The following is a 69,428-nucleotide window of genomic DNA, read 5'->3' on the forward strand; positions in this document are numbered from 1 at the left end:
GACATGATGGAATGGGGGATGGCATGGGAGAGGACCATTGGGAATGAACAAAGAGAACGGGGCTGGCTGGGATGGGATCAGGAGGGATAAAACAGAGGGGGAAGGATGGGACAGAATAAAACAGAAGGGAAGAGATGGAATGAGATGGCATGGCATGGAATGAAACAGAGGGGAATGGGGTGGCATGGTAAGGGCTAAAGCAAAGGGGGTGGAATGCATGGCATGGCATGAAAGGAGACAGGACAAAAGAAGGGACAGAATGGAACAGGATAAAATGGGGAATCAGATTGGGATGGGGCAGAGTAAAACAGAAAGGAAGAGATGGAATGAGATGGCATGGCATGGCATGGCATGGCATGGCATGGCATGGCATGGCATGAAACAGAGGGGATGGGATGCAATGCAACAGGATAAAACAAGGGATGGGATGGGATGGGATGGGATGGGATGGGATGGGATGGGATGGGATGGGATGGGATGGGATGGGATGGCATGGCATGGCATGGCATGGCATGGCATGGCATGACATGGCATGGCATGGACCATTGGCAGGATAGAGAAGGTGAAGGAGACAAGAAATCCTCCAGGGAGCCATCTCCCTGTGACCCCTGGGATGCCCAGCAGTGCCTGCTGGCTCAGCCCAGCCCGTGCAGGCCCAGCGTGCCCGGCCATGCCCTGGGTGCCCCGCTGGGCACAGCCTGCGGGCCGGAGCCGCGTGCGAGGCCGGCACAGGCAGCTCTGCTGTCCCGTGGTGAGGAGAATTGCTCCCTGGAGCGTGAGATCTGATTAGATTCGTGACACACCGCAGCGTGGCAACAGCAGCAGGGCCAGGAGCACGGTGCGTGCCCCGAGCCCGACCCGGGCACAGCAGGAGGGGCAGAGCAGCTCAGGCGTGCCCTGGGATGTGTCCGGCCTGAGCCATGGGACAGGGTCAGGGCTGGCTGCCAGTGAGCCTGGGCGATGAGCTGGGTTCTGCTGCACATCCCTGGGGCAGCCACCAGCCCTGGGAACCACGGGAGGGATGGAGGGAGGCTCCGAGGTTCCCTCACCCCGGCGGATGTTATCCCATCCCTACCTGAGGACTGCAGGAGGGGCGAAGGGAGATTTGGAGGTTTCCTCACTGCAGTGGATGATTACCGCTTTCCTAACCCCTGATGGATGTGAAATGATGCTCTCCCAGCGAGGCAGCTGCAGAGCCAACCCACTAGAGGAGCAGCTCACCGAGCCTTGGAGAGCCCCAGGCAGATGGGGGTCAGGGGAGATGCCCAGCCAGGAGAGGATGTTTCTTCAAAGGCCTCTCAAGGCAACAAACAGTACCTGTTATGCAGTTTACCCTTCACATTTGCTGCCTTGAATGGCTCCTGAGCGATGCCTGCCTCTTCATTTGAGATCTTTCAACAGCTGTCTGATAGAGAAGACCTTTATCTCGCCTCTCCCGGGCTCCCATCCAACACCGGCCTCTGGAGGTGGGGAAGAAGGGAAAAAAACCCAGAATTCACTCCTGACTGAGAGTCTCACCTAATCCACCGTGTGTGGAAAATTACTGCCACCACACAGTGCCCAGCCTGGCCCCCTTCCCACCCACGCCAGCCAGGGACTGCTCCCAAGGCTTTTGTGCCTGGCTTTTTTTCTCTCCTCTTCCTGCTGGGAGAATGGGAACTTCAGCGTTTGGACAAACCCTTGAGAAAACAACTTCACACGTGCTTGGGGCACTGAGTCGGTTTTTTATTTAATTTTGTCTCATCCTGAGACGGATTTGCCTGGAATGACTGTGCAGGCTGTGAAAGCCCCCCCCAGCCCCCCAGCACAGTGCCCAGACCAGGGGCCATTCGTGCCAGTAGCTTTGCTGGGAGCCTGTTAAGCTGTGCCAGCATTGCAGGCTGTGGCACCAAGCTTTGCCCCTCCCAGCTTGAATCCAGCCTGGCAGTGCCACCAAGTCCCACTCAGCCCTGGCCACCTCACAGCCACACTTCCACCCCGGAGGAGATGATGTGAAAAAGCTCTCCAGGATGGTGTTGAGCTTCAGGAGAGGTCACCTCACTCCTCTGCTCAATACAGGCACAATGAGGTGAGGAATCACCTCTGCCACCCCAAGATATCTGCACGGGGACCTCTAGAAATGAAGGTTGCCCACTCTGGGATGCTCCTGCACAGCCAGAGAGACAAAGCCACTGCCAAGCTTGCCCTGAGATCTTTAACATGTCCTTCAGCATGCCATTGTACCCTGGGATCCACTGAAAGGGTCAGGCAGTGGAACAGGCTGACCTGGGAAATGGTGGAGTCACCATCCCTGAAAGTGTTCCAAAAATGCACAGATGCAGAACCTGGGGACGTGGCTTGGTGGTGGCCTTGACACTGCTGGGTGAATGGCTGGACCTGATGATCCTAGAGGGCTTTTCCAACCTTAATGAATCCATGAATTCACTGTGTGGACCCCTGCTGGCCCCAAGGAATGAAGGCACCAGGCTGTGTGTGTGCTCTCCAGAGGGGCTGTGCCATCAGCATCTCCTCTTGTCCCCAGCACCTGCAACTGCATGGTCCTGTGACATACTCACCAGTCCTGGAATTGGGATTAAAGACACACAGGTGCAGAGTTTCTTCCCATCTGGGTGCTCTGGACAGAGCTTGCCTGAAGGAGGAGGTGCACAAAGCTTCACACCCTGCTGACTGGAAAGCAAGGATTTTTCTCCCTAGATCACAGTTGGGGAAGTTGAGTCACAGGGCAGTAAATCTCAGAGCTCAGAGAGAGGTGGTTTGGCTAATTTTGTCTTGCCTGTGAATAGCAGGCAGAAGGAAACAGAAATGCAAATTGTTTCCTATGGCAAACAAACCCCCAAGAGCCACACATTTTACCTCCTGTGTTCTCTTTTCACACCATCCAGCGGCCAGTTCAGACCGAGGCATTGCACATGCGACCCCAAACTCCTCCTCATCACCCTGGGATTGGTTGGATAAATCACAGGGAAATTGCTTTCTTCATTCCTCAAATTATTTTGGAGCTATAAAGCACTTCCAGCACAGCTGCCAAGCCCAACCTGAGTGATCTTGCCCAGGGCCAGTGAGATTGAGCCCTGGAGACACTCGGTGATCATCAGAGGCCTGGACACACTCTGTGGTCACACTCCCTTCTGGCAGAGCTGATCTCACCTCACCTGGGAGCTGGGGGAGGGAAATGGAGAGACAAGGGTGCAAACCCATTCCCCAGCTGGCAAAGGCCATACCTGCCTGTGCACATGCTGACTGTACGGATAAAACTGCAGCACCACTGCAGTGCTGCTGGTGCCAGGAATTTATGGTCCTACTGCACCTGAAGTCCCTGCCCAGGCCCAGGAGAGGGGAGGCAGCTGCAGCCTGGCTGCCTGGGTGGAGAGAAGGGAAAAAACCCTGCTGCTTTGGGCAAATAAAGCAGTGGGAGATGGGGTTCATGCTCAGGTGGGTCACTGTGCTTTGGGAAAACCAACCCCTTCCACAGAGTCCTGCCACCACCACTGGCAGCCCTGGGGGGAACATGGCACAGGACCAGCCCCCACATCAATAGGGGTCAGCTGCCATCACTGGCAGGATGCTCAGAGATCCATGGACTAGCTGGAATAATCTCTGCTAAGATGGGGTGCTGGATAGAGTTTTCTGAAGTGTCTTCAGGATTTAAGGGCCTGGCTCTGTGAAGGAATGGAAATGGCAGGAATGAGGTACCTAAATAAGAGCAAGGCACTTGAAAGCCACTCTGGATCAGGTTTTTAATTTACCATTTAACCATACAGTAAGAAAGCCTCTTGAAAGACAAGGGCTGTGTTGTAGAGATGCAGGAGGCACCCATCCAACCTGGTCCCCCTTTTCCATCGGTGCCAGGTGCCTGGGGAAGTGATTACAAATGTGGTTGGCATGTGTAACATTTGCCTGCTCCCCTGATCTCCAGACATTCATGGAGCAGAGTTTTCTGAGCTAGAGAGGTGCTGCCTTTCTCCTTTAGAGCTCTCCATGGGTTTTTTCCTTGTGTCTTTGAACTCTCACACCTCCTGTAGGAAGTGGGAGCACCCACTCCCCCTGCAGCCTGGAGCTCTCCTTAAGGATGCTCCATGGAGCAGACATCTCCTCGGGTTTCCTTTGAACCTGGCCCCTACTAACTGTGTTTCACCTAGATCCCAGTTGATATATGGGAAAAGGAGTGAAAAACCACCTGTTTTCTCCCTGCTGCTCAAAAGTCTCTGCTTCCAGGAGTCGGGTCTTCCAACCACCAGCAAGGATGGTCCCAATGGCATGGAACAAACTTCACATCCCTTTGTTGTGGATGGCTTTGGACATGGTTTTCTTCTCCATCCCTGACCAAAACAAAGAAATGCAGGAAGAAAATTCTGTTCTGCCCCATTTGCTGGCTCACGGCCGTTCACAAGTGACCTTGGAGCTCCCCACTGTGCTGAGAGCATCTCTGAACCTCAGTGCTGCCTCCAGAGGTGGGGAAACTGAGCCACAGGGGAATCATTAGATTTCTTCTGGTCACCTGGTAACAAGACAGTTAAAAAAGGCTCCCAAAAACCACTCTGGCCAGAACCACTGGAGCGTTTAAATTCTGCTTTTCCTTGGGTGGATTTATCCTCACCAGCACTGCTTATTCTCATTACAAACTTCTAATATCTAAAACAGCGAGAGCGGGTAAACTGAGGCACTGGGAAGGCTCCTGCAGCCTAAACAAACCCCACAGAAAGGTGGTAACACAGGTGTGGATACCCCCACACTTGAACCCCTTGTCCCCTGACCTGGCAGCACACCTGGGGACAGGGGATGGCAGTGGCTGGGCAGTGGGGACAGGGGTTGACAGTGGCTCACAGAGGGGCTGTTCCATAACCCGGGAGCCTGGCAGCCAAGGCAGGGATGCAGAAGCAGGGAATCAGAGGCAGAGATGCAGAGGCAGGGGCACCACCAGCACGGGCTCCCCAGCCCCAGCCAAGCAGCTGATTAAAATGCAGTCCGGCCACCCCGGGCCTGTCCCCACCGTCTCCCGGCTTTAAATAATAGCTTAATTATCTCATTTACATTTGGCTCCTTTCAGGGAGGCACTGCAGTTGATTAACATTTTCCCTCCCGGTGTCTTGCTCTGCATCCCTGCTCCATCCCACCCTTCCCAGGCTGCCGGTTCCCTGCCCCAGGCTCCCTGATCCAGCAGGGCCACCCAGCCACGCTGCCCCAGCCCCGCTCCTCCCGCACTGCCAGGGCTCTCCGGGGCTCTGGAAACGCCGAGACCCAGCTTGCAGATGGCCACAACAGATGCAGATGCTGGAGGATGGGAATCAGTGGCCTGGCTGGGCGGGATGAAGGCTCTCCTCATCCTCTCTCGGTGTCCTGCCATTGCTTTGCTGCCGGCGTTGCCCCTGATCTCTCCCCACGTTCTCGCTTCCACCCCTCACTGCGTAGCTTTTAACTTTCTTTTTTATCTTCTCTTTTTAAATCTCCTTTGAACGCTCCAGCCAAACACTGAATTCCTTTGAAGAAGAAGAAAATGTCTCTGTGGGTTGCCCTTTCTCACCGGCTGGAGCTGTGAGAGATCCCAGTGCCCAGCCTGAGAGCCCTGTGGCTCCCCCAGCCCCAGGCACGTCCCCAAGGGTGTTCCTGGAGGAGACCAGGACTGGAGGCATCACCAGCCCTCACCTCCCAGACCCTCCAAGCCCTGTCAGAGTGCCCAGAAAAGCTCCTTCATCACATGGGGTCTCTGGGACACAAATTATTGTTCCCTGCCTCGCTGAAGGGGACACTTTGCAACATAAATTTATGTGTAATTATCTTCCCAGGCCCCAAGGCCATGAGGCAGAGGAGGAGCCAGGAGGACGTGTGTGGACTCCCTGCTCTCCCCACCGGTCACAGCACACCCAAACTGGGACAGGACCTTACAGACAGGGGCAGGGAGGTGATGCCACCAGAGCCCCATCCCGCGGCTGCTGGGGGAGATGGATGTCCTCAAGGCTCTTCATTAAACCTGCTTCCTGCTGCAGGAGCCCGTGGCCTGGCAGCCCCTTTCCCCCCTCCTCTCATCCCCCTTCCCCGGCTCCCTGCATCCCTCCCCAGGCTTGGCACAGCCGCAGCGCAGCTCTGCAGACCCCGCTGCTGAATCCCAGCCTCCTGCGTGACTGCCAGGCATTTCCAGATCGTCCTATTGATCCCGAGGAGCCTCCAATCCCCCAGCCCTGGGCTCATTTAGCTGGGACAGCGCCGTCCCCTCTGCCTTTGATCCGCTCCCTCCAAGCAGCCCCCGCTGCCAGCAGAGTTTGTGCTCGGTGCAGAGGTGCTCTTTTTGGAACATATATTTTTAATGGGGATTTCAGACGTGACGCAGGCACGAGGGAGCAATTCTCCCGTGCCCTGGTATTTACATATTTTCCAGCTCAGGCAGGGGAAGGTTTCACGGAGGGAGCCCGGCAAACAGGAAGGAAAGGAGCTTTGTGCTTTGTATCGCCAGGGCCCAATTACAGCCTGAAAGGCGAGGAGCCCATCCGGGTATTGCCCTCTCCAGCCAGCCCGGGCTGCAATTACAGCCCTCGCCAGGCTCAGCAGGGTCTGGGGGAAAAAATAGATCTCAAGAGCTTCACAAATGATCACTAGCTCGCTCTTCGGGGCGCGGGGATTTTAGGGCACCATCTGCTCGCTGCGTTCTGCCAACACAGATCCTAAAAACTCCTGGGTTTCACCTGGCTCCTGGAAGAGAAGGAGAGCAAGGGAGAGCCCCGAGGCTCCTGCTGTGCTGGCAGTGAGGGAGGGGAGGCTGGGGCTGGGAAGGTGATGCTGCAGGGCTGTGGCTGGTGCGACTGCCAGGAGGGCTTGGGGTGGGTTGTGACAGGAGATCCCACAGAGAAAAGGGGGTGGGAGGTGCAGAGGGAAGCTGGGATGAGGTTTCCCACTCCCGCTGGGACTGACCCTCCCAGGCTGGGGCATGGCCGGGCACGGCTCTGCTGCTGCTGCTGCTGCAAGGCCGGAGCCGGCAGGAGCCCTGAGAGGGTGCCTGTGTTACCAGAGGGACAGCACCCAGCCTGGCACCCCCTGGGCAGCTCACAGCACAGCTCAGGGCACTTCTGCTGCCCACACAAGCCACTCAGGCCACCAAATGCCACCCCCAAGCTGCTGGCAGGCTTGGCCGCCCTCAAGGTGGTGCCCACCATGGGGACAAGGGCGTGTGACAGCAGAGGGTGGTGGCATTGCTGCCTGAGGACCTGTGCTGGAACCAGGGGAACAGAGTGCTGGCCCTCCAGGGAATCTGTCACTGTGGCTGGGGGGACTCCCTTTAAGCTCCAGGCCACGTGCCATTGACCAAAATCTGATGGCAACAGCATTTTCCACTGTTCCAGGGCAGTTTCTGGGCAAGGATTGGGAAAACTAAGCTGCAGAGAGAGTAGGAAAAGGCAAAAAGAGCATATGGAAAAATAGATGGAAATACATGGGAATCATGGTGTGATTCATGGGCTGTCCTGTGCAGGGCCAGGAGATGGACTCAATAGTCCTTATGGGTCCCACCCAGCTCAGGATATTCATGATTCTCTGATCCTGTGTAGTGTGCTAAGACCAGCAAGCTCTGATTTTGAGCCAAACCAGCAAACACTGAAGTGGTGCAAGTGAGTGAGCCAGGTTTGACCTTCAGGCTCTGCCAGGACTAAAGTAACGTGCAAGGGGAGGGTCTGTCCCACCAAACTGAGCTCCTGGAGAGCCACCACGCTGCTCTCAACACATAGGAATTGTGTTTTCTTTGAAGCTCTTTCAATCTCCAAGTCCTGCCTGGCAATTATACACATTTCCAGGTCTGAATTTGCTGGCCTGTCTCTAGACATATGCTGGATGCTATGATATGGAGCAGTTGGGGCTGGGTTTGCACGCAGCAGCGCCGTCTGCTTCCGCGCGCTCCCGCTGTGGCTCTCTCTGCTCCTTCATCTCTCTCAAACCTACAGATTAATATTTGGATATACAGGAGGCTGGCTCTACATCTCAGCACGGGCAGGGAAGGGGTAAACCCGAATCCAGCAGAGCAGGGACAAAGTTTGGGACAGGGTGAGCAGTTCTGTCACCACAGCCTGCAGGTGTCCCATGCTTTTGCCCAAAATATTGACCATAAACATCCCAACATCAGTGAGGAGAACCGTGGCTGTTCCTGCAGTCAGGGAATGGGATGTGGCAAGCTCTGTGGGGTGCATTAAACCCAGCCTCATGCCTTGCTTGCCAGGGCTGTCCACACCATGAACCACCAGGCACATGTTTCCTTCCGTCCTCTCCAGCCTTGCCTGGGATTTCTGGGCATGAGAATAATTCAGAGAAATAGTGGGGCAGACCAGAAGCTGATTCTGGTTCCCATCAGTAGGTTCCAGAGTTAAAATCAAGCTGTATCATGGCAAAGATTGTCCAAGGAAAGCAACTGCAGACAAGGCTGCACCCCCAGACAGGGTGGGGTGATGCCTGCAGCCTCCAGCACACTCTGGATGTGAGGGCTGGCCCTGCCACTCTCCTGCCTTTCCCTAGCACAGGACCTGGCTCTCTGCAGGATCCCCTCCATCAGGACCTGTTGCAGCAAGGCTCAAGGGCAGATTTCCCTCTTTGCAGTGCACACTGAGGGTCTGACCAGGGTGAGCACCCTCAGGCACACCCCAAAAGGCTGCATGGGCAGAATCCTGGCAGTCTGACCTACAGTTCCTCCTGGAAGTGGCTCCTGAGGTTCCCACTCAGCAGCCAGGCACTGAGTGTGGCTCTGGGTCTTGAGCAGGGCCACAGCATGTCCTGGCTAGAGCCCTGCAGTTCCACTGGCCAGCAGAGCACCCTGTCCCATGCCATGACCAGCCCTGGGAGGGCTCAGGGGGGCAGGGACACCTGGCTGAGCGAGGAGGAAGAGCCATTCCAGAGCTACAGGCACAGAGATCCCACCCCGCATGGGGCCCAGTCCCTACAGCAGGGAGGTTCTGAGGTTTGGGGGCCAGATTGGAGATGTCCCTTCCTGCCCCTTGTTTCCTCTTTGGAGAGCTCTTATTGCCCAGGGATAAGAGGAAGAGCACACAGTGCCCTGGACTGGCCTGGGGTGCTCTCAGCAGCTGCCAGTGAGGCAGAGGTGGCCAAGCCTGACCCTCACCGTGTTTCAGCACAAGTTTGGCACCCAGAGAGGTGTCAGTCCCCAGCGACCCCATGCCAGCTCCCAGCCAGAGCCAGCTTTACCTCCCTGTGCAGGAGGGAGACCCTGGCTGAGCGTGGTGTCCAGCCTGAGCTCTCCTGCACTTTGCCAGCTGCCTTCCCTGCAGTGTGTAGGGTGGGGGGCTGAGGTTTCCTGGCTCCTTGCTGTGTTCTGCTCCTCTTGGTTTGGCCCTGATGGAGCCATGAGGGGTGGTGATGGTTTGTGCATCTCTTCTGATGAGGTCTTGCAGCCCAGGAGACCCTGCAGTCCTCAGGCTGGGGGAATCACACAATCTCAGAATCCCTGGGTTGGAAGAGACCTTCAAGATCATCGAGTCCAACCCAGCCCCAACACCTCAACTCAACCCTGGCACCCAGTGCCACATCCAGGCTTTGTTAAACACACCCAGGGATGGGGACTCCACCACCTCCCTGGGCAGCCATTCCAGAACTTTATCATCCTTTCTGTGGAAAACTTTTTCCTGCTATCCAACCTGAATTTCCCTTGGTGCAGCTTGAGGCTGTGTGCTCTGGTTCTGTCAGTGCTGCTGGAGAAAGAGCCCAGCCCCAGCTGAGCACAGGCACCTTTCAGGAGCTGTGAGAGTGATGGGGGCAGCCCTGAGTCTCCTTTTCTCCAGGCTGAGCACCCCCAGCTCCCTCAGGGGTTCCTCACAGGGTTTGTGTTCCCAGCCCCTCTCCAGCCTCGTTGTCCTTGAGCATCCCAAGGTGCTTCCCAAGCTGAGGGGCCAGAGCTGGGCACAGCACTCAGGGTGTGCCCTCAGCAGTGCCCAGTGCAGGGGAAGGATGCCCTCCCTGCTCCTGCTGGCCACACCATTCCTGAAACGAGGGGATGAGAGCACAGCCTTGTCTGTGACTCTCACAGGACTGCCAGCACTGTTGTTTAAGGGCTGAAGGAGATCCTGAATCTCAGTGGGAAATGTCACAAGTCTCCACATCAGGACTTCTCCAAGTCCCATCTTCCGGGGAGTTCCAGCTGAGTGAATCCTGGAGCAGGTCTCTGTCCCACTGAAACTCCTTCCCAGCCCCAACCACCACAAGTGGCACCATTCCTGCTGCCTCACCCTCCAGCCTGTGCTCGGGGCCACAGGAGGATGGAGCCCCCCTGGAGCCCACCGTGCTGGCCCCCAGCTCCCCTGCCCCTAAGAAGCCAAAGCCACATGCCTTGTTCCCAGCTGCTGGAGAACAGCCAGGAACCACTTCCAGACTGCGTCACCATATTCATGGCCTCTCCTGGGCTATATTTAGTTTGGTGACTGCAGGTTTTTCTGGACGTCAAGTTGCTAAAGAGCTGGCACTCCCCACTCAGAGCAGAGCACATCCCCAAGGGGAGCTGAGCTGGAAGGGGGAGCTGAGCTGGAAGGGGGAGCTGCAGGAGCAGAAGGATTGGAGCATCCCCCAGGTGAGGTTTGCCTTGCTGACAGGAACGAGCAGCACACAGCAATTTTAGCCCTGCCTGTCTCCTGTGCAGGGAGGTGTGTATGGAGCTGGGCAGCCTGTGCAGAGCCAGTTTTGTTTTGCCACAGCCAGCAGATCTGGAGAGGATGTGAACCTCAGTGCCAAAAGCTGCCTCGCAAAGAGGTCACAGAAAACACGGAGGGAGGGAGTGAGGGACGGTGGCTGTGCTGCACACCAGCACTGTGCTCTGCAGGTTTTTTACCACTCTGAGCTTAGGGCACTGTCTCAAGCAGCACAGCCTCCCTGTGGTCCCCTGGGTGCTCCAGACTGGCCTGCAGCACAGCAGGGATGGCAGCTCTGGGCATCCCACTGGATCCCTTTGGCTCAGGTACAGCTGGGCAGCTCCAGGCCTTGGGATTCTCCTCCTGCTTCACTCTGATACCTGAGACCATGCTGGGCTGGGACCCGTGGCCAGGAGGTGCCATGGATGGGGTATGGGCTCTATCAAACCCCGTGCAGGACAGGGGGAGCTCTGAGCAGCTGCTCTAGTGGAGGATGTCCCTGCCCATGGCAGGGGGTGGAATGAGAAGAGCTTTAGGTCCCTTCCAACCCCAACCATTGCAGGATTTTATTTTATTTTATGATTCTGTGAAGCCAGTGCTTCTATGCTCACCTGGCTTGAAAACACCTACATTTCTCCTAAAGATTTTTTTCACAATTCACCAGGAGATGAATTAGCTGCTTGGAAACCCCAGACATTAATTATTGATGATGAAGCCAGTGCATGGTGATCCATGGCCTTAGACATGGCACAGCCTCCTTCTTCCAATCTTCAGGAGCCCCAAAACTGCTTTGGAGTTCATTGTGTGAGGGGGTGGAGCAGTCCTGGAATGTCGATCTCAACATAAAGTGGCAGAATTTCCCAGGTCACAGGGGACCTCAGGAGATCTCTAGTTCAACTTTCTGCTCCAAGCAAGATCTCCTTGTCCAGCAGGGCTTGAAAACCTCAGAGGATGGAGACAGTGCAGCTTTCCTGGGCAAGCTGCTGATGCTTGGCTGCCTTCATGGAAAAAAAGTGTCTTTATCACCAGCCTGAGCTTCTCTTAACTCACCTCATACCTGTTTTCTCTCTTCCTCTCAGCACACACCACTCTGAAGAGTCTGGATGTCCTCTCCAACACCTTCCTACAGGTACTGCATGGCTGCTTTAAGTCCCTCTGAATCCTTCCCTTCTCAAGGGAGAGGGATAAATCTCAAGGATTTGAGATCAAGGATAAATCTCCCACTGCAGTTCTCATCAGCCTGGAAAGGGGAGGAACTACCTGCAGAAAGAAATTTAAAAATTAAAAATAAACAAACAAAGAAAAGAAAAAATAAAAAGAAAAATAAGATTACAAAAAAAGAAAGAGAACTACCTCAAACTCTTGTGACCTTCTTCACTCCAATCCCACTAAATGTGACATTAAATGAGGAGATCCCATCCCATCATACTCTGGGCTGCTCTAAGAATCAGGAACAATAAATCAACTGACTTCAGCCCAAGATGTTCCCATCTCTTTGCTGACACCAGATAACACAGGGCTGTGAATATTCCCAGCCTGGAACACCTCTGAAGGAAAAGAAGCTGCTGCCTGCAAGGCAGGGAAGCAGAGATACTTAACAGGTAAAACAAGGGAAAAGGAGGCTCCAGAGGTCTCAAGCAAGTCCATTAATCCCAGAGTGCCTTCATTTTCCATGCTGCTCCTAAGGAACCAGGGCCTGAATGCACAAAGTATCTGAACAGAGCAGCAATTGCTGCCTGATCAGCCTCTTCTCCTGGCTGAAGCTTCTGCCCTGTGCTGATTACACAGACCCTCAGCACGAGCCAAACCCAAAAATCAATGTTGCCATGGTCAAGGTGAGCTCTGCAGGAGGTGAGCTACATCTTTTTCCAGGTTGACAGCAAGATGAAGAGGGACTGGAGGCACAGGAGGTAGCTCCATCCATCAGGAGCAGATCTGGAATCACCACCAACAACCATAATCATCCATCAGGAGCAGATCTGGAATGACCACCATCAACCCTGCTGCATCCATCAGGAGCAGATCTGGAATCACCACCATCAGCCCTGCTCCATCATCAGGAGCAGATCTGGAATCACCACCATCAGCCCTGCTCCATCCATCAGGAGCAGATCTGGAATCACCACCATCAACCCTGATCATCCATCAGGAGCAGATCTGGAATCACCACCATCAACCCTGCTGCATCCATCAGGAGCAGATCTGGAATCACCACCATCAGCCCTGCTCCATCATCAGGAGCAGATCTGGAATCACCACCTATCAGCCCTGCTGCATCCATCAGGAGCAGATCTGGAATCACCACCATCAGCCCTGCTCCATCCATCAGGGGCAGATCTGGAATCACCACCAACAACCATGCTCATCATCAGGGGCAGATCTGGAATCACCACCAACAACCATAATCAACCATCTTCCCCCTGCCTGCAGCAGTGTTCCTGCAATGTCTCCTCAAGCAGCACTGACCAAGGCCAGCCCTGCTCACAGAGACAGCAGTTCCAGATGTGGCAGCTGTGCACAGGTAGGCTGGAGACTGGAGGAGAGCAGGGATGTAGAAGATGTGATGGAAACAGGAGGTTAAGGGCAGTGTGGAGGGCAGGTGGAGTGGGGAGGAACAGGACATAGCCAGAGGTGACCAGGCAAGGGTGACCATGAGCTTTGGGTGTGCTGGAGAGGACCAGCTCCCATGACAGAAGGCCACTGGAGCTGGCATAAAGGTGAGAGCAATCCAGGAAGGCTTTGGAAGCCACCAGGAGACTTAAAGAGGGTCAGGAGATTGTAGGTCTCATCTCGAGCTACTCATTAGCCACAAGGACTCTGGCCTTTCAACCAGGCTAATTACTGATTGCTCAAAGGATAACACTTCCCACAGCTGCTAAACTTGCTGACACTGGGCCCTGGATGTCTTCTATTCTGGGAAGGGGGAGTGGAGTCTCCTAGTGTGAACTTGTGGGGCTGGGCAAAGCCACACTGGAGCAGAGATAAAGTCAAGGACAGCTGCAGCTGCTTGGCAACCGTTCAAAATGAGCCACGAGTCACTGACTTGGCTATTCTGGGACCAGCTGAAGAGCCAGAGCTGGGGAGAACAAATTCATGGCCTGCTCACACAGAAATGGACTGCAGCAAGCCTGGGCCTGACCAGTGCCCAGGCACATTTGTCAGGGGCCTGATGGGAGGCTGCAAAGCTCTGTCCCTGGTGGAGCTGTGGCTGCAAAGCTCTGTCCCTGGTCACCAGCGAGGAGCTGTGGCTGCAGATCTGCCTTGGGACTGATCTACCACAGCTCACAGGTCTCCAGCAGGGGAGGACCACGCAGCTCCCTGAAAGTCACAGAGAGAAATCGCTGCTGTGAGGACTTTTCAACCCTTCAGGTTGCCTGAAATTGGGTCAAAGCCTTTGCCCAGGGCTGCCATGCTGGAGAACAACTTCTGCTGAAGCTTCTAGAGAACCCAGCAGAGGTTTCCCAAGTCAGAATTTACTGGGGAATGGGGTGGGTGAAGCCTGTGATATTCCCTGAATCTGTAACCAGTGACCAGAGTAATCCTCTCAAATCTTTGCCTAAGGCAAGGAACCTGAATTGGAACCTGAACTGTTTATGTGCTGCATTTCCCAGCTTTTGGGTGGGAGCACTGGGCTGGAGGCTCTGATGTGGCCCAGCAATGTCTGTTCCCTGCCTCCAGAACCCCCAGCACTGCTGGGGCCGACCTGAGCCCTCCACACAGCCCAGTGCAGGTCACCTCCAGAGCTGCAAGACTCAGATAGACAATTAAGCTCGTTGGGAGCTCACCCAAAGGACACCAGGCCTTTTGAGGTCACTCACTGCATATGCTGGAAAGCAGATATGATCTCATTAGGCAAATATTTATGATCAATATTGTCCACACTCTGGCAATGAGCAGCATCACTTGGAGCTAGGAGCTCTCCAGGGATGGATGTGGGTTAACAGAAGGGCCTGGGCTGAGCGTGAACCTCTGCTCACCTGCCTTGGAAACACCTACATTTCCCCTAAACATTTTTTTTTCACGATTCACCAGGAGATTAATTAGCTGCTTGGAAACCCCAGACATTAATTATTGATTATGCAAAAGATTTTGTTCATCACAGTTGCTGAGCTTGTCAGTGCTGAGGACGTCAGGATGGAGGGGAAGTCTGGATGGGCCCTGGATTTGCCACCAGTTTCCTAAGGTGGGGCCTCTCCACAAGGCAGCACAGCTCCAAAACAGGAGCCAAGCGTGGCAGCGAGAGCCCAGCTCAAACAGAGCTGCCCTCAGGGGCAGGAAACTGAGGCACAGGACGGCGTGACCCATTCAGGAAACAGCAAAAGCACCCCCTGCACCCTGGGGCATCTGACCCGAGGCCGGGGCTGCTCCCAGGCGTGCGGGGGGCAGATATCCAGCATGGCCTCCCCTCCGCGGCGGCTCCAGCGGCACAGCCCGGTGCCAGCAGCCCCTCCTCGCCCCGGCTCCCCGGGCAGCAGGAGCCGCAGCCGCGGCGAGCGCGGGTGGCAGTGATAAACCTCCTGCAACGCCCGGCAATTAATCTTGCGGAGCGGTGAGTCAGAGTCACCCGGAGCTTCCTCCCCTCACCCAGAACCAGCCACCGCCGTCTCCAGAAGCTCTCGGCTCCAGGGACCTGCAGATGCCACCTGGCTGGGGAGAGGGATTTTTTTTTTTTGTATTTTTGTGCTGTGCCATCACTGCGAGGTGCTGGGTTCCCCTCCGGACGTCTCCGCTGCACTCAAGGGAAACAAGACGCACCGATACCCGCGTGTGCCTGCCTGTCTCTGCAGAGGAGCGGGGTGTTTGACTCCCAGCTTCTCTGGCCGTCAGGAAGGCGAGAGGGAGATGCCATCCTCATGATAAAGCCCATATAAAAAAGGTGTCAAAAGCCAGAGGGGAGGAGGAGGCAGGAAGGACTTAAATAAAACTCCCGGGAAGGAACGGGTATATTTAACTCCCACCAAGAAAACGCCCCCGCACATTTTCCCCCCCGTCCCAACCCCCCAAAATCTGCGGTGCTCCCCAAACTTTCCCAAGCTTTCCCGGGGAAAAGCCTCTTCCCGCCTTGCCCTAGGCATGAATGCAGTTTGCAGTTTTAACAGCAGATGTCTCTCCTATTATGATTTATAAAAATGCTTAAAATAAATAATGCAAACATATTTACAGGAATGAATTCCTGCTCCTGAGCGCGTTTGTCACTCGGAGGCTCCCGAGCAGGAGCGCCTCGCCGCCTGAGTGCCTCCCGCACAGTCCCCGCCGCCCCCTCCCTCCCTCCCTCCCTCCCTCCCTCCCGCCGGCGCTGCGGCGGCTGCCAGGAGCCCAGGGCAGGGTGGCCAAATCCCAAATCCTCCCCCCCCTTACCCCAGCCCCTCCCCAAACCCCGGGTCTGGGCCCACACCAGCGTTTCAATACAAATGTTGTATAATCAACGTGTTAAATATTTAAAATGGTCGTGCAGGAGAGCTGCCCGGCGGTGCCTGATTTCACACATCCTGACAATTTCACGGACCTCTGGGCTTACGTTTCTTGGCAAATAATGAAAGGCGGTGGGAGCCCCTTCCTCGAAGGGCACGTTGGGGAGGTTTGCCCTGGCCGCAACTCCTTCAAACGCGATGCGACTCGCGCAGCGCCTCTCCCACCTCCGCGCCCAGCCATGTCCAATGCTTTTAAGCGTGACCTTCGCGCGGGGCGGATGCAGCCGTCACGCCGCCGAGGTGACTCAAAGGCAGAGCGGGGGGCCGGGGAGGGGGGCACGGCCGGGGGCAGCTGCCGCCAGAGCCGGCGCTTCCAATGGAATAACTTTTCTTTTTTTTTTTTTTTTTCTTTTTTCTTTTTTTTTTTTTTTTTCCATGGCCGTTTTTTCCCGCAGCCGCGCTCTTTCCGGCGCGGTGCACACAAAGAGCCGCGTACCTGCGGTGATGCGAGTGGCCCAATTAGCGCTCCGCACCCAGGCTGCCCGTTTCCATAGCTTCACAGCACAGCGCTTCCTTCTCCCGAGGCCATCGGAGCAGGACCCGGCATCTTATCAGCGATCATCCTGCCACGCAGCGCTCCTCCGGGCCCTACCTGCCGACGGCCAGTCTCGCTGGCAACGCAGGATAATATCTTTTCCCACCAGAGCCCGGCGATGATTTCTTCCCGCTGTAATTTTGTCTTGCTTCCAAAGCCTCTTGCATAACCGGTGCCGAGGAAGCAGGGCACAAAGCAGGGCAGCTACAGGAGCTCCCCCAAGCAGCGGATGGGGTGAGGCTGTCCCAACCTGAGGACACCCCAAGAGGCTCTGGTGCTTCAGCCTTGCTGAAGGAAAGGTGAGAGGAGGCATCAAAAAGGACTAATGTGTCTCCCTGGCCAAACCCCACTGGCAAGCTGTGAGGCTGAGCCAGGAGGACATGGAGGTGGAAGGCAGAATTTTCTCCTCAGTCAACCAGATCCTGCTTGGGTGAGAGTTCCATGGGAGCCCAAAACCACAGCCTCTCAAAACAGGCACAGAATTTGGGCAGGAAAGCCTGCTCCAGGAGGAGGGGGGTGTTTGTGGCCTCCTGAAGGGGTGACTTGCTCCAGCTCCTTGCCTTCCTGCAGGCTGTCTCGGCAAGGGGCAGAAGCACAGGGCGTGTAGAGGCATGAGGTGTCTCTGCTGCAGCCTTTGTCATGGAGGAGGGACACATTCCAGGTAGCACAAGCAGGAAGATCATGAACTGAATACCCTGACATCCTCCAAGTGAGGGTCTTACATCCTTCCCTGCCTCAGCCAGAGCCACAGCCAGTGCTGCACATCCCATCCACCCCATCCTGCACTTCCCAGCTCCAGAGCTGGCTCTGTGGGCAGTGCCAGGAGAGAGAGCTGCCAGCCTGGTCAGAGGACCGTGGCCATGCCAGCCATCACACCCTGCAGAGCCCAGCAGGACGGTAGCAGCACACACCATGAAGGCTGCTCAGCACTCTGCATCCTCTGGGTGTTGATGTAGGAAGGGCAGATCCCCACATGGATCCATCCACAACTTCCCAAGCAGGCTGGAGTTGTTCACACTAACAGCTCATCACCAAAATCTCTGGTTGCAGAGGGGCTCTAATTAATTCTCTCTGGTGACCAGCAGAAGGACCTGGGGGAATGGCTGGGGCTGTGTCAGAAGAGAGTTAGGTTGGATATTTGGAAAAGATTCTTGTTCCAAAGGGTGCTCAGGCACTGAACAGGTTTCTCAAGGAAATGGTCACGACCACAAGGCTGTGACAGAGTTCAAGATGTTCTTGGTCAGTGCTCTCAGACAAACGTTGGGATTGTTGGCATATCCTGTGCAGGGCCAGGAGTTGGACACAATGACTGCCATGGATTCCTTCCAGGTCAGGATATTCCATGATTCTATGATTCCATGATTTGGGAATTTGGGCTCCATCTGAAAGGACAAGGAGCATCTCTTACCTTGGGAAGAGCAATGTTTATTTTTGATTTCTCTGGTATTAGAGGAACTTTGTGACTTTTCACTTGCCATCTAGTAAAGTAATTTATATCAGTAGTGGACAAAACCAAGAGCTTCCTGCCGTTCAAAGCAACACTTTCTTGTTTCAGAAAGAGCATCTAGAACAGTTCATTTTGGGTTGACCCAAAGTTATTTCTTTCCCTTGGGTATTTGATTTAACAGCCCAAACAATACAGCCCCACTCATGCTCCCAGCCCAAGGATACTTTTTGCCACACATCAAGTGCCTGCTTGAAATTTTCCATGCTTTGTGGCTGACTCAGACTACATTTTCCTCTCCAAAATTTAAGCAAAAACTCATTTCTGAGAAGAGAGCTTTGCCCACCAAGCAGGACCATGAAGCTTTCCCACAGCCTTGCCTGGAATCAGGAATGAGATGGCTGTGCTGGACCTTGCTCCATTTCCCAAGGAGCTGCACATGCATTTGGGGGAATTACCAGCCTCTGGGAATGGCTGTTTACAGAGTATCTTGCAGCCTGGAAATGCCACAGAATTTGCTCAGCCTCTGGAAAACTGAGATATTCCAGGGAGCAGGAGGATGGATGTGGTGGAGCATCACTGTGCCAGCAGCTGGTGCCCAGGGAAAGGGCACAGCCAGGGTCTGATGTGACTCAAGGACTTTGCAAGATGGAGGTGGAATGTTTGTGTTTTCTCTTTTTTCTGGCTTTTTTTTTTTCCCCTAATCTCTCTCTGCCAAGTTTGAAAGCTGCACCTGCAGGACAGCTCCAGCTCTGGTGTGAACTCACCTGCCTCACACCTCACCCGTGCTGGTACAGCCTCCTGGATCCCACCTGGGGGCAAACAGAGGTGATGATGCCACGGATGCTGCCGACAGAGCAGCTTCCTCCAGGTCTCACACCATCAGAAGGGTTTCATTTCCCAGCAGAGCTCCAGAAGCAGCTGGAGAAGGAGGCAGGGGACACCCAGGGAAAGCAAGCAATGCCACTGGGGCCAAGGAAATCCACAGGACCCAGAAGAAGGAGCAGGACAAGGCTGACAGACTCAAGAGTGCTCGTGTCCCACCGTGGCTATGCTTTCTGAGCTGTGTTCCCAAACTGCCCCACCAGCCTTGGGTGGCACCTGGGCACTGGGCACTGTGCCAGCCCTGTGCCTGCCCTTCAGGAGGGCTGCAGAGGGAACCCCCCAGGGCAGGTCCCCAGCTTCCTGCAGCTGCTGCTGGGCTGAAAACCGTCTGTGCTGGGCAGCAAAGGCACGTCCACCCCTGCCTGTGCCCACAGCATTGCCTCACCCAGATGGGACAGGCTGTGACCTGACTGTGGGAGGAACAAAAAGGCTCCCAGGCAGCAAATGCAGCAGCCCAGGTTGTGCTGGGTGTCAGCTCAGCTCTGCTTGGCACAGACATGACTCAGGACAACCAGCACACTCCTCTGAGACAGCTGCAGCAGCAGAGACATGGCAAGTGAGGTCCATTTCCCTCTTTTCCCTGCTGTCCTGGAGCTCTGACACTGCCAAGAAAAGCAAAGATGCCCAAAAACTGTGACTAGAATATGAATGTGATGTTCAGGCTGTGGCAGTGGCTGTAACCCAGCTTGAACTCCCCAGTCATCCTGAGCTGCAGGCAGCAGGGATGAGGCCAGCCCAGCTGAAAAACCCTCCCTGCAGCCCCTGCCCTCCTGTCCCAGCCTGCCTGCACCCCTTTGCTTGCCCACAGAGCTCTCCTGCCCACCTGTGCCACAGCCTGCTGTCCTTGGCATGCCCAGGGCACAGCAGAGGTTGTGGCAGTGTCTGAGCAGATGCTGAAGGAGAGGGAGTAACCCACATGTGGTCATGCCTGGGAAAGCTCCAGGCCACTGGGTTTGGCCATGATGCAGAGCAGAGTAAGGGATGTGGATGTGAGAAATCACCAGCTCTGAGCACAGGGGGCTGCACCCCCAGGCAGTGAGGGGGTGCCAGGGCTGGACACCCTGAGGGCTGTGGTCAGTGGGGCCCCACCAGCCTCCAGCTCTTTGGCTCTGAAAAGGGCCAGAAACCTCAGGAAAGGTTTCTGCCAATATCCAGTGGAGCAGGACTGCCTGCCCTCCCTTTCCATGGGCAGAACTCCTCGACACTCAGCAGCTCCAGCCCCACAGAGCCCAGCTGAAGAGCTGCCTCTGGTTTTCCACCCTCAGCACAGCAGAGCAGAGGTTTGGGATGAGGCAGAAGGGCCACGTTGGACTGACAACATCCAGAGAGCAGGACTGAGCTCCCCAGCATGCAGCAGCCATGTGTGAGCCATGCCTGGCTTGTAGGGACTGTGCCTGTTCCAGTAATGGTTTGGGGGCATTTGCCCCACTGTGGAGATGGCTTGTCCATGGCTTGAAGGATGCTCCAGGGTCCTGTGGGCAGCAGAGGCTTTGCCTGTTCCTGGGCTGGAGAAGAGCCTGAGCAGGGCTTTGCTCTCTCCAGCTGGGCAAGAGGGAAAGAGGGAAGAGGAGAAAGGAAGTGTGCTGCAGATCTGCTCGACCTGCGGGGCTGTGGCAGCACCAGGATCTGTGTTAAGAACTGGCTTCCCCAAGTTTAGGAGGCTGAGAGATGCATGGAATAAATTACTTGTGACACTGACTCCCACACTTCCAGACTCACACGGGATTTAGCCACCAGACTCTGGGTAAGTCAGTGCTGGTTATTAAGGTCAGAGAAGTCGGGTGGCTAAATCCCTTTTGGGGCTGAGGCACAGGGCTGGGCCAGCCTGGGGAGGCAGCTGTGCCCCCTGGCACCACTGCCCAACACCCAGAGCAACCCAGGAGTGCTCCCATCACAGCCTGGATGGCAAATAAAGGAATTACCCAGTACTGGATCCAATTCCTGCGTGGGGATATTGAGGAGAGGAGAGGGGAGAGAGGAGAGGAGATCTTGCCCTGATCCAGGAACCGCCTGGCTGTTTTGCTGCTGGTTTCTGAGTGGTTTCACTTATCTCTTTCCTCCTCCACTACCTGGGGTTTCTAATGCTCTAGAATGTCTCCATTAACCACAGTTTTCTTTGGCAGTTATATTTCATTATAGTCTCTCTTCACACTAATCTTTCCCAGCCTTTGTTGTTGTTATTTTTATTATGACGATTTTCACAAACCCTTTGTTTCCAGCTACACTTAACCTGGCCGTGTCCCTTTAAATACCACAGCCTGGGCAGAATAGGGGATCAGTCCTTTGACAGGAGCTAAAGTCCTGTTTGATCTGGATTAGATGCTGATTTTGCTTACCAGACTAAAGACCGAGGGGGACCACGCAGTGCCTGTGTTTGCACAAACCTGCCTGGTCGCATTCCTCTTCCTGCTGGTGTCCAGCCGCGGGGTGAGCGCCGGGCTGAGCACACAGCGTGAAACCCAAGCGGATAAGCGGTCACTTTGTCTGGAGATGGAGAAAATGGAGCTGTGGGGGCAGAGGTGGCAGCTCTGCACCGTGCTGGGGAGGTGACCCAGGGTGCAGGGTGTCCTCAGGGTGGGAGCAGGCCAGCACCATCACTGGGATGCCTCTGGGCATCCCGCAGCCCTTGGCACTGCTCACTCTGGAGCCCCAGCTCTGACTCTCTGCCCATCTTGCCACTTGGGGTTTAAATGTGGGTCCCTGATAGCCCATCTCATGGGGGACTGGTAGGATGTGGGAGCACCCAGACCCCCAATACTCCCCCACCCAACAGATTGTGTTTTCTCCAAGGATTCCCATCTCCGCTGTGTCCCTTTCCCACCCCCATTTCCTGCCTCTTCTCCTGCCCTTTTCTCTCGTTCCTCTGCCTAAAGGAAGAGCGTTCTCTCTTTCCCTGTGCACTGCGCATCCCCAGGCAGTCTTGCCCTGCCCTGGCCCCTTCCCCCAGATCGGCCCCAAGCTCCCAGGAGTGGCTCTGCCTCCTCAGCTGCCCTGCAGCCTCACCCTCTGCAATGCCTCTGCCTCTCCTGGAAGGCACCACAGCCAAACCCTGTCCCAGCCCCAGAGACAGGGCCACCAGCCAGCTCAGGCACTCCATGGGCTGCAGCTGGGGGGCAGGGAGCCCCCATCACACACACACACACACTTGCAGCAAAGCCAATTTATGCCTCCCCCTGAGGCTATCTCGATGGAGAAATGTCAGGACTCACGGCAAGGCAGCGAACCGTGCTGCTGGTGGGAGCCCTCCCAGGCCAGCAGAGAGGCAGGAGCTGGGGTTCAGTGCAAGCCCATGGCCTGCACCCCGTCCCTTAGAGCCAACCCATGGCCTGCACTGTGAGCCAAGGGCCTGCACCCATCCCTCAGTGCCAACCCATGGCCTGCACCCCATCCCTCAGTGCCAGCCCAGGGCCTGCACTGTGAGCCCAGGGCCTGCACCCCATCCCTCAGTGCCAGCCCAGGGTCTGCACCCCATCCCTCAGTGCCAGCCCATGGCCTGCATCCCATCCCTCAGTGCCAGCCCAGGGTCTGCACCCCATCCCTCAGTGCCAGCCCATGGCCTGCACGGTGAGCCAAGGGCCTGCACCCCATCCCTCAGTGTGAGTCCAGGGCCTGCACTGTGAGCCCAGGGCCTGCACCCCGTCCCTCAGTGCCAGCCCATGGCCTGCATCCCATCCCTCAGTGCCAGCCCAGGGCCTGCATCCCATCCCTCAGTGAGAGCCCAGGGCCTTCACCCCATCCGTCAGTGTGACCCCAGGGTCTGCACCCTGTCCCTCAGTACAGGCAGTGGGGGAGCACACAAGTGGGATCTGCCCTAGGCTGGTTCTGCCCCACCTGCTTCAGGTGAAAAGCACCCAAAAAGTCCTGAAGCAAGGAGAAGGGTGTCTCCTGCTCAGGGAGTCAGAGCCTAGCTGGGGCAGCATCTCCCAGCTGGCTGGTGCTCAGGTCACCTGGCAGTAGGAGACCTGTGCCCACGATGGCAAGGTGGAAGGATGCCAGTGGTAGTGATGCCACCAGCATGTGTCACCCAGAGGGGACAGGGCACAGCTGGGAGATGCTGAGCTGTGCCAAGCACTCTTGCTCACTGCCGGGGTCCAGCTCTGCCAGACAGAGGTGCAGGACCTGCAAGATCTTCACGGGCATCAGTGGCCTGCCTGGTGCAGTCCCAGAGCTGGAAAATGAGCTCTGCTGGAGGTGGGCAGTCATGGCTGTACCGCTGCTGGAGGCATCGCTGCCCACAGCAGGTGGAGCCTCAGAAAGCACAGGGCAGCACGTGAGGTAAAATGCAGGAATTATGACTGTAAAGGTCAAGCAGGATGCACTGATAAAGGCCCTTGGCTCCCAGGGCTGGGCTTGGCTGACTCTGCTGCAGTCCCAGCCTGCCAAGATGGAAAGCAGGTGGGTGCTGGCATCACCCCCTGCCCACTGCCAAGCCACCCAAGACAAGAGAGTGACACCTCAGTGGCAAGGGTGGGTGAGGAGATGGAGAAACCCAGGGTTGCCCAAGGCTCTGCCAGGAGAAGATGTTGCTGTGATCTGGCAAGTGCAGGGATGAGAGGGGAAGGTTGTCCTGCTGTTTCCCTGTCCCCAGGGAATCCTCGTGACTGGAGGTGGCCTCGTGGAACACCCTGGTCACCTCTCCTCCTCAACCAGGAGTAGGAGAACAGGCAAAGCCAGAAAGCAGGTGGGACCAGATGGAGCATTGTAATGATTTGGGAGGACTCATCCATGCTTGCCCTGTTCCTGAACCCATCTTAGGTTTAGTAGAACCTGCCCTGATCACTCGTTGGCTCATGGGTTTGCCACAAGACAGACCAGCAGCTCCTCCATCCCTGACAGGCCTGCCCCAGGCTTGCTTGGGCTCAGGGAGAGGGCCTGCAGGAGAAGCCAGCTGCAGGAGAAGCCAGCTGCAGGAGAAGCCAGCCCAGGGGGCTCAGAGGCAGGGCAGGAGAGGGCAAGGCATACTTCCTTCCCCACAGGCGCCTCATCCTCCAGTCATGGGTCAGAGGCACAGGGGGGGGCTGCAGGACAGGCTGAGGGGACAAGGACAGGGCAGCTTGGTCCTGTGTCCCCAGTGTCCCTGGTACCATCTGGACACTCCACCAGCACTACATCCACTGGTGGGGAGGAGACGCAATTCTCCAGACTGATGCTCCACCAGGGCTGTCAGCACCAATGGCTGGCCAAAAGCGAGGCCAGCTGCAGGCTGCAAACCCCCAGCTTGGGCTGGTGGCACCTGTCACCTCTGCTAAGGCCCTGCTCAGCCGCTGCCGTCCGCCCATCGTCACCCAAGGGCTGAAGGCTCGCGCGGCGCCAGCCGCCGCCTCCCTGCCCGATAACACCGCAGCGTCTTGCACTGAGTGGCCTCCTCCTGCTGTCACAGGCCGACCTATTTCTCACAAATCCTGACTGCTCTGCCCTTAAAACATCTTGACGCAGTGTTGAAGCCGGCCTTGGCACCGCAGCCAGTCCTGCTTAAGCGGGAGTAGCCTTGGCTTGGCGTGGGCTTTGCAGTGAGTGGGGCTGCCTGGGAGAGCAGCAGGGATGGGGAGCACTGATTTGCTCCTCAGGAATAGTCAGGCATTGATCGTGATCGAAAAGAGGAATACCATTGTTCAAAACAAGACCAGACTCTTGGTACTAAAGTGATTTCAGCATTTATTACAATAAAAAGGAAAGGCCTAAAGCAAGGGGGCCCAGGCCAAGCAGGAGCATTCCCTCGAGGATGCTGCAGCTGGGGCTGCTCAGCAGCGATGGCCCCGATGGTCCAGGTGGAGCAGCACGGATTCACTGGGTCAGAAGCCCCTTTTTATCCTGTTTTCTGTCCCTCTGGATTGGTTTCAGTTGGGATCCTTCATTTGCATGAAGGTTTAAGGCACTCGATTGGCCATTACAGTTCTGTCCAGGCTGGCTCGTTTCACTTGGGGTGAGGTGAGCTTAACTGAGGTGTAATTTCTTATAACTACCCTTTTAACCTCTTTTACCATAAGCAAACTAACAGTACATGCTTAACAATTATCAACTATTTTACAACAGTTTCTAACCTATTTTTGACACCACGGCTCAACCAAGCTAGAAGGTCCTTGCTGCCCACAGCCCAGGGCTGCTGGGTGCTGTGGTTCTCTGCTGGGGCTGAAGGAGCTGGTGATGGAAGAGGTGTCCTCCTTCACACAAGCATAGCCAGCACTCCCCGAGCAGTCACCCACTCTGTGGGATGGGGAGGGGGAACCTGAGAGCCCAAACCAAGACAGCTTCTCCATGGAGGCAGCACCATGGAGCTGCAGGCAGGATGCCAGACCTGGTGGTGCTCTGGTCCCCAGGGCAGGAGGACCTCAGGCAGTTTCTGTGCAGAAAGCACCCTGTGATGGCTGCAGGGACATCCCCAGCCTCCTGCAGAGCCGCAGCAGGGCAGCCAGCCAGGGCCCTTGGCCAGCTGAAGCTGCAGCTTTGCCTTGCTGGGGACACAGCTCATCCCAGGGTGGGCTGGTGGGATGTAGGAATGGGTGTCAGCTTCCACCTATGGAGTGTTTTCAGAGGATGCTGCTGGGTAAACATCCCCCTGCCCCAGCTCAGGCATGGGGAGACCTCAGTGTGTGGGGGTTGGCCAGGAATCCTAGAATTCCCAGAGGTGAAGTGATGCAGATGTCAAGCCTTTATCATGGATAAAGGATCTTCCATGGCTCCTCTCCCCTGAGAAAAGCCCTTTTCAGTCTTGCTCTTATGCAGAGACAACACAGCATCCCACAGACCTTGTGGGACCCTCCTCCCCTCTCCCACACCCAGCATGCAATGTTTGTGGCGAAGAAGCCAACACAGAGCTCACTCCCTGTGGAGAATGTGCAAAAAACGAGGCATCCTTAGCCTGAATTCAAAAACTCCACAACCTTTTGGAAGAACTTCAGCCAAGGCTGGAAATGGGCCTGGAAAGCTGCCATGGTGTGTGTGACACCGGGAAGGTCACCTGGCCAGCTGCTGGGGAGCAGAACTTGGGAGGCTTATTTCAATTAATGGTCCCAACTGAGCTGTCCCAGCAGCCCCAGGCTCCAGCCTGAGCCAAGCCAGATGTGTGACAGTGAGCATCCCCATGCCTGGGGACCCCCAGGACACCTGCATTGGTCCCATCCAGCTGCTGTGGGGCTGCCAAAACTCCAACCAAGCTGGTGTCAGCTCAACCCAGGACAGGCTGGGAAGCACCCAGTGATGGTGTTGGACATGCTGGATGGCTCTAACACCTGGCACCAGGGCTGGCTTGTCTCCACAGCCCCCTGAGCTGTGATGTGCCCCTACCAAGGAAAGCTGAGCAGATCCCACCATCCCAACTTCCCACTGGAATGGTGGGTGTGAACTGGGTCCCCTCCCAGCAACCAGGATTGGGTGCTCATGGAGGTTCCCACCCCACCACCGAGGTCCTGCTGCCTCCCTGCCATGCATGTCCCCCCAGTGTCCCGTCCTTCAGTGTCCCATCCCCTCGGTGTCCCATCCCTTCAGTGTCCCGTCCCCTCGGTGTCCCATCCCTTCAGTGTCCCGTCCCCCCGGTGTCCCGTCCCTCAGTGTCCCATCCCCTCAGTATCCCGTCCCCCCGGTGTCCCGTCCCTCAGTGTCCCGTCCCTCAGTGTCCCGTCCCTCGGTGTCCCATCCCCTCAGTGTCCCGTCCCCCCGGTGTCCCATCCCCTCAGTGTCCCATCCCCTCGATGTCCCGTCCCTTGGTGTCCCGTCCCCTCAGTGTCTCATCCCCTTGGTGTCCCGTCCCCTCAGTATCCCGTCCCCCCGGTGTCCCATCCCCTCAGTGTCCCATCCCCTCGATGTCCCATCCCCTCGGAGTCCCGTCCCTCGGTGTCCCATCCCCTCGGTGTCCCGTCCCCCCAGTGTCCCGTCCCCGGTGTCCCTGCAGTGGCAGCGGGAGGTCACGCCTGGCCGGCGGCGGGCCCGCCATCCGGCTCAGCTGAAGCACATTTTGTATTTTGTCGGGCGCTTCCTGCATCCTGCCCCATCCCCAGGCCGGGGGGGCAGGTCAGCCCGGGGTCAGCCGCTAATTGCAGCCCGGGGGACGGCGGGACGAGGCTGGGACCAGCGCCAGGCTGAGACCCGGCACGGGGACACGGAATGGGGACACCCAGCAGCTGAGCCCGGCACCCCACAAAGTGCTGGGGTGCCCCTGTGACAGGGCAGGACATGTCTCTGGCACCACTGTGAGGGTTCCAGCTCCTGCTGCAGCTCACCCCAGAATCCATCCTGTCCAATCCAGGCTACTCCATGTGGAAAACATCCCTGCTGGATCAGCCCAGGGTCTGGCCTTACCTGGCATCACCTGCTGGCACCTTCCCACGCCACCAAAGCCAAGTGGGGTTGGGGACACGGCTGTGCCCTCTGTGACAGCACACCCTAGGGCCACAGGCAGGTTTGGTTGCCCTTCTGCTAACTCTGTCTAATGAGGATGTTAATTAGGAGAGACTCGAGGCCAGCCCTTGTGGTAGCGCCCAGGGTTGTCCTTCAGCGCCGTGCCGAGCTCGTTATCATCATCCCGGGTGCCCTGTGTCACCTGGCTGCCAGCAGGTACCCCGGGGACAGCAGCCCTGGGTGCCACTTCCCCAGCAGCAGCCGTGGGGACAGCCCAGCACAGGGCTGTGCCTGACAGAGGGGGAGCAGGGAGGAGGGGATGGGTTCACCCTCGGGGGATGCCTGAGGTCCTGCTCGTTAGGCAAAGCTCCAGGCCAGCACAGGGCCACCCTCCCACACACTCACCTGGGAGGCAGGGATGGAGCCCAGCACGGGGGTGAGCTGCAAGTGGGGTGGAGGGCAGCCAGCACCCCGTATCCCACCTCCCCTCCTCCCCATCCCACTCACAGGCAGGGTTTGAATCCCACATCTGATCCTTTTCTCCCTAAGCTGTTTACCTGCATGGGAAGCCCCTGCTCCCTTTGTCACCTGATAATGTCCGTGTCCTCCCTGGCAGCTCCATATCCCTGCTATCTCTCTCCTCCCCTGCTAACACCCATGGTCCCTGGCAATGCCCTGCCAGCCTGGCACAGCAGGGCTTGCTGTGCCATGATGGCATTTCCCCAAGCATTGCTCTGTGCCAACAACAGCCTGTAATGGGTGACATAGCCAGAGCAGGGTGACATTCCCAGCAGTCCCAGCCCCAGCTGTGGGTGGGATGAAGCAGCCCTCGCCCTACAGCTCCCCAGGGGATCAGGGCTGGGGAGGGGGCTCTGTGTGCTGCTCCCCAGGACACTCTCCCAGCATGGGGCAGGGGCTGGCTCCCTCCAGGTGCCAGGACTGTGCCTTCACACAGCCCCAGCCCTTAGCCACAGTCATAAAGAAAGCAGCCAGACTCCTTTTTCCCAGCACACCCCCACCACATTCCTGCTAAGTGCTTTCGGCTGTGGAGCAGCACGGCTTGGGAACCAGCTCCCAGCAGCCCCTTGCCAGTGCCATGCACCAGAGCCCTGCTGGGGCATGACCAGGGTCTGTCTGTCTGTCCCTGCAGGCCTCCAGCTGTGTCACTCACCACACTGGCCCAGCTCCATCACTGTCACCATGGGCTGCAGTGGTTCCCACACCCAGCCCAGGGCTCAGCACTGCTGTGACCAGGGTGCCTGGGCTCCAAACCACCCCGAGCTGCAGGAGCAGTGGGGGGAATGCTGCTAGAGAGGGCATCTGGGGCAGCTTTCCCCAAGGACTTTCTGCTCCGTGCCAGCAGGTCGCTGCTGGGCAGGGACAGAGCCCACGCACCGCCGTCACCCCCCTCCTGCGGGCGCACATCTGGCCAGCAGATGCTGGCCCAAACGCTGGCTGGAGCTGGGGACAAAGGCTCTCGCTCCCTCCTCCCGGCAAGGCAGAGCCAGCACTGCCGGCTCCAGCCGGATCTTCCTCTTGCCAGCCTGGGAGGGCCCTGGAGAACCTGGGGACTGGTGGGAGGTTCCCAGCCCACCTGCCATGATTCCCAACACAGCACCCAAGCACTGGCAGCATTGTCCATGGCTGAGCCCATCCAACATCCCCTCCACCCCAGACAGCTCCTGCCGATCCAGTACCAACATGAGGCCAGGCTGGAAAGCCATCCCAGAGCCCACTCACCTTTGGGAGCTCATTTCAGACTTGTCCCAGCAACATGAGCCTCACAGCGCTTCTTCATGGCACTTTAATATTATTTCACCAAAACAAATGGTGCTTCACTGCTGGGTAAAACTCCAGGCAGGTCAAGGAAATACCCCCAGGAGGAGCCAAGGCTGGCTTAGCCCAGGCACTGCCAGGATTAACCGAGGGGATTTAGCAGCCAGGGCGACTCCAGCTCAGCTCATCACACCGTCCCACACACTCTGGCATCGTCACTGGTGAGGTCCCCACAGCCAGCAGGACCACAGCACGTGGGCCACCACCACTGCTGGGGGGCCTGCAGGGCTGGACAGAGGGGTGGGAGAGAAATAACCAAGCTGGAAATCATGACACAAAACATGCATTCATTTTATTCACAAAAACAGCCTGGATCGCTAAAACATTACAAACAGCATTTCAATTTAATGATGGAGAGAGAGCTGGAGAGACTGGGGGGTGAACAGAAGAGAAATATCACTTTGCGTAACTGCTTCAGCACAGGTCCTGCAATATTTGTTTTATTTTGATTTTAACTTCTGTAAGTTTACAAAAATTACTTCTAGGAGTAAACCATTGCAATTAGGAGGATTTTCTGTACGCAGCATTTCTTGTTCTATATTAAGAAACTAACAACAACTCTTTTTTTTGCCTTTTTTTACTCTTTTTTTTCCTTTTTTTGAATTCTGCCAGTTGTGTAGCAATTGTTTTCTTCCACCTTTTATACCGACCCTCTTGTGGGTTAAACTTCCAGAGGTGAATGGCGAGGAGAAGGGATACTACATTGCTTTAAACATATTCTCATTTATAAACATGAAGTTGAGGCATTCTAGAAACTATCCACTCTATTGTATGATGGGAAAGAATCAAATAAAAAGTATAAATGAGGGTGCAATTAAACAACTGTGCTAAATTACAGTAGTGCTTATTAGTAACTAGATTTTAAAAGGTTACTGTAAATTTACATTCCCTACACAAGTACTGCATCTTTCACACATAAACAACATCAACACCAAAACACAGAAAGAAACTGATTGTCCATACTCTGTCTATTAAGTCTTGGTACTTTACAGATCCATTGTTTTTTTCTTTTAATTATTTTTTTTTTGTTTTTTATTTGAAAAGCAGTTAAATGTCTGACTAGGACTCGAAGATGTTAAAACGAACGCAAAAAAAAAAAAAAAGGAAAAAAAAGAAAAAAAATTATAAAAACAGGAATGAGATTTGCGAGAAAATATTTTTGGTTCTAAAGAGACACAGGTGCATCCATTCATTTCAGCCAAAAATCCCTTGCCTGAGACAACACAAGCAAGCAGTGACATTGCACTTGGATGACAGAGCTTTGGGATTCCCGTTCCTACTGGAACCATCTGAACGCGGCTCCTGTAGGAAGCATCACCTTCTGGAAAGGAAGAGAGACAGGGAGGGGGACAGAAGAAGGGACAAGGCGTTAGGTCAGGTCCGGCACAGGTCCCTGCACAGCACCAGGGCTGAGCAGCCACCCCTCACCCCCAGCCCGGCACCCCTGTCCCCAGCCCTGGGACGGATCCAGCCCAGGCTCAGCACCCTTTGGTGCTGCTCTACATCCCAAGATTTCCAACCCACGATGCCAGCAGGAGGGAGACCAGGGTCCCCCTGCTGCCAGACCCCTCCCTGGCCGTGGGCCATTGATCCCACATGCCCATGACCCCATGTCCCCATGTCCCCGTGTCCCCGTGTCCCCGTGTCCCCATGTCCCCGTGTCCCCGTGCTGCAGGTGGCACAGTGGCACAGCCCCTGGCTTCCCCTCAGACCAGCAGTGAGCACAGTGGCCAGGCTGTGGGCAGTCAGCATGGCCTGGCACAGCCCAGCACAGTCCCCTCACTGCCAGTCCCCACAGTCCCTGCCATGGACAGACAGACAGACACCCAGAGGACAGGAGCCCAGGCACCAGATGGGTTTAGGAGTGCATTTGGATGGAAACTGGGGTAGGGAGTAGGAGCTGAATGGGCCTAGGGACACCAGAGCAGGAGCTGCTGAGGACATGGGACATGCTCAGCCTCAAGGAACAACCTTGACCCCAAGAGAGCAGCTCCAGGCAGCACCAGGTACCTCAGCCCCTCACAGGGAAAAGGGATGAGTCCCACCAGGCTCAACCCCACAGCCAACAAAGGGCTCAACACCAAGCAAGATCTCTTAGAAGCCACCTCCAGGAAAGATGGTGTGGGGCCATGCCCCAGTAGCACTGTGATCCTCTGGAAGGAGAACCAGGGACATTTTCCATCTGGATGAGGTGGAAAGCCTGCACAATGTTCACAAGTGGATATGCAATGACCACAATGTCTCAGTGCCAACAGCCCCAAACAAGACTGAGCTGTGCCAGCCAGACACACAATCACCACAGGATCACCACACAACCACCTGAGAGGACCCTTCAGGTCCCACATCTCCAAACAAGCAAGGGACACCAATGGGAAAGAGGCCGCAGGCTGCAGTGACAGGCATGGACCAGCAGACTGGCTGCCATGGGGCAAGCAGGGGCACAATACTGAACCCATGTGCAGGGCTGGTTGCAAGCATGTAGCATCCTAAGAGTGAAACCAGGCACATTTTGGTGCCTAATTCCATGCAGGAGTCAGACAGATCTCACTGGGTCCTTCTCTCGGATCAAGACACCAACCAAGCCTCAATGAAACACCTGAGCAGCATCACCGCATCCCTGCAGGAGGGTGTCCCCTTCCACAGGCACAGCCCAAACACAGGGCTTGGGCAAGGGCAGGGGCACGGGGGCCAGAATGGGCAGGAGCTGGTGGTGCCCACCAGGCTGCTGACAGATCCCACCTCTCCTGCTCCCAGCCCATGTCAGGGAGCAAATTGAGCTGGGGCAGTCACAAGCATCACCCCTTCCCCAAGGTGTCTACAACACATAATCAGACACATGGGAAGGCACAAGTGCCTGTGCACAGGGCTGTGGCACTCCACCCTGACCACGCTGGATCCCAGCCTAGGCACTGAGTGCAGAACAGGCAGGGCAGGGTGGACTCTCCAGCATGGGCCACATAGCCAGATCCATCACCCCAGAGGAGAGGATAGAGGGGAGAGAGAGGGATCTCCTCATGGGTCTGGAAGGAGATGTCTGATAAATACCTCTGCTCCTTTCTTATTAAAGGAAGATGGACAACCAGCTCTAATGTGGATGCCCAGGAGAGATCCCCCTCATCCCCACCATCACAGACTCACAGAATGATTTAGAAGAGACTTAAAGATCATCTCATTCCATCCCCTGCCATGGGCAGGGACACCTTCCACCAGACCAGGTTGCTCCAGGCCCCATCCAACCTGGCCTTGGACACTTCCAGGGATGGAGCAGCCACAGCTTCTCTGGGCACCCTGTGCCAGGGCCTTAAACCCTCATCATAAACATTTCTACCTTATGTCCAACCTAATTCTATCCTCTTTCAGTTTAAAATGCTCACCCCTTGTCCTCCATGGCCAGAGTCTGTGAGAATGACATGAGGGTGACAGTGACCCTCACTGGCTCTATCAGGAGCACCAGAGCTCTTCAGCACGGCTTCTCTGGGTGGAGAACAGCTCTGATGAGTCAAATCCCAACTATTCATGGCCTTCATGTGACCTACAGCTCTGCAGACAAGGCCAGGGTGACCCGTGCAGGGCTGGCCAGCAGCCCCCACAGCATCAGCCAGGGTTGCTGGGGCTGGCAGAGCCCAGAGGAGCCTGGTCAGAGCAGGGACGTGCTGCTGCCTGCTCCCAGCACCCGGCCTGGCCAGTCTCAGAGCCCCAGGCAGCCCCAGCACAGTGGGACACCAGCAGTGACCGGTTCTTCGGGCTCTGTAGATGTGCAGATAAAGCTTAACAGCCACTGAGGGATTTAGCCTGTTTTTTTACACCACCATAAAGGTTTAATTCTATTTTTTTTACTGCTTGATTTTAGATCAATGTTTAATCATAGCCACAGCCCTGTGTGGGCTCTCCAAGGATGCTCCTCTGGATGCACAGGGGGGACAGGATAGAGTCACTGTCTTTCCTCTGGGGGGCAATGGCACTGCCCCCCACAGACAGAGACAATGCTTCACAAAGCCTTGTGAATGATTCAGCCCCATAGGAAGGGCCACTGAATGGCCCCTCCTGTCCCAGTGTCCAGTACAGGGGTGTGGTGGCACCCCACCAGCACCAGCAGTCCATGGAACTCTGCATCCTGGCCCCCTCAGACAGGTCTCCAACACAGCAGAGGTGCTGGTGGTTGCCCTACAGCTGGCCCAATGTATGAGCAAGGCTGGTTGACAGGTTAGATTCAACAACCCAGCTTTGACCTGGGTCACCTGGGACATCAGCTGGGGTCATGGTGTCCCTGTCCCTGCCTGTACAACCCTACCAAAGTCAACATACAGTGTGAGTGGATGTTCTGAGGGAAGGGTTGGTCTGTCATGAAAAAGGGATGGTGACACCCTGGAGTGACCCACACGTGCCCAGGCATCCATCCCACCTGCACGGTGGCATCGCTCTAGAGCCTCAACACACCTGGTCATGCCCAGGGGGATGGGGCTCATCTCTGGTGGGACCCGGCTCTACCAGATGCAGAGCCCTATTTCAGTGGCCTTAATTTCCCAGCCAGTCATGAGATGGGGAAATCCATCACAGGGGTGACTGTTCTCTGGGTTCCTGGTGCTATTTATCACCCCCAGACCCAGCGCTGGGAGAAGGGAGCGACTGCTCCGGCTGCCGCGAGCTCTGAGTCTATTGACCCGCTTTAGGACTCTTTGGGAGAAATGAACTTTTTTTTCCCTTTCTCCCTTTTTCCAGATCACTGACTCAGCAAATTAGAACAAGAATATAATTTAGCAATACAGCGGTTTTTGAAAGACACAGTCCCCCTCTCCTCATCCCCACCGCCCAAATAGATTTTTTTTTTCCCCTTCAGTATTCATTCAGAGCTGATGCTAATTGAAAAACGTAGAACGTGGCTAAGGGAGAAGTGGGCTTTGGTTGCATCTGGACCACCAGAGGATGGGCAAAGCCCTTGTGCCAGGATGCACGATCCAGCTGATGTCCAGGTGACTTTTTAGCCTATCTGTCTCTCCATGGAGATGTGCTCACCAGAAGGAGGAAGCACACCAGCATGGCTGAGAGTGGGGCTGCTCACAGAAAAATCAAACCTGGCTTCAGCACAACACCTGGGTGTGCAGGAAGAAGGAGGCTCTGCCAGAGCAGTGTGTGCATGGGGCACCCCTGCCCTGCTGGCACCAGCCCCAAGGCACACCACGCCACCAGCAGCTGCCCACAGCCCCTAATGAGTTTCAGACCCACACAACCACACAACCCAAGCCACCAGGCTTTCCCTGTAGTCCCCACATGAATGTCACACCTCCCCAGTGGATTTGGCAAGGTGGGACCTCAACCCAATGGCTCTCCTCCAAAGCCAAGGACATCCACAAGCAGGCCATGGTGGGCAGTGACAGCCCGAGCAGCTGGCCCACACCAGGGCACCTGGGCATCCCCAGCAGGAGCAGGGATGTGCCTGGCTCTGCTGGGTGCTGGAACAGGAGCGCTGCCAGTGGGACTGCAGCACTGCTGCCACAGGAAATCCAGATGCTGCCTTATGCACTCATCCTGGCCCAGGGAGACCCAGCACAGCCACTCCACTGGGGATGCTGCCCAGTGCACACTGCAGCAGTTTGCTCCCAAAAGCAGGGATCATTGTTCTCCTGCTCAGAGCAGAGTGAGCTGAGGGGCTGGGCTTTGGCTGAACTGTGGCCACAGGTTTCAACATCACCAATTACCCCAAGGTCTGCCCCAAAAAGTCATCCCCCTGCTCTGGGGTTGGATGTTGCTCCCCAGCTCAGGGAGCTGAGGACAGGGAATGCTGTCACCAACACCCCACTGCTGCCTGTGCTTGCAGAGGGGAAAGCAAAGTCCAGAGTGCTCAGGGAGAGACCCCAGCCCTCCTCCCCACATCAATCAACCCCAGTACATAGCAGGGAGTGGGGACTGGGGGCACTGGGCAGAGCACACATCTCAGGGTGAGAGCTGTTAATGGAAAAGGGAAAAATAAAAAAAAAGTAAGAAGTACCAGGTGTTTTATTATCTAGGGCAAGATCCAAACCCAGGAGCGCAGCCCGAGGAGGGGTTAGGGTGCCTGAGAGGGGCCGGTTACCTCCAGTGCTGCAGAAGGCTTCTTTTTGAGTTCTTCACATTTTCGGAATTTGCAAATCTGGTGGCCAGTTTTGCGATTCCTACAACTGCTGCACTGCTCGCAGTTTATCCGTCTTCGGCAGGGCGGGCACATGCCGCATCTTTTCCGTTTCTTTTTCCCCGAATTGATGGCAGATGCCAACTCATTCTGCATGGGATACTCTGCCAAGCCAGCCATATGGAGCGCGCTCTCTGCCAGAAACACGCCGGCAGGGGTCATAATGAAAAGGCCTGGGTTGATGGGAAAAGCCCCCAGGTAAGGAAAATCAGAGGGGCCGTTCATTGTCTCTGCAGCTGAGACTGCCTCCATGTCAGAGATACCAGTCCCGTGCTCGCTTGTTAGAGGAAGATGCTCCTGTACCACTCTTTTGAGCATTTCTGTCGACTGAGCAAACTGTTGGAGGGCGGTCTGTCCTTCTGAGGAGAGCTCCGACATCCGGTCTAATTTGCTCAGCATACTAGAGATGTTTTTGTGCTTTGAGGTAGAATGACTTTTATCCACAGTCGCATCGTTGCCATTAGCTAAGGGGTTGCCTTTCTCTGAATGTTCGCTTACCGAGCTGCTGCTACCAAAGGTGGAATAGTGGGAGAGTGGACGGGACTTCTTAAGACTTTTGTTCAAAGGTTCACTTATTATTCCACTTTTGTTCCTCCTCTCGGAGTTGACAGGGGGTTGAGAGTCATCTTGGTTATTTTTTTCCGTCTCTGGCTTGTTCCCAGTGTCTTGATGGGAGCCCGAATTTGACATGGTGCCCGGAGCACAACAACCAAACCAACCCCAAAATTTAAAATTTAAAAAAAAAAAAAAAAAAAAAAAAAAAAAGCTGAAAAACCAAAAAAAAAAAAAACCAACAAAAACCCCAAAACCCACCCTAATGCCAAAGTGAAAGACCCCCAAAGCCCTTCTGGTAGCACTGGCCCGCCAGCCACCAGGGACGCTCAGACGGGGCCGCGCATCAATGGGGCGTCTCCTCCCGCGCTGGCTGCGGAGGACTCAGGGCGCTCTCAGTGCACAGACATACTCTGCGGCTCTGGGACACACCACGCGGCTCTGCAAGGAGAAAAGAAAAGAGAGTTAGTGCTGGCAAGAGCCAAGAGGCTTTTCAAAGCGGCTCTTCCTCCCCCTGCCACGAAAATCTCAGCGCCGCGAACAAAGGAACTCCAGGGAACGGACCTCGGTGGAGATCCGTTCCGCTGCTCTCTAAAAGGGTCGCCATCCAGACACAAGTGGGGGGTCACAGGGGAAGTCCTGGCCTGGTAGCAATGGCACTCTGATACTTTAAAGGCTCTCTGTGCCCGGCTCTCCTCCCCCAGGGACAGCAGCCCCAGGGAAGTCACGGGGCTCATCTCCCGCTCTGCTCCAGCGGCGTGCGGCCCCACACCGGACGGGACCGCAGGCGCCAGCACGATGCTCCCGGGCCAGGAGCTGGAGCTCATGCAAGGGGTGCCTTGTTCCCACCCTGCAGCCACCCTTGTCCCCCAGGCCAAGTGCCATGGAGGCAACAGCCCAGCTCCCACAGTCCCAGGGATGCTGCTCACCCAGCTCAGGCTAGGCTGCACCCCTTCTTCTCCTCCTCCTCCTCCTTCTCCTCCTGGACCATTGTCCCTGAGCCAGGACTGGGCAGGGGAAGAAAGCCACATGGAGAGCAGCAGTGTCCACCTTCAAGTGCCTCAAGGATCCACAGCATCCTCCTCCAAACCCCACCAACAGCTGCAGTGTTCACCCCAAATCCTATAGGGAGCTGCACCATCCAATTCGGAGTCACTTCCAGCATCCATTTCCAAATCCCATGGGCATCCATGGTGTTCACCTCCAAATTCCCATAAGAGCTGCAATGTCCACTTCCAAATCCCATGGACAGCCATGGTATCCACCTCCTAACCCCACCAAGGGCTGCAGTGTCCATCTCCAAACCAAACAGGGAGCTGCAGCATCCACTTCCAAGCCTCATCAGGAGATGCAGTGCCCACCTCCAACCCCATAGGGAGCCACAGCATCCACCTCCAAGCCCCAGTGCTGACCTCCTGCCATGCCCCAGCATGCCCAGCACACATGCCCAGCTGCTCCAGCAGCGCCATGAGCTCAGCAGTGACAGCAAGAGCCTTCCTGGAGCGGATGCTATGCTGCTGTCCCTGGGGCAACTCCGGGGCAGCTGGGTCCAGTGTGGCTGCAAACACTTGTTGTTGTGAAATTCCTCCTCCTCCTCCCTCCCGAGCACGCACGCACACAGGCACCGCCAAGTAATCAGGCTTTAGAGGAGAAAAGCTGCAGGGCTTAATGGAGCAGGAACCCACGTCCCCACCCCGGCGGCAGCTGGGGGAGGGTGGCACTGGGAGGAGGCCCCTTGCCCACCCCACCCCTCCATCCTGGCTATCCCAGCACCTTCCTCTCCAGGGCCCAGACGGGGATGTGAACACGTGTGGATAGCTCTGCTGAGACCCTCACTCCTGTGTAGGGGTGATGCAGCAGAGCGAGGGGCATCCCTGCACCCCTTCACCCCATTCCTGCTCATCCATCACTCTTCGGATCCCCTTGTCCAGTGCAACCCCAGGAACCCCACAACAGCCCGGGAGGACCCTTTCCCATGGACAGAGCTCGGGCATCGCCCTAAAACGCTGATGGGGGCAAGGTCCTTGTGCCAACTACCGTGGTACCGGCTGCGGAAGCAACCCCGGTGTCTCACTCCGGTGCCAGAGCCGGCTCGCCCACGGAGAAACCCCCCCGCCCTGGCGCTGAAAACCGCTTGCTTCAGCTGCTGCGGGATTTAAGATGCAGCGCGGATCGATGCAGGGCTTGGGCTCCAGCCGGGAGCTCGCCAGGCCACGTGGGGAGGGAGGGCTGCGGCGGCAGGACGGGCTGCCCTTCCCCAGCATCCCGCTCCGCGTCAGGCAGGGGGATGCTGGGCAGCCGTGAGGCGGGGTGCACCCCAAAGGGATGGCGGGGTGCTGGGAAGATGGGCGAGCTGCTGCCACGCAGCTGAACCACCCGTCCCCTCTGCCAGGGAGGTGGGGGACCCGTCCCTGGGGACCTTAGGACGGGTCACACCTTAGTGCCGACAGCAACGGGCGCTGGGGCCGGAGCGGGGAGCGCGGCAGGAAAAGCACCGGACGGGAGGATGTGAGATAAAGCGCCCGGTGCTGTTATCTCACGCCTGCCCGCGGCCGCCTTTCCTGCGGCCCTGCGCCTCTTCCGCCCGCCCCGCGCCGTGCACGGAGCCACGGGCCCGGCCAGACCGGCCCGGCACTGCCACCCTGCCCGCCCGCCCCGGGGCATCGGAACCACCGTGCCACCCTGCCCGCCCGCCCCGGGGCATCGGAACCACCGTGCCGCGGGGCTGCCAGGGAGCCACGGGCGGCTCCCCAGCCTCGACTGCTGGAGATGCTCTGCAAAGAGCTGGGTCCTGCCCGCATGGGTCCCCCCATGGTCCCACAGCGGGCTCCAGGTGAGCTGGAGCCACGGCGTGGTGACCATTTCTACCAGTTCCCATCTTCTTCTGCAGCCACACACACCGTCCAGCCTCCCTGGCGGGTCCCACCATGCCACACGGATCGGGTGCCAGCAGCTCTGAGCCCCGCTGGCCACCCCCTCCCAGCAGGGCGATGGCTGCACAGCCTGGCACAGCCTGGCACAGCCCCCGGGCTGCGGGACGGGGCCGGCTCCCCGCACCCACGGAGACACCGGGCACGGCGCCGTGGCCGCGCTCAGCCCCAGCGGCGCAAGGCAGTGCCCGCTGTTGGCACGGGGTGCGGCGCCGAGCCGTGCCGAGCCGTGCCAGCGGCGCCACCGCACAATCCCGTCATTGTCCCGGCCGCCGCTTTGCCTCCGCCAGCTCCCACCATCTGCAGCCACCCGGCGCTGCCCTCCAGCCCCCGGGGCCACCGCGCCAGCAGGCGCCGGACACCGCGGCCGTGCCAGCTGCGGACGGCTCTGTCCCCACGCTGTCCCCACACCGGGGTGCTGGGGGTACGTGGCTAGCTCACATCAAAGGGGGGGTCCCCCACCCTGACACCGCGGGACCACCCAGCACAGCAGATAGCGCCGCTCCTCGCCAGCCGCTGCCCGGCCCCGGCGTTAATTGCAGCGGGGGGGAGGAATTAATGATCTTAATCCCTTCTTTATGATTGACCCGAGTAAAGACGGTGAGGGCCCCCCCCCGTCCCGTTTCTGCCCCTTTTCCGGCCCCCATCCCTTGGGGAAGGCGCCGGGCAGCGTCATCTGGGTCCCTGTCAGAAGGTGCTTAGTCCCGGCCGGCCGCCGCATTAAGGGGCACGTGATGGGCTCCCTCGGCCGGGTCTGTGCACCGGGCAGCTTAACAGCCTGGAGGGACGCCAGGGTTCAAGGGGACACCACCAAGGTCGGGAGGCCCCAGCCCACCAGCAGGGCTTCCCAAGCCTCTGCAGGACACTGTTCCTCCCCTGCATCCAACCCCCTGCCATGGCCAGGGTCCAAAGGCCAGGGGGTCCCAGGGTGAGGGAAGGCACGTGTGGAACATGTTGTCCTGAGAAGCTGTGGCTGCCCCATCCCTGGAAATGTTACAGGTCAGATTAGAGGGTTACCCAGTTAGTCCAGGGTTTGGAGTAACCTGGTCTGGGGGAACATGTCCCTGCTCACGGCAGGGGGTGGAATGAGATGATCTTTAAGGAACTTCAAACCCAAACCATCCTGTGATTCTATGATTTCCATGGGTCATCCTGAAGACCTGCCTCCCACCAGCCTGGAATGCTCAGATGGGGCAAGGCAGCCATGCTCTCCCATGACCCTGGTGGGGAAAAAATGGGGTACTCCTCTACATGGGTCTTCCCCCAGTTCTCAGCCCCACACCACCCCTCACCTCCTTCACTCTGCCCCAGGGCTCCCTGCACCCCAGCACACAGAAGACTGCTCTGCAATAGTCCTGACAATGCCAAAATAAATAAAGGTTGCAAAAGGATCATCTCTGGTGGTCCGGAAAAACCCCTGCCAGGGAGACCGGCTGAGAGTCCCTCCAGTTGCAGGCACCATTCACTGTCAGAGGGGAGCAGGAGAGGAGCTTCGCTTTTCCTAAAAAATGACAAGCTGCAAATTCCAGCTGGCTCCCCTGTGTTTTCGCTGCATGGCTGGAAAGCCATCGGCTCCCGCCGACCTAAAAAGTCTCGTCTTCAAGAGAGAACTTCTGCTTTCCTTTAATTTTAAATAAATCACCCTCCTCCCAGCAAAGCCGCCGGTTGGTCAGCCGTGCACAGACACGGCGTAAAGGGAGAAGAAAGCAGCAAAGCTGAAGCCGAGCTGCTCCCGGGCTCCGGAAACAAAAGGAGAAAATCAAAATTCTCCTTTTTTCTAATCCCTGGGCGCTGGGTGGGCACTGGGGGCGGTGGCTTTGTCCGCCCGCAGCAGACGGAGGACGAGGACGGAAGGGACCCCGGCGTTTTTTCAGCCTGCAGAAAGGCTGCAATTGTCCCCTCTGCCGCGGTTTTGTCCCCACTTCCTCCCCCTCGCCGTGTGGCCACTCGTCCAGCATGGCCCCCACCTCCTCCCCACCACCATCACCCCCTGCTGATGGATAGACAGACAGACGGATGGATGGACTCAGCGGTGCCATGGACCGACCAAAGCAGGGCGCCCACCACCAGCGTGTGTCCCTCTTGATGGCATCCCAGGAAAGATGTCAGTCAAGGGAGACTGCAACTGGAGGCACCTTCCCCTTGCAGCTCCAAAGAGGGGCTGGAGGTGGTCCCTGTGCTCCTCAGCTGCCCTGGCCAACAGTGGACAGGACCTTGAGATAGCCAGGAGCATGGCACCATAGGTGGTGGAAGCAATGTACGGGGAGACAAGACACCCTGGAGGCATCCTGGTGTCTGAAACACATCCTGGGATGAGACACCCGGTGGGTAGAACAGCACCACGGCCCTGGAGCACTGCCACAAGCCAGAAGGTCCAGCAGCAGCCCAGGTCAAAGGCTCAGGAGAACCAGTCTCACCAGAACAAGGTTCACAGCAGTTCTGACCCCATCACCACACCAGCTGATTCAGCAACCAGGTGCCCATTTCTGCAGCACAGTCAAACCTGCTGTTCCCCCCACCAGGTGACACAGGTCAGCTGAAACAGGCAGAGATGTTTTATCACAGACTCACCAGCCAGATGTCCAGCAGCAGGGGAACCAAGAGAGAATTCAACCCATGATCTCCCAAGGCTGATTACCCCTACAGGACACCCATCAATGGTGCCTGATAACCAGGTGCCTGAGGCAAAGACAAGCCTGTTATTTGCAAGCCATCATCTCTGTCAACCCAACAGCCCCCAAGCTCTGCTCTCTGCATTCATCCTCTCAAAAACTGGTCCAGCCAGAAGATCCACTCCTGGACATACCATGGAAGTTACCATCACCCACCACCTTTTCTCCAGACATCAAGAGAGGACACCCAGGCCTGGGGGAGATTGGGGTAGTGCTGTGAATGCTCAGGCTTACCCTGGGTGGGTTAAAGAGCCAGAGGTATGAGAGGTCGAGGTATGACAGATTGCCAGATGGGCAGCTGACAGGGACATAGCTCATCTCTTGTGCTCCAGAACATCCTTCAAAGGGCCAGTCGTGGCAGCCACTCTGCTTGTCTCTGCTGCCGAGGTGGCACTGAGGGATCTTAAGAAGCCAACTCTTGAATTAAAAAGGCTATGGAAGATTAAATCCAGCATCTGGAGTTTGCCCTGGAAGCAGATGGCGAATCATCATGGTGCACAGAGTGGCTTTCACCCATCTCCTTCTCGCAGGCAGCCACTCGGCCCTGGTGATGTGACCCAGGAGCAACTCTGGACATATACACAGGGTGGGCCAGGATGTGTCCTGCCACGCACATCTTCAGGGACAGCGTGGTGAGTCCATGCCACATCCTGCTGAGCAGACAGGAGGTGATGCCACCTCCCAAAGTGGGCTCCCTCCACCAGGGATCCAGCAAGGGCATATTCTTTCCCACCGGTGCTGGGTTTTTCCATGTAGCCCCATGGCTGCTGCAGAATCCCAACCTGCTGGCACAGCCACAGCCAGATTCCTGATTCACCCCAGAGTGTATCACCAATGTGCCCTGGACTGCCAAGGAGCTTATCATCGTGAAGAGGACAAGGAAGTGCCCAGGGATAGCACTGCCTCCATGCACATCCTTGAACCTCACCTGTGGCCCTGGCACAGCTGGAGCCACCACCACAGGGACTGACCTGCACCCGGGGCTGCCCCAGCTGGGAAATGTGGCTGTGTCCTGCCTCCGCGGGGTGGTGGTTACGGATTAAGGAGTCTTAAATGTCAGACGACCAGGCGCTCCCTAGAAATCCACTTATCTCCGCTGCCACTCGGAGCGGCCAGAGCCGGGCGGTTATGGAGATAACGCGATTTGAAGCGTCCACCCGAGCATTGCAGGGCTGCGGGTGCCCTGCGGACAGCGCCAGGCACCTCCTCCCCTCCTCCCCTCGCCCAGCTGCTGCCCAGAGAGCCGGGTGATGGCCACGCTGCTCAGCCCGGGGGCTGCACCCACCTGCGTGGAGCCCCCCTCCCCAATTCCGGGGGATGAGGGAGGCTTGGCAGCCTCGGTGCTCATCCATCCCCCCCTGTGCCAAAGCTGCACCAATTCGCTGCCCAAATCCTAAAACGACTGTAACTAAAACCTACCAGATTGAGCCTGGGGAAGAGCCCCCCCCGCCTCTCCCCCCTCTCCAAATGGGATTGAACAGATCTGCTCTCGCACGAGCCCAGCTCGCAGCCAAGCAGCATCTGACATTCACGCGCCGTGGCACGGCTCTGCCGCTCGCCCACTCCCCCCGGCTCGGCATCGCCCCGGAGATGCGCCAGCAATCCCAGCCCAGCACAACACCCCCTGTCCTCTGCTAATCCCCTCCAGACCTTCCTGGAGGGACTCTCTGGCCCAACTAGCTCCCCATGTCCTGTCCACTGAGTGAGGTCACCAGGGTGATTCAGGGCTGGGAGGTTGAGGCAGAATGACCCCAGGGCATGGGGGCAGGTGGGCAGGGGCAGGCACTGCCCCAGATGCCAACAACAACGGGCATCCCAGCAGGACCCCCAGAGAGCCGGGGGGCTGAAGGTGGCTGTGCCCCAGGGAGACCCACATGGGCCTGCCTAGGCCAGGCTAAGATGTGTGAATTGCTCTGTTAACAGATGGGGCCATTGCAGCGTCAACTACTTGGGGTCTGACCTAAAACCAGGTCACAGAGAGACCCTTGGCATGGGCAGAGTGAAGGGAAGGTTATTAAAAACAAGGGGAAAAGTTGTAGGCACAGTCACATGGGAATACTGAATGGCAAAGAGCCCCAAAGCCAACAGTGTCACCTTCAATGGTGTTCCAATCTACATGTGCCACCTCCAAGTGCCACCTCCAATGGTGCCCAAATTTATTCATGCCACCTCCAAGTGTCACCCCCAATTGTGTCCTAAATCCATTAGTGCCACCACAAGTGCCACCACCAGCAGCGCCTAAATCCATCAGTGCCATCTTCACAAACAGCTCCAGCCTGGAGAGGTCCCCTTGTGCTCCCACCTCATCCCTCCATATCCCACCAGGCAGCTCCACGGTGGCAGAGCACAAACCAAGAGGCTGCTCCAGATCCCAGGAGAGCTGGCACTGGGATGGGCGGGTGCAGCCACGCCAGCACCTGTATTGTTGTCACCACTGTCACCACTGCCAGCTCAGTGCATTTGAGTTTGGCCATTAATGGGTGGTGGGAACCTTGTGGTGCTCAGTGATGAGATCCCAAAATTCCACCATCCCTGCTCCTGAGGGCAGCCGCTTTGGAGGAGCCACTTTTCCCAGCAGGAAGGCGACGGCCCCGTGGGACAGCGGGTCTGCAGCCATTGACAGATGTCTGAGAGGACGGCAATAATCCCAATCCCGTCTTCCTCTGGGAGGATTCGGGTCGCCCTGGCCCTCACCGGGGGTTTATCCATTGTCTGGATCTGCCGGCGGTTGTTATTTTTGGTCAGCACCGCGTTTTGCTTGGCCTCGCTGGCAGGAGGGAAATAGAGGAAGAAGAGAAAGGGGAGGAAGGTTGCTTGGCAGGGGGAAGACCAGCTCAGCTTTGGGAGGGGGCAGTGAGGCACCCCACAGCCCTCAGGGAGTCCGAGTCGGTCTCTTCCCAGCCCCACAGCCTTGCTGAGCACAGCCAAAACTCACCACAGTGACAGGGCTGGCACCATCCCATCCCCAGTGGTGCCATGGGGAGTTGCTTCCAGTAAGCCCAGTGGGCCAGAGAGGTTTTGGAGTACAGGTTTTGGGAGGCAGGCAGCAGTCAAGGTTCTCTCTGTCACCAAAACCGAGTGCAGGGAAGTTCTCTGAGGGATGGGCAGACCCTGCCCACAGACCCACATGTGTCTCAGATCCATGCAGACAAGCCAAAAAAAGCTGGGTAGCTTCAGGAAGACAGATCCCCAACCTGCCCTGAGCCCCTGGGCTGTGAATTCCCATCCCTCACACCTCACCCTCAGCACTGCAGCATCCCAACAGCATCCCAGCCCTGCTGGCAAGTCCTGTCCTCCCTGTTGGAGCTCACCAACATTGCAGGGTGCAGCTCAGGCAGCCCCTGAGACCTGCACCTGGATCACTACAGAGGCACTAGTGAGACACTGGAACAGGTCACCCAGGGCAGCTGTGGCTGCTCCATCCCTAGAAATGTCCAACGGGGTTTGGAGAAACCCGGGATAGAGGAAGGTGTCCCTGCCCATGGCAGAGCTTTGGAATGAGATGAGCTTTAAGATCCCTTCCAACCCAAACCATTCCATGATTCTATGATTCTATCCTGCTGAGACAGGTACAAGGGGAGGCAGAGCTGGGGTAAGAGCATCCAAGAGGATGTTTCTAGGGAGAAGACACAGAAATGCCTCAAGACTTTGCTTCTCCCCATCTCCCCAGCAGCGAAGCAGGGAGCATCCCCTCAGGGTGGGGCTTGCCATCCTTCTCCACATCTTTCCACCACCTCCCAGCTTGCCTGCAGAGCAGGAAGACAGGATAAAGATGCCTCCCTGCTCTGTGGGATCTCTCTCCTACAAGAGATGGAAGGCATGAGCACAAAACTGCCTCTCCCGAGCTTTCCCCACGCTCAGCACCGCTTGTCACTCAAGCAAACCCCGTGGCCTTTAAGCTGCCAAGGTACCAGAGCTGCTCTGGAATCGGAGTTCGCTCGGCTCCTGCCCTGGAGCAAGGAATCTGAAACGCTGCCACTGGAAACGAAACAGAGCATCCGTCATTTTACTTGCCAGAAATATATCCAGCCCCCAAAAAAAGAAATACTGCCTGCAAAAGAGCCAGCAACAAAGCCCTCGATTCCACCGGTGAAGCAGAGCCCGGCGTCGGGCATTTCCACTGGAATTCTGATTCCAAATCACCCAAAATAAAACGAGCAGCAGGGCCGGGTTATGGCCAGAGGGGCCAGAAGAAGGGCGCCAGGTCATCATCAGAAGCTCTCACCTAGGATGCTACAAAGGAAATCCATGGGTTTGAAAGGAAAAGAGGCAGGTGGCAGAGGCAGGGCTGGAGGGGATGAAAAGTCCAGAGGAGCACAGCGAAGCCCAGGCAGCCCTGCCTTGGGGATGTCCAGGGGAGCCCACCCTGCCCACAGCATCCTGCCTCAATGCTCCCAGGCAGGCAGGCAGGCAGGCAGGTCAGCACCCCCAGCCATTCCCAGTGGCATCCCCAGGAAAGGCAGCAGCGTTCCCAGCCAGCCCAGCCCCCAGCCCAGGCACGCCAACCCAAATATCTGCGAGAGAGAGGCGCTCCCCTCCCTGGGAACGGCGACTCGCAGCGGAGTTCACATGCCCCAGCAATGCCTGATTAAACTCCCAAACTCCAAGGGAATACCCCTGAGGCTGTCTGAAGATAAGCTAGGAGCTAGGCTGCTCTCAGGAAATGCAGGAACTGGGAAAGAGCAATCCCTTTTTTTTTTTTTTTTCCTTTTAGATCCAGAATAACACAGAGCAAACCCTGTTGCTCTCTAGCTCAGCCACAAGCTGAGCTCTCTGCTGTGCACCCCGAGAGCTTCCTGCTCCCCGAGGCATCGCAGGTGACTGACCCCTGCTGCAAGCCAGATCCTGCTGGGGGCACTGGGGGTGGAACCAGAGAGCCCAGGACAACACAGGCAGCACAGAGGAGTGGGCTGGAGGGTGCTGAGCAAGAGGACAGAGCTGGCAGAGGGCCAGGGTGCTGCCCAGGACACTGCGTGCCAGAGGATGGGGACACTTGCTGCCAGCACCTCCAGGACTGGGATGCTTGGCAGGTGCTCCACCATGTTGGTTGACCCTAAGGAAAACCTCAAGTGCTGGTTTCTCTGGTCCTCAGGTCTCCTGCACCCCTCACTGTCTTTTTACCTTCCTTGAGCTTTTCCATGTTGGATGGTCATAGCAGCAGACCCAGATCTCCCAGGCCATCCACACACTCAAGGGCCAGGGCAGTCAAGGAAACCCTGTTAATGCAGCACCCAAACAAATGGGCAAACGGGAGCACCCTGGGATCAAGAGGAAGATGATGCTCCTCCCTTCTGCAGCTGCTGGATCCCAGGGAGCCACCAGTATCTCATCCTGCAGGAGAGCAGGGCCACAGACAGGGATTGTACCTCACCTGGGGGACCAGGGAGCCCCAAGGGTGTCCTGGCTGATGGAGGGGACACTCCAGCACTGACCCAATGTCCTCTGACACAAGGTCTGCTTCAACCAGGGCCATGGCTGGCAGACCTGCACCCAACACACAGTGTGCTCTGAGGTGAGCAAACACACCTGAGCCCAGAGGACACACATGGACACACCCAAGCCAAGCTCTCCTTCAGAGACTCCTCTTGGATATCTTTCTTGGTTCTGAACCAAGAATCAGCCCAAATGAAAGGGATCCTCCTTCCCCTGCATGGCAATAGAGGACAGAGAATCAGCACTGCTGGGCAACCTGCTGGCAAGAGTTATTAGGAAAACTGTTCCTGGACAATTGTTCCCAGAAAACTGTCAGGCTCACAATGGGGTGGCAGGGTAGGGAGGTGCTGAAGCAAGGCCCAGTATTTGATCAGACACCAGTGTGACTGCAGGAAACACTGGGACTGCTGTGGGACACTCAGGTTCTCCTGGGGGTCCTGCACAGCCATGAGAGCCCAATGGGGCCTTTCCATGCATGAAGGGGTGTGGAAGATTGGTGGATGGAGACTTCTCAACATGGCCTGTTGTAAGAGAACAAGGCATGAGGGTTTTAAACTGACAGGGCAGGGGTAAATAAGACATTAGCAGGAAATTCCCTGTCAGTGTGGCACAAGTGCCCAGAGAATCTGTGGTTGCCCCATCCCTGGAGTGTCCAAGGCCAGGTTGGACAGGGCTTGGAGCAACCTGGGCTAGTGGAAGGTGTCCCTGCCCATGGCAGGGGGTGGAATGAGATGATCTTTTCTGACCCAAAGCATTTTCTGATTCTATGGCAATTTTTTAAAAGCACAGGTGAGGTGGGAGAAGCTGTCAGGTCCTAAAGAACCAGCCCCAGGAGATTTGGAAAGCAGAGCTGGAGTCCTGGCAAGGAGGAAGGGGTCACCAGCAGCAGCCACAGCATGAGTCAGGATGGGAGGACCCTCAGCTGAAAGGGCTGCAGGACTCACAGTAAGAAACAGAGGTTCACTCTATGACCTGGAGGAGAGCAGCCATGGAAAAACCCATCTACAAACTGCCACAACACAGAGGAAGATAGGGAAGGGCCACAGGACTCAGCCTGGGGAAGATGAAGCATGAAGGAAACACCACTTGGTGGGAGCTGGAAAGGGCTTATCACACTGGAGATGTGCTTTGAGGGGACTGGCTGCAGGGTGTCAGTCTGTCTGGGCTCACTGATCCTTTCTGGCCCCAGCTCTGAGGGGCTGCACTAAAACTAGAGCTAGATGTCAATGCTTCTGCCTCCCCTCCCTTCCCAGGTGGCAGGCTGGAATGACAAGGAGCAGGCTGGATGTAGCTGCTGTCTGCCACGTGGTGGTCCAGCCCTTCTGCAGCAAGCCCAGGGTGGGTTCAGGACTCCCAGCCTGCTCCCTGCTGCATTGGTGAGCCCTCTGCAAGAGAACATCTCCCCTCACCAGGGAAGGGTTTGATCCCATCAGGGTTTTCATCCCTTCTGAAACCCAACACCCATATCCTCATCTCCTGATGGATCTTCAGCACTGCCAAGCTCCTGGCATGGGAGGGAAGCTCCAGAGCACAGAGCTCCCACTGCCCACTCTCAGCTTCCAGGATGAACATCCTCCTCGACTTGCTGCTTCCCCAGCCTCCTCCATCCCATCCTCCTCCCTCCTGCCCATGCCAGAGGGTGCTGCACCTTGCCCTCAGCAGCATGATCCATGGAGGATGAGCCCGAGGAAGGCTGAGGGATGAGCAGGGGTTGTGGGATGAGCTGGACAAGGGGAGCACCCACAGAATCCATCCCTCAACAAGCTGGAGCACCAGCAGATACAGACTTGGTGGTGCTGGATTCAACAAAAAGAAGCCCATCCTTGTGTCTGGAATGAGCCACTGGAATTTTAGGGACTGTCCACACATGTCCCCCAGTTTTCTGATGAAGCTGTTTTCATCCCACGAGCTCCACAAAAACCTGTCTGGGGGGGAGAAGGGGGTTTCCTACTATCACAGCTCCTGACACTTTTGACATGAGGCACATCTAGGTTAAGGTAGAAAAAATCCCAAGCAATTCCTGACCAGGTTCCCCTCCACCAGAGTGGCTTCCCCATCCCCACCCCAGATGGACCTACCTGCCCTCCCTGCACTTTCCTCCTGCACACTGTGATGCTGAACGACAGCACCCGGAGGGGGAACAGCCTCCTCTGAGCATTTTTCAGACAAAAAAATGTACTTTTTCACCCTGATGATGCATTTTAACAATGCAACAAAGCCAAATCCTGGTGCCAGGGCTGCAGCCCTCACTATCCTGGGGGAGCAGCCAGCACCCACGCTGGGATTCAGGATGGGTCTCTCCAGAGGATGCCCATGGCATCCTTGTGTCCCTGCAGCAGCACCCCCACTTCAGCTCAAGGGGTTTAATCTGGAGCAGTGAAGTCCCTGCTGCAGCCCCCCGAGGTGTAAGGCTCCCTGAGCTCTTAATGGGCTTATGGAGCTGCTGGGACCAGAGCAGCTCCCCCAGCACAGCGCCCAGGGGGACTCAGAGGCATCCACAGCTGGCACCCCTGCCTGGCACCCCTGCCTGGCACCCCTGCCGTGGGTTTCTCTGGTCCTCAGGTCTCCTGCACCCCTCACTGTCTTTTTCCCTTCCTGCAGCTTTTCCATGTTGGATGGTCACAGCACCAGACCCAGATCTCCCAGGCCATCTGCACACTCAAGGGCCAGGGCAGTCAGGGAAGCCACGTTAATGCAGCACCCAAACAAATGGGCAAACGGGAGCACCCTGGGAACAAGGATGCTTGTTCCACCTACCAGCCCGTCCAGGACAGCAGCGAGTGCTCAGCCTGCTCCGTCCCCATCCCAAACCCCACAGGCCTCTGGATGTGTGTCCTCCCCAGCCCTACAGCAAACCCACTCCCCCCAGGCCGTGCCACCAGCCTGGCACCCACACCTCCCTGCCTGCACCTGCAACTTGCACCCCACTCTGGTTCCTGCTCCACTCCTAACCCCACCATGATTGCACCCCCACATCTCACCCTACACTTGCACCCCACATCTCACCCCACAGCACCACCCTGAGCCACCCTAAGCAGCAGGACTGGGGGGTGCCTGTCATTGGGCCAGGACCAGCTGCAGATCCCCCCACTCTGGGGGGTTCAGACCCCCACAAATTCAGCCCGAGGGTGAGAGGAGCATGTGCTACACAGCCTAGTAAGGCTGGAGGGGCCAGCACATCATCCCACACCATCCCTGGGAAATCCTGGTTTTCCAGGCTTGGATCAAGCACAGTGGACTGGGAACAACAGCCAGCAGGAGTGGGGCCATCCAGGGAAAATCCTGCTGGAAAGCAGTAAAACCCCACTCATGAAAACCCCATTCTCAACCAGCACAAGTTTTAGGGATGCAGCCCCTTTTCTCTGTCAGAAAAGGCTCTGCCCTCCTCTTCGTCCTGTTTTGGGGATTTGGACTTTCTGTCACTAAAACCCCATTCTCAGCCAGCACAAGTTTTGGGGAGGCAGCCCCTGGTTGGATACACTCTGTCAGAAAAGGCTCTGCCCTCCTCTTCGTCCTGTTTTGGGGATTTGGACTTTGTGCACTTGGGTTTTTCCAGAGGGGAAATATTTTTAAAAAGCAAAAAACCACCCCAAAACCAAAGAACGTTACTGAGCTCCTGTGAATTCCCTATCAGCTGCCATACACGCACATGGCACAGAAAAATCCTTAGCAAATTCCTGCTGAAAAATAATAAAACAACCAGGAAAACCCACCAAAGGCTGAGCTTGCCGGACACAGCGCGCCAGGAGGGGCTGACAGAGCTGTTACGGTCTATTGGGCCAATAATCCACAAACTAAGACAGATTTATTGTACATGGCAGATCCTAACAGCTCCAAAGAAACCATCACTGTCTCCTGGCGCTTAAAATTCACTTTCTTGGGGGGGGAAAAAAGGGCCAAAATATGGCTTTATGAGATAAGATGCGTGGTTGGACCATTCTGTGACAGGCAGAAGCCTGTGCAAACACATCCACGGCTCTTTTTTCCCTTGGTATATAAATATATAAAATATCTCCCCTTCCAAGGCAAGCACGACTGCATTACCCGTCGGAGCGCTGTCCTTACCACCGGATTACCCGGCTTGGTTTCACCTCCCTTAGCAAGATGGATTTGCAGGGATGTTGTTTCTGCCTCTATACTACTGATCAAAACCAGGGGGAGATAAAAAATCAAGGTAATTAAAGATAAAATGAGCCCCTGCACAAGGAACATCATCACCCTGGCTTGCTGGGATGGGTGAGTTTGGGTCCCCTCTCCTTGGAAGGTGTAAGGATCTGAGAAGGGAGGTGCTGGAGGGAGAGCAGGCCTCTTCCCACTGGCGTGACAGTGATGGCAAGCCTGGGATGGGGGGGATAGTTTGCTGCTGCTGCTGCTAATAAAAATAACAACATTAAAAAGGCCAGAGCTGGTGCTTTCCCTGTTGCTGGCAGACAGGACCCCAGCCAGCGTGGAGCAGCAGGCCGAGGGCGGGATCAGCCCGATCCCATCGGTAATTGCGGCGTCTGTTCGGATCCCCGCGACGCTGAAATCACGCTGGGCCCGGCTCTGAGCTGCCGGCGGCTGATCGTATCGGCCGGGGATCAAAGAGGCTCAGCTTACGGCTTTAGCGGCTCGTCCCAGCCGGCGCTGCCGCCCAGGGGGGGCCGCACACCCGGGATGCTCCTGGGGAGCTCGGAGGGTGCGTGGGTGGATGGAGCATCCCTGGGTGGGGACGGGCAGCCCGGAGCCCCCCGGCACGGCGCCCGGATGGTGGCTCAGCTGTGCCGTGTGACAGCCCCACCGAGCCCGTGTGACCCCCAAAACCATCAGCGTTGGGGGAGCGTGGGCAGCTGGAGCAGACAACCAGGAGAGAAGCTCTTGGAGACTCGGAGCGATGCCCAGGGGCAGGGATGGGTGCCGGGAGGAGTTTGCACGGATGCCACGGCTGCAGAGCCGGTACAGGGATGAGGGTTTGCACGGATGCCACAGCTGCAGAGCCCGGCTGCACCCCAAAACCGTGCCACGGGTGCGAGCAGTGGAGGCTGGGCCACACAAGGGCAATGCCCGCGGGCAGGGCCGGGGCAGGGAGGGGCTCTGCAGGGATGCCCCGGCCCCAGCCCTCCGGCCGGCAGCGGGAAGGGAGGGAGGGAGGGATGTGCCGGGACTGGCCGGGTGGCTCCGGGGAGGGAGTTGAACGAGTAATTAGAGCAGGAGGCTGTGAGTCAGCAAACGATGCGTAACCTCGGCGAGGCTGACAATGAGGCAAAAGATGGCAGTTTCGACCGAGAGCGCCGGCTGAAAGGGCACATTTAGATATGCAAAAAGCAGCAACTCCTGACAATCCCAGGGCTGCGACCCCGCTCGGCTCCGGAGCCGCCGTCTGCCGCCGAGCTCCCGACGCCTTCCTCCAAAATCATTGTGAATAGAGACATGGGTGGGCGCAGACCCAACCCCACGGAGCGAGGTCGTGGGGATCGCTCCCAAAAAAGCAGCAGCCAGGCAAAAACAGCGGCAGCCTCAGCTCCGGCACCCCGTGCTGCCTGCAAAGCGGGATGTAAGCAGCCTCGGCAGCTGACCTTGCTCCGGCTGCCCCGGGGAGAAGCAGCCGCGGCGCGCTCCAGGATGGATATGAACGTTTGGCTTGGAAGCAAAGCCCAGCTCCAGCCACAGGCTCGTCCCCCCCCGTTTTGGGGGGTGCAGCAGGGCTGCAGGCAGGTACAGCCGCCCTTCAGCGAGAAGAGTTTAATTAACCCCGGAAAGCGATCGTTAAACGGCCGGCCCGGGTAATCGATGCGGAAGGGGCAGCTTTGGGACCATCTGCTCGGGGAGGGAGCGATGGCGGCTCTGGTCCCCCCCGGCACCCCGCGCCTGCCGGGAAGCGGCGGGGCAGCTGCTCCGGGGGCCGATCCCGAGCTGAACCCCGGCCAAGGCATCCCGGGGGGATGGGAGCTGCCCCTCGCCTCAACCCTGGCTTCCCGTAAAGCCCCAAGGCCCGGCCGCACGTGATTTCCGACACCACACGGCCCCCCCGGCTCCCAGCCCACCGAGGGTCCCCCGCAGCCAGGATGGGGCTGGAGCAGAGCGGGGCGGGGATGGGGCCGAGCCCCACAGCGATTTTCACCCCTGAGATGAGTTTGTGGCAGTGTCAGCCTTGAGGGCTCGGAGAGGGTTTGTGGATTTTGGAGCACCCAGCCCCTCTGCACACCTAGGGCCGCATTCCCGGGTGAATACTCAGAGGGATGCTCTCAGCATCCCAGCATCACCCAGGATATCTCATCCTGGCCTGGGGCACGGTGTCCCTTCCCATCCCCCAGCACCCCCAGGCCTTTCTCCAACCCTGAATTTCCAAGTTTCTCCTCGTTTCCACCCAGTAAATGATGGGTGGTGCTCAGGGGCTGGGTGTGTTGCATCTGCTCCCGAGGGACCCAGGAGCTACCCCCCACTCCAGGCACTGACTCAGGGGATGGCACTTGGAGACACCAGTGTCCCCAGCGGTGTCCCTCTGCCATCAGCACACCCTGAGCAGCTCCCAGGATCAGCACATTCTGGGGAACCCATGGGGCCATGATGCAGACCCTGGAGCCACAGCCTCCTCCTGGTCTGGCTCTGTCCCCCACCCATGGGGAGGAGAGGAGCACCCAAGGAGGAGAAGAGCTCACCCCCAGGAAGAAAGGAGCCCAAGGGTGCTCCCAGGGGAGGTGCTGGCACAAGGAACAAGCCCTGGGACACAGCATGGCTGGGAGGCCAGGAAAAAGCGCTGTGCCATCCTCTCACCCTGCCTGGGGCACAGGGGATGGTGCAGCTGCTGCTGGCCCAGGCATGGGCAGGGTGCCAGGTGGGTCCCCAGGCCAGGGGCCAGCAGGGTTCAAGGTGACCTGCAAAGCACAGGGTGGGCTCATGCCCTCCTTGCCCCACAGATGGAGACATCCTGGGCACCTCCTCACCTCCCCAGCCCTGCAGACCCCTGGGAAGGGGACCCTGCTCTCCCCACTCCCATGGCAGCAGCTCAGCTGCACCCACCCAGGCCCTTCCCCACAAATGGTGCCAGTTTGAGGATCACCCTGCTCCAGGCAGGGAGATTCAATTCCTTTGGGAGAGCAGGTGAGGCTCCAGCACAGAGCTGGCTGTGTGAGGGTTTGCCAGGACACCCAGCACACCCGAGTTCCCAGGGGAACACTCAGGGATGCTCCTGGCAGCCCAGCATTAGCCAGGATACCAGCACCCAGCCACTGGACCCTTCCATCCTCACCTGCCTGGGCAGGGATGCCCATGGCAGCCCCCTGGGAGAGCAGCTGGAGCACTCTGGGCAGGAGGCAGCAGGGAGATCCCTGAAGAGGGAGGGGGGGGATGCTCTGCCTCCACTGCAGGAGGGAAACTGAGGCAGGGGAGGGCTGGGATGGGCCCACACACTTGGCACAGCAAGGGCACCTAGAGCCAGCTTTTCCTGATACTCCGCATCCAGAGGGGGGATGTCTGTCCCTGTCTGGGGACAGATGGGATCCCTGTCCCCACTCTGTGCTGAGGACAGGGAGCAAAGGCAGAGCACGAACAACCTCCTGCCCTGGCACTGCCACACCCCAGAATGGGACATGAGACAGGATCACATCCACACTGGGGTGCCCCCCAGACCTCTCAGGAAGGATCCAGCCCTTCAAACAGCGCTTAAACCACCCCAAACCACTGCTCAACCTCTGAGCCAGTACTCAGCCCCCTGAAATGGTGCTCAGCCTCCCAAACTGGTGCTTGGTAGCCGAACTGGCTCTCAGTTTCCCAAAACAGTGCTCCACTCTCAAGGCAGGGCTCATCCCCCAAGGCAGCACTGAACCCATAAGTGGGTGCTGAACACCCCACCCCTGAGATGGTGCTCAGCCCTCCAGAACAGTGCCTGACCCCCAAGACAGGGCTCAGCCCCCTGAACCAGCCACTGAGCTGCTGCCCAGACCCCAAAGTGGAGTTCAGGCCCCAAAACAGTGCCTGAGCCTCAAGCTGGCTCAGTCTCCCAAAATGCTATTTTGACTCTCATGCTGGTGCTCAGCCCCCCAAAACACCAAACCCCCAAATCAGTGCTTGACCCCCCGCAAGCCAGAACAATCCTTGACCACCAAACCAGTCCCCAGCTCCCCAAAATGGTGCTCAGCCCCTCGACCCAGTGCTCAACACCCCAAAAAGCTGCTTGACCCCCAAGCCAATGCTCAGCCCCCAAAAGCCTTGTCCCAAAGGAGGGGTCACCAGCCCATGGTCCCCCCCAGGGACAGCCACTCCAGTTTCTCCCAGTACACCCACTGGTCAAATGGTCCCTCAGAATGGCCACACAGCCCTGAGGGGTTTTCCCAATTTCCTTTGGCCCTTCATCAGCAAAAGGACCCAGGAACACCAGGGCAGGGAAGCTGTGGGAAGGGACATGTCCCTCACTCTGTATCCTGGAGGGGAGGCCCCTGACCCCTTTCCCATCATTTCCCAGGGGAGCAGCACCAGTGGGACACACAGGATTCCCAGAGCTCTGCTGGGAGCCTTCCCAGCCCCAGAGCCATGGAGGGTGGGGGTCCTGGCCAAAGGTAAGGAGTATCAGGATATCCCTGGTTATCCTGGGAGAGGGCTGCATGGTGGGATGGCTTGTGGGGTGCAGACCAGGGACCTTGGGTGGGATGAGAGCACATCCAGTCCCTAATAGAGGAGGGTGCTGGCTGTGGGGATGAACTCCCCACTGCCAGGGGGCCTTTCCAGCCCAGTCCATCGGGATGAGCTGCTGAAGCCACCCCACAGCCCAGTGCCAACCATTCCCAGGATCAGGCTGGCAGTGGTTATGGATGTGGCTGTCCCCCAAAGCACCAACCACAGACAGCCTGGGTACCCCCAGGACTGGCCTCAAGCCCCCCAGGTTCCCCTTTCCCCCCAGCTTTGGCACCTCCAGACCCTCAGACACAGCCCCCATCCCTGCCCCATCTCATCATCTCATCCCTCCCTGCTGCCCCCCACCCCTAATCGAACTGGCTGCTGCACAGACTCATCCCAGTTTAATCTTCACGGTGCATCAGGCACGGGAAAAAAACACAACGATTTTCCTTTTTTTTTTTTTTTTTTGGGTCTTAATCTTTACCTGGGGTCAGATTTACCAATCCTCCCACTAATCCCCCAACGCCTTCGCAAAGCAAAGGCCCCCTCCTCCAGCAGCCCACGGGAGCCAGCCCAGGGAGCACCCATAGCCCCGGGGTGCCTCGGGATTAGCGCTCCAGGTGACTCCAATTTTTCCCAACGAGGTGGCAATACATGTTTTTTAAAGGCTTTTTTTATTTAAGGAATCTGAATGTGAGGATGGAGGAGATGGAGGCAAAGCCTGGGAGTCTTGGCTCCACTGACAGGCTCAGGTTTGGGGGAAATACTCAGGGAAAGGATGAAAAAACATTCTTAGAGAGGATTCCGTGCCATTCCCTGCCTCAGTTTACCCATGTGTAGAGATGAAAGGTCACCCCTTCTCCTGGGGACTCAGATGGCACCAGCTGGCCCTGAACAGCCTCCAGCCACCCCCGGGGGCAGGGCTGGGAACCACCCCAGACCTGCAGATGTGGGGACAAGAGTTCCTGTGGATGTGGGGGTTCTGGGATCCCTGTGGGCGGGGGAACATGGGGCTCTGCAAAGGGGGGCAGGCAGAGCATGGGAGGCTCTGCAGAGAGGGGCAACAGGGATCTGCATGTGGGGGGATAGGGGACCCTGCAGAGGAGGGGACACGGAGCTTTGAAGATGAAGGGACAGGGTTCTCAGCAGAACAGGGGGGACAGGGGTGCCTGGAGGCAGGGGGGAACATAGGGGGCTTTGAAGATTGGGGAACAGGAGTCCCTAAAGAAGTGGGGACAGGGAGAGATGAAGAGACAGGGGGCTCTGTAAAAGGGGGATGGGGGCTTTGCAGATGAGGAGGGGACAAGGACAACAGGGCTCCCTGCAGAAGGAGGGGACAGGAGCCCTGGCAGACTGAGAGGGACAGAGGAGAAGGGTCCCTGCAGAAGGAGAGATCAGAGATCCTCGCAGGTGGTGGGGGGACAAGGGTCTTGCAGACAGGAGAGGGACAGAGGTGCCTGCAGACAGGGGAGACACAGATCCCTACAAACCACACCAGCCTCCCTCCCGCCGTGCCCCGCTCGCCCCGGGGCTGCCCCCAGCTCTGCTGCGCACACACCCGGGCTCGGGGGAGCGGGGGCTGCCCCCAGCCGTGCCCGGCCCCGATCCCCCCGCGGGCGGCGCTGAGCGGGGCTGGCAGCGCGGCCCCCGCCCGGCACCGCGCACGCTCGGCCGCGGCAGCCTGGAATTTGCAAGCTGTCCGGATGCATTAAAGCGCAAACGCCTGGCGTCCGGCTCCCAGCCCCGTGCCCGCCTGTGCCAGGCCATGGCAGCCCCTCCCCGGTCCAGCTGTCCCCAAGGGCGCCCAGAGCCACCATCATCATCTTCATCCTCCACGGTTGTTTTTTTTCCCCCCCAGCCCCAGCTTTAAATAGCGGAATGGGGAGATGGTGCCAGGCTCACGCTGTCACCGTGGGGATGGATGCAGGGGGCACAAGGGACATCAAGAGTGGAGGGTCCCCAGCAGTGCTGGCATGGGTGACAGTGGAGCCCCACGTTGTGCCAGCCCAGGGCATGGAGGGAACGGGGAGAAACAGACGGACACGGATGGACAGATGGATGGGATGCTGTGCTCACCATCCCAGGGGCAGAGGGATGGGACACAAGGTGAGTGCCATGGCAGCCCTGCAAGGACCACGCTGGAGAGAGCCAGACTCAGATGGGCTGCAGTCCCCTTGGACAGCATCCACACGTGGGGATACCAGGGTATCCCCCCCTCCCCTTCACCCACACACTGCACCCCTCCAAGCTCACTCCCTACACTGGGTACTTCCCATGGGTGCAGCAGGGACAGCCCAGCCTGGCACTCACAGTTCAGTGCCCAGCCAGCCCCTCCCATCCCACATCTACCACCCGTGATGCCTTTCAGATTCCCTGAGACTCCCCAAGGCCACTGTCACGGGTGCCATGGGATGCCCCTGACACCACAGTGGCAGGACTGGGCACCTGCCAAGGGTGGGGGCACAGGGCACATCCCAATCCCTGGCACACGCTCACCCTGCTCCCACACACCCAGTGATGCTCCCAAACGGTTCGAGAGCCCCACGGCCACCCGGTGGCCAGCAGGACACGCTGCCTGCCCAGCCCGGCAGGATGGGCTCAGCCGGCCGTGCCGATCCCAGCCGGAACCGCCAAGCAGCAGCAGCGGGATGCCGTGGGAGGAGGGAGCGGCTGGAACAGGAGTGTGAAGAAACGGCTCTTGCGTGCTCTGTCCGGAGCCAGCTAACGAGGCCATATTTGAAATGCCTCGCATACCTCCGGTCATCAGATTAGTGAGATGCAGAAGGTAAAGCAGAGGGCAAGAGCAGCGCGCCCGGCTCCGGCAGCAATCCCGGGAACTGGGGCAAAGCCCCCGGCGGGCAGCGGGGCACGGGCACAGTGCCCATGGGCACAGAGAGCCCAGGGGCAGAGAGAGCCCATGGCCGGGCACAGAGAGCCCATGGCCGGGCAGAGAGTGCCCATGGCCATGGTGCCTACAGGCAGAGAGTGCCCATGGCCAGGCAGAGAGAGCCCAGGGGCAGAGAGAGCCCAGGGGCAGAGAGAGCCCACGGGCACAGTGCCCACAGGCAGAGAGTGCCCATGGCCGGGCACAGAGAGCCCACAGGCACAGAGTGCCCACGGGTGGCAGAGAGTGCCCACGGGCACGGTGCCTACAGGCAGAGAGTGCCCATGGCCGGGCAGAGAGAGCCCACGGGCACAGTGCCCAGGGGCAGAGAGAGCCCACGGGACCCCGGCAGTAACGGGTGCTGGGAACTCCTCCCCGGGTGCTGGGAACTCCTCCCCACTGGGATCCCGGCAGATGCAGAAGGGAAAGGTGAGGAAGGATAACCCAATGTGCTGCCACATCCTGGTCACCAGCCACTGCCACCTCCCCATGGCCCAGGTGAGGCCTGGACCTGCTGAAAAACCTCTCAGCGTTTTATGGGAGCTTACAGGAAAGTCAGGGAGAGACTTTTCAGCAGGGTCTGTCATGACAGGACAAGGGGTGAGGGTTTTAAACTAAAAGAGGAAAGTTTGGGGTTGGATATTAGGAAGAATTCTTCCCTGTGAGGGTGCTGAGGCCCTGGCACAGGGTGCCCTGAGAAGCTGTGGCTGCTCCATCCCTGGAAGTGCTCAAGGCCAGGTAGGATGGGACTTGGAGCCATCTGGGCTAGTGGAAGGTGTCCTTGCCCATGGCAGGGACTGTAACTAGATGACCTTTAAGGTCCCTTCCTGCCCAAACTGTTGTAGGAGTCTATAGAAGGAGGAAGATCCCACAGAGCCTCCAAGCATCATCTGTGGGCACAGCTCACCTGCCCTTCCCCAGGCACCAAATCTGCTTGGCCATGAATGCTCCCCCCTGGCCCTGCCCCAGGTCCAGGAGTGGCAGGAGCTGCCTCTGAGCAGCAAGTGGGTGCAGAGGAACAAGAGCTGTTACAGGGTAAGAGCACCTGCATCTGTGGACACTTGGGACCCTTCAGGGTTGGGACGTTCAATTGGGAATGTCTCAGCTTTCAGGATGTTCAAATGGGACACTGGGCTTGGATGTGGACCCCAAAATCCCATCTCTGAGGGAGAGAAAGAGGCACAAAGACCACAAGGGCAAGTCCTAGCAAAGAGAAGTGAGAACCAATGACACCAAGACTCTTGGGGACACCAAGAGAGAACCCAGAGGCTGAGTGGATGGAGCTGCATTGCTTGGCTGGGCATGGACACCTCCACACAGAAGATTGTGAGAGATAGATATTGCCCAGATATCCCTACAGAAACTGGAGCACAGGCATGAACTCAAGGCAGATTTGCAGAGGCAAAACCAAAACATCCACCAAACTGTGCTTCCAACCACACTGAACCACCCACACAGCAGGAGGTGACCAGGGACAGCAGCACCAGAGCAGGCCAGAGGGGAACATGGCCAATCTGATCACAAACCCAGTCCCCATTCCAGCAGGCACCAAACCCAGGGAGCTCAGCACGAGCTCAGCAAATGTATGCCAGGGTCAGCCCAGGGTACCACGGGTGGCAGCAGCCACCAGGAGCCACTGGAGTCACTCACAAGGCCAGGAGAGCACTGCTCCCAGCCCTGCCACCAGCCAGGTGACAATCAGAGCCTGGGGATGGAGCCCATCTCAGAAGTGACCCAGAAATGACAGAGTCACCTCAGCCCGTGGGCAGGTCCCACCCATCACCCACAGTGTCCCCACTGAAACCTCACAGGGCTGGCACAGGGCAGGGCCAGGAACCCCAGCCCTCTCCAGCTCCTACCTCTCAGGGCTGCCAGGGTGGGGATGGGAAAGCACATCCTGCTTGGAAAATCAGAAAACAGCTTTTCCTTTTTCACTCTTGGCCACCACTTCCAGGGTCACAGCTGACACAGATCCTCCCATGCCCAGGCCAGCACACTGCCAGCATCACTGAGGGGAGGTGATGCATCCTCATCCTCCCTGCACCCAGGATGTCCCAGCTCAGGCCATGGAGGGTGCTCTGGTAGAAGTGACACCGTTCCAGGACACTGCTCCAGGACAAGGACATCCAGGCAGACCCACACATCCCAAGGCAAGCCCACAGCCTGGGAGCATTAGCCCAGTCCCTTCCATGCCATAACCATGGATGGTGGGAACCAGGGACACCAAGGCAGCCACTGGAAAACCTCCTGACCTCAAAAATCCTTTTATGCACATAATCACAGGCTGTCACCCACGTGCAGCACAGGCTGTCATCTCAGACCATCTACACACTCCACCTGCTTGCAGGCCTTGGGAAAAGACAAGCAGGGATGAAATCACTCTGAAGATATAAGGGACCAGCACTCCAGCACCCCAAAAGGAGAGACTGTGGGGTGGGCACATCACCAGCACTGAGATGGTGACAGACCCCAAAGCTTTATGGCTGTGGATGTCAGGTGCCTGAGGGCCCAAAGCCAGGGTAAATGTGTCCTTTGGACTTTCCCAAAGGCAAAGGGACCCACAGGTCACCCTCAGCCACTCCCTGGGGTCACTGCTCTGCTGCCTGCTGTCCCTGGAGCTCTCCTGGGGTTCCAGCCCCATGGGTGTCCCAAGGGATACAGGGCATGGGTAGGGATGCAGGCTGCTCCTCACCACATCTCCTGATGCTCCCCAGGATGGCAAGTGCAGCCTCCCCACCAGGACATGTCCCTCTGCTGAAGGCAAAGGCAGCTGAGAGCTGATCCCCAGGGCAGAGCCACTGCTGAGCAGCAGCAATTTCCTCACATTTCCTCCACTCCAGCCTGGGATTTCCCACTGGCCACCTTTGGAGGTGGCTCCCCCTCCAGCCACCCCTTTGCCCACACGCTTCTGCCCTCCTGCCCCTCCCACACAACTGCTCCCTGCACCAAATCCCAGAATGGTTTGGCTTGGAAATGACCAAAGCTCCTCTCCTTTCAACCCCCTGCCATGGCAGGGACACCTTCCACTGTCCCAGGCTGCTCCAAGCCCTGCCCAGCCTGGCCTTGGGCACTGCCAGGGATCCAGGGGCAGCCACAGCTGCTCTGGGCACCCTGTGCCAGGGCCTGCCCACCCTCAGTGTAAAACATTTCTTCCCTATGTACAAGTTAACCCCGACCTGTTACAGTTCAAAACTCTCACCCCTTGTGCTCTCACTCCAGGCCCTTGTCCAAAGTCCCTCTCCAGCTCTCTTGAAACTCTTTGAGCACTGCAAGGAGCTTCAAGGTCTCCCTGTGGCCTTCTCTACTCCAGGCTGAACATGCCCAGGCTGTCTCCAGAGCAGAGGGGCTCCAGCCCTTGGAGCATCTCCGTGGCCTCCTCTGGAGCTGCTCCAACAGGCCCCACATCTGTCTGTGCTGGGGATGCCACAGCTGGATGTGGTGCCCCAAGGGGGTGTCCCCAGAGCAGAGCACCCCCTGCTCACCCTGCTGCCCGTGGTGCAGCCCAGGACACACTCACCTTTCTGGGCTGCCAGTGCACGGCGGCGCTGGCTCATGTCCCATCTGTCACCCACCAGCACCCCCAGGCATTTTCTGCAGGGCTGCTCCCAGCCCATCATTCCCCCAGCTGTGCTGGGGCTGGGGCTGTCCCCACACAGCTGCAAGATCCTGCACTGGGCATGGCTGAACCTGCCACCTTCCTCTTTCCCCATCACCTGCCTGGCAGGAAAAGAGCCAATGCCACACAACACCCACTGCCAGCATCTCCAACCCTTCCCCAGCCACCACAGCCCATCCCTTCTCATGTCCCCAGCTGAGTGGAGGGCCAGCCTCTACCTGGGGCAGTGACTCCCATCCTGCTCCCCATCCTGGAGGAGTTTCAAGAGCACCAATCACTTTGGGGACACCCATGCTCCATGCCTGGGCTCTGTGCAGGGAGGTGGCTGCAAGGGGCAGCAGTGACAACTGGGTGTCCCACAAGACCCCCCGTGCTCCCAGGAGCCACAGCTGAGTCAGGGGAAAAGGAAGGGGAAAGGAGCAGGAAAAAAAGAAACAAGCCTTTTGAGTGCAATATTTTAGTTGAGCACCAGAGCATGAGTAAAGGAGGGAGCTTTTCGTGGTCTGGTGAGTTTAAGCTATGAGCTGAAAGTTTAACTATTAATACACTTAATCAAGAGGTTGTTCCTACAGCCAGGATTTGGAAAAACAAAACAGGGAGGCAGGAGAACGGTGGCATCATCGCTGTGGCCACCCTGGGGAATGTCCCTGCTGGGGGAGGTGGAGGGTCCAGGACCAGCTGGGGATGATCCAACCTCGGCCAAGCCTTGCATGGGCACACCAGGAGGTGCCAGGTGCTGGCTGCCAGGGCCAACACCCTGGATCCAGCCATCCCCCCAGTGCCCCACACAGGAGATTGGTCAGAGGGGACAGTTTTGGGGAGAGAATGTCACCCCCAAACCCTGCAGCATTCCCAGGGCACAGACAAGCAGCACCTGCACTGCTGCCACCGGCCTGGAAAGGTCCTGGTGACACCGGGGGATGCCGGTGGGTGAGGGACCCCCAGGGTCGGGGATCCCCAAAACACTCCCCACACCTCCACAGCGTCTGCTCTGGCACAAAGCTCTGCCCCAGAGGAGGGAGAGGAGGGACAGGCTGAATTTCGGGGTGTAGCAGGCAGAGCTCTGTGTCAGGGGCAGGAGCAGAGGCAGGAGCGGGCGGTGCGGGCAGTGCCTGGCAGCGCGGCGCCGGCTGCCCGCATCCCCACCACAAAATCCATGTCAAGGACGCCTCGGCCGGCTCCTGCCTCTTCCCACCGAGGCGGGGGGAGGACACGGGGACATTGGTGACGCCCGGCACAACCCCCCCCACCCCCTGCTTGCCCATCCCGCCCCGCACTGCAGCCCCCCCCCGGCCCTGCCCCCGGGGCCACCGAGCCCCGAACGGCGCCGGGACCAACTTTGAGCGGCACCGGCGGCTCCTTTGTTACTTTGCTTTTGTTGTCACACGCCGGCGCGTCCCCGTCCCCATCGTCCCGTCACCGTGTCCCCCCCTCCACGTCCCTCCCACAGCCCCCCCCAGGCGGCGTCCCCGAGGTCAGGGCGCGACATCTGCCAGCGCGACGGGGCGACGCCGGTACCGGCACCAGGGAGGGGGCGCAGCGCCGGGGGCATCTCCGGGGGCATCTCCGGGCTACCCGCGCGGGGACACTCGGGGTGACGCCGCCACCGACGGCGATGCGCTGCGGCGGCCCCGCGGGGGCCGCTGGAGGAGCCGTTTCCCCAAAGCTGCTCCCGCTGGGAACGCGAAGGACGGACGGACAGACAGACGGAGGGACGGAGCGAGGTTTCCATGCCTACCAGGGCTCCCGCTGAGCGGGACCTCGGGGAGAGTCACCCCCCCCCCCCCCCCTTTTCCCATCCGACCCCCCTGGCCTCGGCCCCGCCGGGGGATGCAGCGCAGCCCGCGGGCAGCAGCGGGGCCGGGGAACGCGGGGGGCCGGGCCGGGCGGGGAGGCCGGAGGGGTCCCGGTCCCCCCGCAGCCCCAGGTGCGGCCCCGCCGCCGGGCTGGGGGCCGGGGGGCGCGGACAAAGCGGCACAAAGGGGCCGCTGACACAGCAGGGCCCGTTTCCAGAGAAACAAAACTTCCGCCGGCCCCGGCTCCGCGCCCCAGGTAGCCGGGATGGGCATCCCCCCCCCGGCCCCCCCAAAGCCGGCCTCACCCGCCCTCCCACAGCACGGCATCCCTCATCATTCCGCCGGCCCCCTCGGCACGGAGCGGCGGGGGGTGAAGGTTGCCCGGCCGGGTCAGCGCACACGCGGGGCCGTTACCGCAGGATGTGTGCGCAGCTTTGTTTGTGCGTGGGATGGCCCCCCCCGCCATGCCCATCCCACCCCCTAACCCCTCATGCCACCCCCCCATCCTCCTCTCCCCAATCAATCATCCCAGCAAAGAATAACCCGACCCGAAGCAGCCCCGGCCCCGCAGGAAGGACGCTGCCGGCTGCGGGATGCGGTGGAAAATAAAATTAAAAAAAAAAAAAAAATTAGGAATAATAAAATTAAAATAAAAGGAAAAAAACCAACAAAAACAACAAAACGCCCCACACCTCCGTGGGGCGCATGGGGCCGCGGTTCGGGGGAGTTTGAGGCCGTAATTCCCGAATTCGGGTACAATCCACAGCCCCCACGGTGGTTTTGGGGCCGGTGGCACCGAACGAGGGATGTTCCACGGCGCGATCGCGGCGGCTCGATGGGTGTCGGGGCGCGGGGGGCACCCTCCCCGCCGGGCTGGGGCAGCAGGGGGTTTGGGAATCCCGTCTGACGGCGAAGCGGGGCGGGGGGGGGGGGGGTTCGCCGGGAACGGGGGGATGATAAAGTTGGGTGAGTTGTCGCACATGGCTGGGCGATGGCGAGCGGCGCCGCTCCCACGGCCACCCCGCGCCCGGGCACCGGCGGCGGAGCCGAACTGCCGCGGGAGCCCGGCGCACCCCGGCGAGGCGGCGGCGACCCACGCGCGGTCAGCGGCGCGGGGCGGGGGTTCCGCGGAGCCCCCACGCGAGCCCCGCCGCGGGTGGCACCGCCGGCCCCGCTGCCCACCGCCTCCCCGCGGCGCCGCCGCCCCCGCCGCCCCCCGGCCCCGCCGCCACCATTGTCACCCGGGAAACCACCGGGCGCTGCCGCGGCGGTCCGGGGCGGCGGGGGGAGCCCTGGGGGGGGGCTCACTCCATCCCTCCCCGCGGCGCCCGGCGCATCCCCGCCGGGCTGCGGGTACCGACAGCGGGGTTCGGTCGCACCGAGAAAAACTTTGCTCGTTACCCCGACGTTCCCCCCCTCCCCTTCCCCTCCCATCCCCGGGAAGCGGCGGGGCCGCTCGGGCGCCGCGCAGGCAGCACCGGCCGGGCCCGACGCGGGCAGGCGGGCAGGCGGCCAGCTCCGGCCCCGCCGCCGCCGCGGGCAGCCCGGGCACGGCGCCGGGCAGCGGGGCGAGCCGCGGATCCCCCCGCCAAACTTTTTCTTCTCCGCCACCTCCCCTTTCTCCAAGAGCCCCCCGACACCCCCCACCCCAACTCCGCCGCCGGAGCGCCCCGGGGGCCGGCAGCGAGCGGCGGTCCGGGAGCCGCCGCGCTGCGGGCAGCGCTGCCGGGAGCGGCGGGGGCTGCCCGGGAGCCGGGAAAGGGGCAGGAGGGGAAGGGAGCGGGGGTAGGGAGGGGAGGTCAGCACCTGCCCGGGGCCGGGGCCGGGGCCGGGAAGCCGAGGCGGGCTCGGTGCCTCGCCGCCGCCGCACACCCACCTCCACATCGCCGCTCGCTCTGGGAGTGCGCAGCCCCCGCTCCGCGCTGCACGGCGCTGCCGCCGCCGCCGCCGCTGCCCGCGGCTGCCGGCAAAACCCGGACCGGACCGGGCCGAGCGCCCCGCGCCGCCGGACACCGCGACACGCCGCGACACGACACGACACGCCGCGCGCGCCCCCCGCCGCCCCGCGCGCGCGCCGCCAAGCCCCGGCTCGCCCGACCCCCAGCGCCGAGCGGCGACACCCAGCCCCGGGGCCCCGCCACCCCCGCCGTGCCACCGAGCCTGCGACAGCCCACCCCGCGCGTGGGGACACAGCGCGACCCCCACGGGGTTTATCCCGCTGTGACCCCCGCGTCTCATCTCTACCCCTCCGCGCCCGTGTCCCAGCTGCCCCCATGGGTGTCACCGTGGTGTGCCCCTCGTATCCCTGATGTCCCCTCATGGGTGTCACGGTGCTGTGCCGTCCGTGGGCTGCACACCTCACATGGGTGTTGCTGAGTGTGTCGCCCTCCGTGTCCCAGCTGCCTCCCCCTCGCCCCCCCACGAGTGTCACTGTGGTGTCCCAACCTCTCAAGTCACACACGGATGGGATTGCAGTGTGTCCCCCGTGTCCCATCCACCCCTACGGATGCCATCCTGTTCGTACCCCCTCCGTGTCCCACCTGTGCCCCACAGGTTTCACCCCACTGTGCACCCTGAGTCCTGGCCGCACCCATGGGTGCCGGCATGATGTCCCCTCAGCCACGTCCCCTCCACCTCAGCGTGCCCCCCCAGTCCCCAGCGATCCCCTGGGGTGTCACCATCCTGTCTCTGGGGTGTCACCATCCTGTCTCTGGGGTGCCACCCAACTGCGCCTCCTCCCTCCCCGCTGTTCCCTGAGGGGTGACACCCCCATGTGCACCCACATCCCCAGAACGTTCCTCATCCGTCTGTCCCTCTGTGGGGTGCACATCCCTCTGTCCATTCCCCCCCTGCATGTGCTCCCCGTGTCCCCAGCGTGGGGTGTCCCCATCCCTCTGCATCCCCTCTGGGGTGCCAGTCTCTCTGTTCTCCCTTCCCTGGGGTGCCCACAGAGCGTTCCCATCTCTCTGTCCCCCCGTGGGGTGCAGGGGCAGAAGGTCCCAGAAGCAAGAGTCGCCCCGCGGTATCCGGCGTGCAGCGGAGGGGACTGGGGGGTGCAGAGCTCCCCAATCGCTCCGCACAGCCAGGATCGCTCTGGGGAGGAGCCCCAAGCCCGGAGCCCCCGGCTTGCTGCCGCCACGGGAGGGACCTCACGGTCTCACAGCGGGACATCGCTGAAATCCCCCTGAATAAACAGCAAATAATCGATGGTCCGATAAGTCAGCTGGAGGGAGGGGACAAATCCCGAGGTTTGGCCCCGCGGCGGTGTGGGGGGATAACACTCTTGGCCCAGAAGTTTCCTGCTCAACTTTTTTGCCAGAATTTTTTGCGGCTGAGGGGGAGAGTTGTTGTTGGGTTTGGGTTTTTTTTTTTTTCCCCTTGGAGTTGTGGGCACTGAAATATTGGAAGTTAAAAAAAAAAAAATCCTTAAATCCCCGCTCCTCAGCCGAGAGCAGCTTTCCAGGGACAAACAGCCCAAAAAAAAACCCACCACCCCCAATTCCTGCAGCCTTTTCAGTTGCCAGCAAAATACCCAAACCATCTCAAAAGCAGAAACCCTGACAAAAATGAAACTGGGTTTGTGTTGCCGTTGATTTTTTTTTTTTTTCACAGGAATGCGAAATCTCTTCCCACCCCGCTCCCGCCTCGAAATGAAACAAAAAAATCTGCGATGGGGCGGGGGGTGGGGGGCGAGCGGCGCGGATGCTGTTTGTATTTGATCCACGTCTCGTTAATTATGCGCCTCTCGCAGATTTAGCCACTGGGATTTGCAACCGCGGGTGCTGTGACGATGCTCCAGCTTCCCAAAAAATCTCCCTCCGGGTGGTAGCGATGGGGGAGCGCGGTCCCATCCTCCCGGGCACCCTTTCAGCTCCTCTGCTGGCCCTCTCAATGTGTTCCCAACCTGCCTCCCTCCACAGTTCAGCCTCTCAGCCCCCCCAAAACAGGAGCAGGGGAGCCTCGTGCCCGGCACATGGGATGAGGGTGGCACTGGTGACACAGGAGAAGGGACAGAGTCCCACCAGCAGCACTCCAGGTGACACTGCCCAGCGTACAGCACCATCTCACCCACGTGGGCTTCACCAAGGGCATTTTCTTTGCCCCTTTTTGGCTATTTTTAAGGACCTGACACAACTCCCTGATGCCAGCATGAAGCACAGGGTGTTGATGTCCCCTTTGCCAAGGCAGGGCCTGTGGCAGTGGCACCTGGAGTTTGCCACCCACTGAAGGCCCCCAAATGCTGCAGCATTTCACTTCTCAGAGTGTTTGGAAAACTTGTGGGCAAATCACCTTTACTGAGGTCTGGGATCCTCAAGGAGAGGGGAAACTGAGGCACAAAGCCAAGATGGGACTTGGTGACAGTGACAGCAGCAAAGCTGTGGCTTCAGCCCAGTGTCCCCAGCCAAGCTTCAGGCTCCCCAGCATTCCCAGGCTCCCCAGCATTCCCACTGCCCAGTCCCCAGCCCTCCAGGCACAGGGAGCCCCCCAAATGCAGAGGAGGGTCCCCAGTGCTCCCAGACAGGCAGATCCCCCCAGCACAGGGACAAGGGACATCGTCCCTGAGCCTCCACTCTGCTCCTGGAGCCTTTCCAGTCGCATGCAGGTTCTGGGGGTAACAGGAGGATGAGGATGGAGGGCCGAGGGGACAGAGATAAAGGGCAAGGGGGACAGTGCTGGAGAGTGAGTGGGCCAGAGATGGAGGACAATGAGGATGAGGATGAAGAGCAAACGGGACAGGAAGGGAGGGTGACAGGACAGGATGGAGAATGATCAGGCCATGGTTGGGAGGCAAATGGGACACAGTTGAAGGGCAAGCAGAATAGGAGCAGGGATGAAGGGCAAAGGGGACAGGGGTGAAGGGACAGAGAGACAGGAGAATGATGGTGCCAGGGATGGAGGACACAGGATGCAGGGAAAGATGGGGACAGATGGCAAGGGGACAGGGCAGTGACCGATCAGCAAACAGCAGCACTGCCCTGCTCACTGCCTGCCAGAGCCAGGGCCAGAATCTCCCCCACCAGTGCTGGGCTTTGGGCTCTGGCAGTGGGGTCTGCACTGCCCCTCCCCAGTGGGGAACAAATCCAGGAGCTCAGCCCAGCGCCAGGAGAAGTGCCAGGAATAACTGGGGTGGGGCACTGAGGTGTTACTGAGCCTGCAGCAGTGAGGGGGGGTCATGCAGGTCCGTGTCCCCCTCCCCAGGGTGGCAGTGGGACACCGTGAGACAGTGGCTGGAGGGCTGCCAAGGCTGTGTGACCGGGAGACACGTCCCAACAGCCTCCAGAGCACAAACACACCTCCAAAACTCCCAACCCCAAATTCCCCCAGCCCAGCCACTGCCATCCAAGTGGGTTACAGAGCTGGCACTGCCTTGTCACCTCCTCCGTGCAGGGTGCTGGGTGGCTCCTGTTGGAGGGGAAGCTGTGTCAGGGGCCCCAGACCTTGGTGACATCGCTGATTTTTGGGATGGGGACCGCAGCTCCTCCCAGTGCTATGCTGGGATTCACCCCCCCACTCTGGCAAGCTGGGGGCAGACTGGCACAAACCCCTTGGCTCTAGGGGTGCTGGCAAGCGGGGCTGGAGCAGCCGGTGGTGTTCGGGTGAGCCCTCCTGGAGCGTGGCTCGGGGTGACCCACCATGGTGCTCAGCTGGCTGCTGCAGTGCCACAGGGCTCTGTC

General features: G+C 58.4%; 2 protein-coding genes and 1 long non-coding RNA gene across 4 annotated transcripts; all 3 read right to left on the bottom strand.

Annotated features, from left to right (window-relative positions):
- Window positions 1-11,163: 11,163 nt before the first annotated feature.
- Window positions 11,164-16,750, bottom strand: LOC118692114 (uncharacterized). The gene is made up of 2 exons (XR_004981120.2): window positions 16,515-16,750; window positions 11,164-11,867 (listed from the first exon to the last, which is right to left on the bottom strand). It is a non-coding gene; the product is annotated as an uncharacterized LOC118692114 (long non-coding RNA).
- Window positions 16,751-29,379: 12,629 nt separating this feature from the next.
- CXXC5 (CXXC finger protein 5) lies at window positions 29,380-36,013 on the bottom strand. Of its 2 annotated transcripts, none has more exons than XR_008508644.1 (2): window positions 35,099-36,013; window positions 29,380-30,433 (listed from the first exon to the last, which is right to left on the bottom strand). XR_008508644.1 is itself a non-coding variant. In XM_036391712.2 (2 exons), the coding sequence occupies exons 1-2, from the start codon at window positions 35,966-35,968 to the stop codon at window positions 30,389-30,391; spliced, it is 831 nt and encodes a 276-aa protein (XP_036247605.1). In that variant the 5' UTR covers window positions 35,969-36,013; the 3' UTR covers window positions 29,380-30,388. The 2 variants fall into 2 exon arrangements, 1 of the variants encoding a protein (XP_036247605.1); XM_036391712.2 differs by having other exon boundaries at window positions 35,183-36,013.
- A 66-nt stretch (window positions 36,014-36,079) lies between these two features.
- On the bottom strand, window positions 36,080-40,799 carry LOC129046853 (uncharacterized). Its single transcript, XM_054516480.1, has 3 exons — window positions 40,683-40,799; window positions 36,760-39,178; window positions 36,080-36,271 (listed from the first exon to the last, which is right to left on the bottom strand). Exons 1-2 carry the CDS (start codon window positions 40,797-40,799, stop codon window positions 38,261-38,263), a joined length of 1,035 nt encoding a protein of 344 aa, XP_054372455.1. The 3' UTR covers window positions 36,080-36,271; window positions 36,760-38,260.
- Window positions 40,800-69,428: the final 28,629 nt, after the last annotated feature.

This window comes from Molothrus ater, chromosome 15 (genome assembly GCF_012460135.2).
Source record: "Molothrus ater isolate BHLD 08-10-18 breed brown headed cowbird chromosome 15, BPBGC_Mater_1.1, whole genome shotgun sequence".
NCBI lineage: Eukaryota > Metazoa > Chordata > Aves > Passeriformes > Icteridae > Molothrus > Molothrus ater.

Bases quoted from the DNA above. Each gene is read 5' to 3' on its own strand.
- CXXC5 (XM_036391712.2), bottom strand. From the start codon at position 35,968: ATGTCAAATTCGGGCTCCCATCAAGACACTGGGAACAAGCCAGAGACG. The intron at 30,434-35,182 runs GTAACCGGCCCC...CTTCCTTTCCAG, and splicing joins AGCCTTCTGCAGCACTGGAG to AAGGTGATGCTTCCTACAGG.
- LOC129046853 (XM_054516480.1), bottom strand. From the start codon at position 40,799: ATGGCACCGCTGAGTCCATCCATCCGTCTGTCTGTCTATCCATCAGCA. The intron at 39,179-40,682 runs GTGGGGACAAAA...ACGTACCCCCAG, and splicing joins CACACGGCGAGGGGGAGGAA to CACCCCGGTGTGGGGACAGC.